The sequence below is a fragment of the Cyprinus carpio genome, unplaced genomic scaffold (assembly GCF_018340385.1).
Source record: "Cyprinus carpio isolate SPL01 unplaced genomic scaffold, ASM1834038v1 S000006541, whole genome shotgun sequence".
NCBI classification, from domain to species: domain Eukaryota; kingdom Metazoa; phylum Chordata; class Actinopteri; order Cypriniformes; family Cyprinidae; genus Cyprinus; species Cyprinus carpio.
Genome location: NW_024879206.1, coordinates 204,189 through 275,857, shown reverse-complemented (window position 1 = coordinate 275,857; position 71,669 = coordinate 204,189). Strand labels below are relative to the sequence as shown.

At 38.2% G+C, this 71,669-nt stretch overlaps 4 protein-coding genes, 1 long non-coding RNA gene and 3 pseudogenes across 8 annotated transcripts; 4 read left to right on the top strand and 4 right to left on the bottom strand.

Moving 5' to 3' along the window:
- Positions 1-13,989: 13,989 nt before the first annotated feature.
- LOC122143958 lies at positions 13,990-19,784 on the bottom strand (annotated as a pseudogene).
- On the bottom strand, positions 19,659-23,406 carry LOC109085019 (annotated as a pseudogene).
- A 99-nt stretch (positions 23,407-23,505) lies between these two features.
- LOC109080159 (bifunctional methylenetetrahydrofolate dehydrogenase/cyclohydrolase, mitochondrial-like) lies at positions 23,506-31,007 on the top strand. Of its 2 annotated transcripts, none has more exons than XM_042754562.1 (8): positions 23,506-23,734; positions 25,173-25,357; positions 26,843-26,965; positions 27,119-27,271; positions 27,812-27,919; positions 28,018-28,110; positions 28,238-28,363; positions 30,076-31,007. In XM_042754562.1, exons 1-8 carry the CDS (start codon positions 23,655-23,657, stop codon positions 30,222-30,224), a joined length of 1,017 nt encoding a protein of 338 aa, XP_042610496.1. In that variant the 5' UTR covers positions 23,506-23,654; the 3' UTR covers positions 30,225-31,007. The 2 variants fall into 2 exon arrangements, with proteins under 2 accessions (XP_042610496.1, XP_042610497.1); XM_042754563.1 differs by lacking the exon at positions 23,506-23,734 and adding an exon at positions 23,818-23,924.
- A 618-nt stretch (positions 31,008-31,625) lies between these two features.
- Positions 31,626-33,650, top strand: LOC109079973 (ADP-ribosylation factor-like protein 6-interacting protein 4). Its single transcript, XM_042754547.1, has 3 exons — positions 31,626-31,967; positions 32,104-32,346; positions 32,423-33,650. The coding sequence occupies exons 1-3, from the start codon at positions 31,856-31,858 to the stop codon at positions 32,560-32,562; spliced, it is 495 nt and encodes a 164-aa protein (XP_042610481.1). The 5' UTR covers positions 31,626-31,855; the 3' UTR covers positions 32,563-33,650.
- On the bottom strand, positions 32,572-34,417 carry LOC122143950. The gene is made up of 3 exons (XR_006159450.1): positions 33,936-34,417; positions 33,473-33,549; positions 32,572-32,682 (listed from the first exon to the last, which is right to left on the bottom strand). It is a non-coding gene; the product is annotated as an uncharacterized LOC122143950 (long non-coding RNA).
- On the top strand, positions 34,048-38,622 carry LOC109079974 (N-lysine methyltransferase KMT5A-A-like). The gene is made up of 7 exons (XM_042754543.1): positions 34,048-34,169; positions 34,411-34,481; positions 34,606-34,823; positions 34,975-35,065; positions 35,779-35,838; positions 37,497-37,687; positions 37,865-38,622. The coding sequence occupies exons 1-7, from the start codon at positions 34,160-34,162 to the stop codon at positions 38,073-38,075; spliced, it is 852 nt and encodes a 283-aa protein (XP_042610477.1). The 5' UTR covers positions 34,048-34,159; the 3' UTR covers positions 38,076-38,622.
- A 126-nt stretch (positions 38,623-38,748) lies between these two features.
- LOC109085010 (RILP-like protein 2) lies at positions 38,749-43,877 on the bottom strand. 3 transcript variants are annotated; one of them, XM_042754544.1, is made up of 4 exons: positions 43,423-43,877; positions 42,346-42,497; positions 41,730-41,877; positions 38,749-40,106 (listed from the first exon to the last, which is right to left on the bottom strand). In XM_042754544.1, the coding sequence occupies exons 1-4, from the start codon at positions 43,690-43,692 to the stop codon at positions 40,050-40,052; spliced, it is 627 nt and encodes a 208-aa protein (XP_042610478.1). In that variant the 5' UTR covers positions 43,693-43,877; the 3' UTR covers positions 38,749-40,049. The 3 variants fall into 3 exon arrangements, with proteins under 3 accessions (XP_042610478.1, XP_042610479.1, XP_042610480.1); XM_042754545.1 differs by having other exon boundaries at positions 42,346-42,494; positions 43,423-43,876; XM_042754546.1 differs by having other exon boundaries at positions 41,730-41,849; positions 43,423-43,866.
- A 20,676-nt stretch (positions 43,878-64,553) lies between these two features.
- Positions 64,554-71,669, top strand: part of LOC109052542 — an 11,903-nt pseudogene continuing 4,787 nt past the window's right edge.

The following is a 71,669-nucleotide window of genomic DNA, read 5'->3' as shown; positions in this document are numbered from 1 at the left end:
AATTCTGCCACCAAGATTCTGTCATATATTCCCTGCGTCTGTGCCCTTGACTCTTAGTTTGTAGTCTCTGTGTTTTACTGTTGCCTTGTTCCCCTCATGTTTCCCTGCTCCTCTGTTTTCCCTTGTTTGTTGTCATGGACACTCATTGAACCACACCCCTCTCCTTGTTAGTTCCCTTGGTTACTGATTAGTTCCTTTATTCAGCTCTTTATATATAGCCCTTCTGCTTCACTTGTCCTTTGTCGGTCATTGTTTCCTGTAATGCTCTTGTTCCCCTGTTCTTTTCTTGTTCTTGTTTGTGTGTTGGTTTCATTTATACAAAATCCTGCGCGCCGAATTCCAAGTCTCTACCTGCCTTCCTTGTATGCAGATTACAGATCCTGACTGGGACCAGGATATGCAATCACATTACTCCTATATTGGCGCCTTTGCATTGGCTCCCAGTCAGATTCCATTTTTGATTTTTAAAATTATGATGCTGACATACAAAGCACTACATGGCTTGGCTCCACATTTATACTTATTGTTAATTCCTTAAACCCCTAATCACAGATCGCAATTTGCTGGCTTTATCTCAAACCCCTTTGTAATTCACTTCCTCCTCATGAACTAAAGCCTTCGGGTATACTCCAGTTTGGACGCGTACACGGACAGCAACGGGACGCGGACTACTTGTATTTATTACTACTGAAAGTGTATGCTGGTGGTCCGCTTTGGCGGACGTGTTTTTCACACTTGCGCAGTAGATAGGCTCGAACAGTAAAACAGAAACAGTTACATAGAAACAACCATGCAGGAGGAAGAGCTGCTCTGTATGTTGTAATTTGATTAATCACAGAAGAAAAGAAGAAATGTGGAGAGCAAGAAAGTGGTGTGTATATTTCCAGCGCATACACAGTTGGTGCTTTTGTAACCTACTGAATAAAAACGGGAGACGCGTGGATGTCCGCAAAGAAGCCTCCGCGTACACCCTCCGATGACGATTTTTTACAATCACGTGGACCCCTCGCGCACATGGAAAGTATAACACCAGGCTTTAGGGTAGCTCAGATCCGTGACATTTGTAAAGCTCAACTCAAGACATTTTTTTTTAGGTTGCCATTGTTGATGTTTAATTTTATTATTTCATTTATTGTGCAATGTATTGCTTGTTTTGTGTCCACTGCTTTAAAGACACTTATAAAATACAGTTTCTTATTATAATAAAATCAGCTAATGAGAACGCTAGACTTAAGGAAATGCTAAACAGACAATGAACATAAACTAAAAGTGTAATGAATATTTTAGCAAAATATGCTGTATGTGTTGCTTGCTGTTTTTTTTCCCCCATTTCTCTTTGTCAGAGCTGCAACAAACTGTGAATTGCTATGTGTTATCGAAGAAAAGCCTTGATGAGCACTGATGTATTACCCTAGCATTTTTCAAGCAGATGCAAAGTGCAGCTGATGAGATGAAATACCAGTTACACAAAGGAGATCTTCAGATAAACACTTTTAAAAAGCCTGGATCTGCAGGAGAGACTTTCCTTCGGACTGGATGTAAGTTGTTTGATGTTGAACCCGATGCATTTTTTGTTTTTTTTATGTAAGATCAGGCACACAATACATGACATTCAGTCTACCAGAAATTTCTTTACTGCTCGCATTAAATAACACATAGCATTAGTCTTTCATCATGCCATTTGGCTTAGATAACCCTCTACCCACAGTAAAACTCTGATGTGAAATAGAGAAAGAAATTGTGTATTTAGTTAACAAAGAATCTATATTATGCATCATAATCTTGATTAACTTGAAAAGTAAATTTTTCCTGCAAAACCTGAAGGATTTGAAAAGTCATGGGAAATTTCTGTAATGAATGAATTAATTACAGTTTTCTTTAGTTTTATGCTCTTCTCTAAGATACTTTTTGTAGGTTAAATATTGCTTTTAATAGAGTAAACTCTGGAAAAAATGACACACTGGTCATTAGGGAATATTACACACTGGTTACCACTCTTTCCCCCGTTAGGCAGTTTATCATAGAATCTGTATAGTATGTCATTTACACACCTGCAATTTCTTAATCCATCTGTCACCTTTCTCTTGACTGCATTTTCATCTGATAAACATGATATTGTAATATGGATGTCCGTCTCTTACAGCTGTAAAACTGTATAGAGAACACATGGCTGAGGAAGAGCACAGAGCTGAACTCCGTTCACGTTCTTTGGGCACTAGACTATGTACATCCATCTCATCAGTGCTCATCCAATTCTTCTTGAAGATTTTCAACAAAATGAGAAGAAATTCACAACAAAACCATTGATCCTGAGAGCCAAATTTTCGAGTGATCTATCAATACACATCCTGTCTGCTGATCACCACATTTTTTTCTGGGCAATAACATTCATGGTGGTGTATGGTATCTCTTGTGCATTTTATCAGTTCTCTTAGAGGTAGTGCAATGAATAAATATATGTAAAAATGTATCATAAGTGTTCAAAAGTGTCCAAATACTTTTTGGTGCCACTATCTGATGGACCAGTGATTCAAATTTTTTTTTTTTTCTGTCTAATCAAAAGGTCATTTTAAAAGAGCTGCACATCACTATTACTACGGCTAATTCTTAAAGGCGTCATATGATGCTGCTAAAAAGACATTATTTTGTGTATTTGGTGTAATGCAGTGTGTTTATGTGGTTTAAGGTTCCAGCCAAAACACATTATTGGTTTCTCCTCTATGCCCCCCCCCCGACCTTCTGAAATGCGTACATTTTTACAAAGCTCATCGTTCTGAAAAAGAGAGGTGTGCTGTGATTGGCCAGCTATCCAGTGCGTTGTGATTGGCCGAATGCCTCAAAGCGTCTGTGACGGAAATGTTACGCCCCTTAACATACTGTGATGCCGTCTTCCAGCAGCACGAGACTCAGTCCAGCTGCTCTGCTCGTGCACAGCCCATCATCGCTTCTCTTTTAGCAGTTCAGTCAATGTACTGTTAGGAGTAACTGAATAACTCGGGATACTGGTTTATTTCGCATCAGAGGGAGTGAAAGGCACGTTTATAAACCCGAATAACTTAAGTAATTCGTGGATTAGTGCGTGCTGGAGACAACGAACCATTTCAAACGTTTCAGACAGATTTGGTGAACTGGTTCGACCGGTTCACTAAGAAGATCCGGTTAAATAGAAAGATTCATTTGTGATCCGGACATCACTAGACAAGACAAAAACCAATTAAAACCCATTACAAATGAGGCATTTGTAGCATCCATGGGGACATAAATTACTGATTATAATGACTTATTACGGTTTTTTACGCGTTGCGTTGTGTATCGTGTGCTGCGTAAATATAAAAAACCATGTCTGCATTTTGTGATCTGAGAAACACAACAAACAACAAGGCCTACTGTACTGCTCAAAATTCACGTTTGAATCATCATTGGCAAATTACTTAATTATAAAAACACACCTTACGTTGGCTGTGAGTCAGAAGCGGCAGACCGTCCTTGCAAAGTCTGAATTTGCCCAACTTTATAAACCAGTCTATTGCAGGCGTATTGCAGGCTACTGGTTCAGGAAACAGTCCTCTCCTCCATTAAATGTGCAGCCACACATCTGAATATTTGGGTTGGACTGTTCCTGGCCCCAGTGTTGAAATACAACTAACCACTGATTTCTAGTTGTGTCCTTTTTTGGAAGAACAAACAAAGTAGCTTCGCTTTCACAACGAACACACAGCGATCTCCACAACATGGCCCCCAGCGGTGGCAACGAGAGAGAATAAAAGTTATGCCTTCTTTCTTTGTGTGAACATCTGGGCGGCGTTATCCAAATCTTTCCACATCATGACGTAGAGATGTGGGGGCATGTTAGAACCGAGCCGTTTTAGGGTGGTGCGGTTAACTCTTAACTTTTATAGACTTTTAAACTTTTAAACTTTTAAAGAATATCTCTTTGGATTTGAGACTTTAGTCTTTGCAACTGTACAGATTTTCTTTAATGCACCAAGAGCTTGTAACTCTCCAAAGAGAAAGGAAAAATTTAAATCGCTTCTCATATGTACCCCTTTAAGGCCCGTTCACAACGAGAACTATAACTATGAACGAAAAGTAAAAAAAAAAAAAAAAACGGTCCACACCAACTATAACAATAACGCCACAGAGGAACCATCTCATAGATCATTCAATTAGATCACTTCGCAGACCGAGTTTCTTTTTTTATTTTTTATTTTTTTTAAGCTGATGAATGATAATTGACAGCCAATCAAAATCATGTCCTACTTTAAAGCATGCACTGCAATTATGTTAATAGAACATATATTAAAAGGTTAGTTCACCCAGATATGAAAATTCTTTCATTAATTACTCACCCTCGTGTCGTTGCAAACCTGTAAGACCTTCGTTCATCTTTGCGAACACAAATCAGATTTTTTTTTTGATGGCATCTGAAGCTGTCTGACCCCTGCATAGACAGCAATGCAACTGAAATGTTCCCCAGTCCGAGAAACGTAGCAAGGAGATCTGTGAATTAATCCATGTGACATCAGTAGTTCATTTCCGCAATTATACACAACTACGAGAAATACTTGTTGTGTGCAAAAAAAAAAAAAAAAAACCCTTTATTCAACAAATTTGTCTCCTCCGCATCACCCTGGTGCCATTCTGGAGAATATATCAGCTGCATCATGCCGGATACACTGTTTTCGTTCAGATCAAATACAACAACGTAGGAAACAGTTCCGGCGTGACGCCGCTGCGATATTCTCTAGAATGGCACCCGGGGTGATGCGGAGGAGACAAATTGTTGAATAAAGTCTGTATTTTTTTTTTTTTTTTTTTGAGCACAAAAAACGTATTGGCGTAGCGTCGTATAATGCAATAGTAGGCTGGCACAAACACTAAGTATATAAAAGGTTCTCATTTTATCTCTTTGCTCTTTTTCCCCTGCAGCCCACTGTGTTTTGATAGTTGATAGTATTTATTCATCCTCACAATGGGTGTTGAGTATTACTTCAGATCAATTGAGGTAAGCCAAAATAATCACTGATTTACTGTACATTCAACTCAAGATTATTCCCCCACAAGCAATCTTATAAGCAGGAGATTCTATAAGCATGTAGACCTCATGAAACTTAATTCTCCCACCTTTCTTTCAGATCTTCCCTGAAGTTTCGCATTTGTTCTTATGATGACAGTGGGACCTTTATTTTCAGAATACAGATCAACGTCCCGTAACTACTGAAAGAGGAAAGTGTGATTTGTCTTTGCTATGGTCTTTTCATTTCCTACGGCCTTATAATTTTTCACCCAGATGAAAAGGGATCCGACAAATTCCTGCCTATGCTTATTTTCTGTCCCGGGTTTGCACACTTGCCACGCATTATTTCACTCATACTATTTATGGGAAAGAAGAACAATCCCCTTAAACAACAAGTTTGTCTTTCACTGATTTTTTTCCATTAGCTTGATATACAGGTTTTTAGAAAAACTGCAAGCGACTTAAATGTAAATGTATTTAAAATATTGCCTTAGAGTACAATTTTCATTTGTAAAACCGTCACATTCGCCCCTTTTTTCTTGAAATTTTTTTGTGTGTGTTCCGTCTTCTGTTGATTAGGCTGATCAAGTACTCGTACACTCCTTCCTCTTTAATCCACTGTGCGGCAGTACTCTGTGTTTCATTCATTCGTTGAGAGTCCTGGAATAATGTCATGGGTTTGCAGCAAACAGGTGGGAAAAAATTTAAAATCGGACAATTTGACAACATAGGAGTCAAGTCATGAGGAATCAAAGTTTAAAACCCATGCTGCCCTCCAAAACATCCATTTTATTTTTTTGATAAGTTTTAACAATTTAAGTCTGATCTTGTACAGCACATTTCCTGTGGAAAATGCTTATAAAAACAATATTTACGCATGAAAAACCTTGACTCCCATAAGTACACCGTCAAAAAGTTAATAAAAAGTACAGTAACCCTCACCAACCATAACAGTAAAGAACATCAAAGAAGACGTTGATTAAAAGAAATGTAAATTGAAGGAGTTTGATAGCTGACCAGTCTGAAGGATTTGTGGGATATTAGATAACTTCACAACACAAAAGCCTCTTACTATACGTTATCGACCCAATGAAGACACAAGTGTAATGAGATACATATGATTAACCAACAAATAAACAAGACGTCCTCCCCCTTTGCCCCGCATGTTTATCCTGAGCCTTGGGTGCCCATGACCCTGACGCTGGTTCACCAGTTGTCCTTCTTTTGCACTACTTTTGGCAGGTACTACCACTGCATAGTGGGAACACCCCACAAGATTTGCCATTTTGAAGATGCTCTGACCCAGTCGTCTAGATATCACCATTTGGCCCTTTTGGCAAATTTCCCTGCGTTCAACACATGAAATACAAGAACTGACTGTTCACTTGCTGCCTTATATATCACACCTCTTAACAAGCACCATTGAAATGATATATATTCAGTGTTATCCCTTTATCTGTCAGTGGTTTTACTATTGTGGCTGCTCCGTGTATGTATTATTACACGCATCACACATTCGTTACTGACATTAGGTTACACTATTACAATGTTTGAGTTAAGTTTTCATAGTATTGATATCTACATAACTTGTCCACAGGGAGCAGAGCTGGGTAGATTACTTATGAATTGTAATCAGTTTCTGATTACAGATTACATGACAAACCTTTTTGTAGTCGTAATATTAATCTCTTAGATTCCACCTTTTTGGTAACGTAATCTGATTAATTTTGGATTACATTTTAGATTACATTTGTGCTAACCCCTTATTTGATATCATCTATCTTGACTTAGTCTAATCTTGTACTCTTTTGACATATACAAAACAAACAAAATATATATATCTATATTATATATATACTCTATATATATATATATTCCCCCAAATATATTTCATTCCCCCCCCAGGGCCACCCATCGCGCCACAAAGCTTTTCAAATGCAATGTATTGGACAGTTCCTATTTAAAAAATACGCAACACTATTTGTCCCTGCTGTTCGTGTTTGCTAGTACCCTGCCTAAAACAACAAATCACCTCTAATGATTTTACCGGATCATTTACTTATAATTTATAAGTACTTTCGAAAACAGCTCCCTTCCCCCAAAAAACAATATTGCCCCCCATGAAATTCACGGCAATATCCCTGGCCCTGTACCTCTTTATCTCCTAAAACACTAGAAGTTGTATCTGAATGTATCCAATGAAAACACTGTGGAAAAATATCTACATTGCAAACATGAATTTTGAAACAAGACTAATTCACACAGCAAATGGAATTTCTATCCATCTCAAAAGATTTTCAGTGCATAGTAACAATGAGGACCCAGCCAGAACCACTCTTACAAAAATGTGAATATTAAAGAAACATGAAACTTACAAACAATAACATTGCTTATATATTAAACCCTGTATCTAAGTTAAATATTTCATCTCAAAACACCCAGTGATTGTGCATAAGGTAGTAACAATAACCGCCCAATCAACATTCCAAAAATATATTAAAGAACCATATTAAATGCTGTGTTCCCCCTCCATTCTCCATTATCTTGTTACTGACGCTTTTTTTTCTGAGCACGATTCCTGACATCCCTCCCCCTTTCCGCCGGCCAAACAACTTGAAGAATCACGAACGTATATATGTGGCAGGTTCTAATAGGAAAAAAATATAAACGTTCAACACCCAGGAAATTTCGGCGAATCAGTGAATTGTGAGCAACTTATTACCATTCTGCAACTTATTATCATGTCATCATAAACAAAGTAACTGTAGTCTGATGATCGAGTATTTTTTAAAAAGTGTTTACTCTAATTACAAGTACTTGAGATTTTTGGAACTCTGGATTACGTAATCCAGATTACATGTAATCCGTTACTACCCAGCTCTGTCCACAAGTATATTGTCTGTTCATGTGATATTTAATTCTCTGGCCTTCCATACTTTACCGACCGTGTCTCTTCGTCATTATACCATAAGATGCTTCCGGAACACTTCTGATATCTTTATAATGTGTCTGCAAACAAGAGTAACTTTGGATGCCTTGGCAGTGATAAGGGTTTTGTTCTTTCGTAAGAGTGCCCTTTTAGTTTAGGGTATATTCACAATTTGAACACGTTCGCTCATCTATTATTGCCCTTCCAACACCAACGCACAAAGCTTCAAACTGGTCTCACGGTTCTGCATGTGAATTATGTTTTGTTGTTTATTCTAACCTACGTTTTACTGTCCGTCTGCACTAGTTTTTTTGTGTTTTTTTCCTTTGCAGAGTTCTAGCCCCTTTCACCGAAAATGTTTAGATACGCTACCTACTGGACTATTACAGATTTACACAAACAACAGGCTATGGTGACATACGGCATCAAACTTTGGAGAAATGATTTGCATGTGTTTATGATCATGATTCTGTCTAAAAGTCAAGCGTGATTTATAAAATGGGACTTCTCGTCGCTGCACAAACAACAATGATGACCTAGCAGGGAAGCTTTTGATGAAAAAGCTGCATGGTACTGTAAACACTGCATCTTTGAGAGCGACAGTGCCTACACTGTATTTAATAAGTGTATGATATTGCCCTCGGGTCCACTTTCCTTCAGTTTTTCTCCCAACGTTTGATAAGAACTCCCCTGCCAGTAACTTTCTAGTAGTCCTGAAGACCTCGATGAGTTGTTCAGAAGTGTGGTTTCATTGGCGTTGGAGCGGAACCTCTGCAGGACGAAGTGGGACCTGTTGTTTGTAGAGTATTAGATTTATTGTAATGATTTATTTCTGCATAAAATGGTTATCTGTTCCAGACAATGTCAGGAATCACATGATGGCGCATGAGAGAAGTCCCATCTACATTTACAAAATCGTGTGACGCAGTTCTACAGTTATCAGTGGAACCGCACTAAAGGGGACATGCGCAGAGGTTTTGTTCAAAGGCGTCCCCCGCTGTTTGAAAATGGACATTGTGTCAAGGTAAAAAAAGAAAAAAAGGTTTTTGGGCAGCATGTTGTTAGTGACCAGAGGATGAAGCAAACTATTGTCTGTGGTAATGTAATAGCAATTAAGATGAAAGTAGCAAGGGGTGCATGATACATCTATTGTTATCGTATCCACCATTTTGTTCCTTTCCCGTTAAATAACAATTACTTTGTCTATTCAAAGTTTTAGTGAAAATGTTTTTGGGAATTTGGTTATTGGGGTGTAGCAAAGCTCCATATTGGCCGCCACAACCTGACAAACGCCAACCAAGACAAGTACGAAAACCATCAGAAGTAGAGACATCATGAAGACTGTAGGATTGGCATTTTGAAGGTGGGGAGAACACAAAGAGCTTTGATCCTGCGAAGCATATTGGTGCTGTCCCTATACCATAACACACATAAATCCCGTAATATATATGTTTAAGAGTCTGAGCCATTTGTGAGGTTATTATACCTGAGTGCAGGTTATGAAACAGACTCCTACAGTATCTGTAGCAAGTACACAGGTGTTCCTAGTGCAGCATTGGGAATCCAAAAGGCGACACCAGGCGGAGCGGCGCTCCGCCATACTCCTGGAGGGTGTGTTTATGTTGTGCAGCAATCTTGAATGCTAGGCTATTCTCAGAATCTCACATCTGTAAAGCTTAACGATCATAAGCGCTGAGGGAAAGGACCAATACTGGCTGCACTTAAAAAAAAAAAACGGAAAAAAAAAAAGCTCGCGGCGCGAAACAAACAGGGCTGGGGGGAGAAGCAATACTAATCCCAGGGTTACAGCGCCACCAGAATTCGCTTCCGCGGTGTTCCCGTGTTTATGGTGAATCATTTGTTATACTGTAGACCGGGCTTCCAACGCACAGGCGCCACTTTTAACTGACAACTGTGATCACCATTTAATGTAAGCGTTTTTTTTTTAGGAGAATTTAATCTACAGAAGGGAGTACCATTTGCCAACCTGGAATGTACTTGATAATTAATTGTCAAGGTTACATCTGTTGCGACAATGGTGAGTCACAAAAAGGACAGGAGAAACGCGTCTTTCAGCGTCATCCTAATCTGCGGGGGGAGACCAGTGGCGTGTCAGCTGCAGTTCTTCTTCGTGATCACTTTTTAACTGGAACGTACAGACACTCTGACACTGCCATGAGCCACAAACTACGTGGACATCGTGCCAGTGCTCTCCAAAGACGCTCTCACGCGCGAAACGAATGTGGCTCTGCGTTGTGCCCGTCTGTTGGCAAACTGGCTCAAGAGAGACTTCTCTGAAATGCCACAGTGCTGTATAGTACACCTGACACACACTCCTTATCTGGTGACCGAGTAGGTAGTTGAGCGGTGGTACGTTTTGTTAAAGTTGTTAAGTGTAGCACTTCAAGTCCCTCTGCTGCCTGCGTCAGATATTTTGTTCTAATGTAGTGTTTGACATATTAGGAGTTTTAGTGCTGATATTGTAGTTTGTTTGAGTTGATGTATACATAGAGTTTCGATGTTGTAAAAGCTTATTATAAAAATGGTGACTGCAGGTTGATAGTGGCTTTATCAAAGTCTGTATTATTGTTTGTCATTTCTAACTGAATGTAGAATCTGCTAAATTAAGTTTTAAGGATATTGGTTATATTTTGTAATGGCTGGAGAAATGTAAGTGCATAAGTGCAAATGAATCCTCTATTAACGCTGAACCTAACCTGCTTTAGAAATCGTCTCTGCCTATTATTGAACAATCTTCTGAAAGCAGTCAGTAATTCATCATTGACATGTAAATATGAGCAATTCTTTAAGATGCTTTTTTTTGTGTGTAAAGGGCAGACACATGAAAATGAGTGTCCATTCTGATATTTAAAACAGATCAGGGGGTTAATCTTAGCATTGCGGGATTTGTGTGCTTACTCTTTAAAATGCAGGTAGTTGCTCCAGTTTGCATCTGTGGTCAGACACTTAGGCAATGACACAGATGCTTTATGAAGAACGCATCATCCATAAGTTAGAAGTTTTGATGAGCTCGTCCGCTTGACAGGCAGAGGGCGTCCAGCATCACCTGGTCCGTGAAGAGTAATGATGCTGAGGGTACCTGGGAGGGTGTAGTCGATCAGGGGGTGCTCTTGGTTCAGATCCTTCACCGTCTTCAGGATATCCGCTGTATACTGGAAACACAAGAAAACAAGAGTGAATGATATTGCATCTATTATGATATAATATGTGTAAAAGTGTTTTCGACTACAGCTTTACCTTGAATCTGTCTGGTACGTCTTGCTGTTTCAGAGGGTAGAGCCGCACAAACTATGAAGACTTTCTTGCACCACCGCATAAAACGGTTGTTGTGGGCGCCAGTATAATGAGCACACGGCCATCTGATAGTGCCAATCTAGGAAACAAATGGAATATTTTACCGGTTTTATAAAAGTAAATGCTATCAAAAGGAACAGGCTAAATATGCATTGTTGTTTTAAGGCAAGACACTTGCAGGCGAAAACCATAGTTTTTTTTTTCAGGAACTGGGTCAATTTTGAGATTTTGGTCTTCGCTTTTCAGACTATGTGGTAAACGAAAACAACATCCAAAATACACATTTGAGTCTTTATTGGCACTTAATATCTATTTGATGTCTGTTAGATGTTCAAGTACAAGTTTCCCAGTCTCTAAATGCCTTTTTCTGAGGAGTATTTCTTTCTTCTTTTTTCTTTTACTTAAAACTTACAACGCACCAAACTTTCAGTTTTATTCCATATCGTATAATCTAAAAGTTTTTTTGTTTGGTGTGTTTTTGACAGAGGTTTGTGTCAACTATATCTTTACCTTAATTTAAATACATTTTTAACATGCGGTTAGCAGTATTTTTCTGATATTATGGAGTATCCAGCAGCCCCTCTGTAAAAATACGTATGTCGGAACAAAATGAAACGATGAATGACTTCTGAAAACTGACTAAGATTACTTCAAGACTGTTGCTCAGATTTGGGTTTCTTGAAATGTATGCAAATGAGTCATTATTACCATAATTAAATCATGTTAATTGCTTCATTTGCATATTCAAACATAACATTTCAGAAGACTCTTTTTAATTCAAAACAACTGTCTTCAATGTACTGTGATTCTTCAGCTGTTGAAAATATGGTGGCTGTTAAAACTAGATACAACTGCAAACATCAAGAATGCAAAAGTGTGTATGGATTTCAGACCTTGTTTTATTACACCTCCGCTTTCCCACAACGCCACGCTCAGCACACACCGATTACCAGGTCAACCTTCTCCGCCTGATGTACCTGACCATCACACGAACATAACGCAGCAGGTGTTTATCCAAAGCAAAAAACTTCAATCACTTTAAACTTATGGCACCAATAACAATATCCTCGTTTGGTGTGTTGAACCTCACCTTCTTTAAAGCCGTCACATCAAGAGAAACAGAAATCTTTGGTAACACTTCATTTAAGGATAAATTCACACTAATTTACTAATATTGAGCATGCACATTACTAGCAGGTGACGAGTCCATATTAATGCATTGTTTCTGCAATGGCACTTTAATCCACCCCTACCTAAACTTAACAACTACCTTACTATACTATTAATAAGCAGCTAATTAGGAGTTTATTAAGAGAGAAACTCTAGTTAATAGTGAACGTTGTTCCCTAATCTAAAGTGTTACCAAATGTTTTTTTTTTTATTTACTTGCTGATATTGTTTTTGATTAATAGTTTATGGACCAAACGTTATAGTTGCTGAATTCTGATTAAAGTTAGATGGACCAACTTGAGTAGTACAACTGAATTAAGAAGCAGCAATTAAGAGGGATTCATTACTGTAACAAAACCACAGCACTTACCCGACTGCAGCGTTCTCGATGAGCACCACCATGAGGGTGATCATTGAGTGTGCCGTAATTTTTGAGCCATACGGTTTACTAAGACGGCGATGCGAAAGGGAAAGAAAAACATTCATTAAGACTCTCGTTAAAACATAAACAAAATAAATACTAATAAGTGCACTACAAAATGCCACATACTTTCATAGCATTAGATATGATTCGTATTCATAGCGATTCAATTAAAAACTGTATTCTGTGATTTCAAATCAAAATTTCAGTTTGATTACCTTTGCATAGATTTAAAGGGATACTCCACACCACGGAGCCCCCAAAATAACCATGGAGCTGGACATGTCGCGTTCCAAACCGTTAAAAGCTTTGTTAATCTTCTGAACACAATTTAAGTATTTTTGGAATGAAACCGGGATGGCTTGTGACTGTCCCTATAGACTGCCAAATAAAATAACAGTGTCAATTGTCCAGTAAAGGTCATGAAAGTCAAGATGAGAATACTCATCTGCCATCAGACGTGCAATCTGGGTTATGATTAAGCAACAGTACACTTTTTGCAAAAATAACGACTTTATAGGTCAACATTCCTTTGTCAACAGTCTCCTCTGTGTCTCTACAGTACATGTATGCTCTTCTGTATCATACCCGCCACAGGAGGTGACTGTTGACAAAGGCATTGTTGAATAAAGTCATTCTTTTTGTTTTCTTCACTTACAAAACGTGTTCCCGTTTGTGCTTCATATAACCCAGATTTGCATGTCGGTGATGGCAGATGGAATATTCTGACGAAGACTTTCAGTCAGACTTTTTTTTTTGTTGGTTTTTTTTCCTGGGGACCTTGACACTGTTATTATTTGGCAGTCTATTGGACAGATCACAGCCTCCCGGTTTTCATCCAAAATATCTTAAATTGTGTTCGAAAGACGAAAGGAGCTTTTTACGGTTTGGGAACGACATGAGGGTTATTTTTGGGGTGGAGTATCCCTTTAATTCTATTTTACCAGTTTTGTATTGTTATAGGTCTTGATGAAAAAAAATCTCAACAAGTTCATTACGCTGCTGTCCCTTTAAGAACTAATGGCATGGATCTAATTTACTGTCTAAGAAACTTCCACACAATGAGCATTTGTCACAAGTTGAGTGTATTGTGCTTCGGCTGTGTGTCCCTCAGCACTGCATTGTAGGCCTATTTTTTTCTAAATGTATGCAAAACAAACAAAAAAAAAATGTAATCCAAACACTCTGAAGCCAATGTACTTAGTTCCAGCATTACTGCATGTTGTCTTTGTAGGGCAGAAGAGTAGACAGCAAGAGCGCTGAAGACTCACCCTGCTGAATCCGGCTGTGATTCGGTGACATATACTGTGAAACGTTTGTTATCAGCTGCTGCGTTTTCCAGAACCTTTAAAACCACTCGGGACGATGAGTGTGTGAGGATTTTCTGCAGACAGAAGGCAGACATGAGTAGAGCGTTTCCAAAATAATGACAGAAGGACATGCCCTGCTTCCTCTAGTACTGCACTTACAGCTCCATCTTTGATGAAGGTGTGGCACAGTTTACCCACTTTGCCCCTGGACAGAGATATCTTTCTTCAAGAAGAGCTCACCTCGCTCTATCATCTCGTTCTTACACTGCGAGAGATCCTGTGAAAGAGAGAGACAGCGACATCACCAGAACAGAAGACAAAAACAACATGAAAAAATAATAACAGTGATTTAAGAACATAAATAAAAACATTGGGTATTTATTGAAAAAATGTCATTATTGTCCTCCATGTTTTCCGATTCTCTTGAGCTGCGATGCAATTGAATGTGACACAAGGATTATTACAGTGAACTAAAACCATTTTCTACAGTTGAAATAAACAGATGAACTGAAAAAAATATAATATATTACAGTACAGACCAAAAGTTTGGAAACATTACTAGTTTTTAATGTTTTTTGAAAGAAGTCTCTTCTGCTCATCAAGCCTGCATTTATTTGATCAAAAATACAGAAAAAAAACAGTAATATGGTGAAATATTATTACAACTTAAAATAATAGTTTTCGATTTTAATATACTTTTTAAAAAAATAATTTATTCCTGTGATGCAAAGCTGAATTTTCAGGCATCATTACTCCAGCCTTCAGTGTCACATGTAACATCCAGTCTATCACATGATCATTTAGAACATCATTCTAATATTCTGATTTATTATGAGTGTTGGAAACAGTTCTGCTGTCTAATATATTTGATGAATAAAAGGTTAAAAAGAACTGCATTTATTCAAAAAAAAAAAAAAAAAATTCTAATAATATAAAATTCTATATTAGTATTATGTTTCTTTACTATCACTTTTTTATCAATTTTAACACATCCTTGCTGCAATCAAAGTATTGATTTTTATGAAAAAAAAAAGAACGAAAAAAAAATTACTGACCCCAAATTACTGACCAGTAGTGTATATTGTGTGTTAACAAAATATTTATATTTTAAAAAAACATAGCTTCCTTTTTTTTTCTTTTTTTTTTTTTTTTTTACTTTTTATTCATCAAAGTATCCTAAAAAGTATCACAGGTGTCCTGAAAAACTATTAAGCAGCAGAACTGTTTCCAACTTCGATAATGAATCATCATATTAGAATGATTTCTAAGGATCATGTGATAATGATCCTAAAAATTAAGCTTTGCAATCACAGAAATAAATGATCATTTAAAGTATAATAAATATAAAAAACAATATATTTTCAACTGTAATAATATATCACAATAGTAAATTTTTTTCTGTATTTTTTTTGATCAAATAAATGGAGGCTTGATGAGCAGAAGAACTTCTTTCAAAAACATTAAAAAATAGTAATGTTTCCAAACTTTTGACCTGTACTGTGTAAATATATAATATATAAAAATAAAACCAATATCCCGAGGTTATTCAGTTACTTCTAACAGTACATTGACTGAACTGCTAAAAGAGAAGCGATGCTGGGCTGTGCACGAGCGGAGCAGCTGGGACTGAGTGCAGTGTTGACGGACCGGATGTTCCAGCGAGGTGGACTGATGAAGCGCAGGAAGAGCTCTCCCTCCGGAGGACACCGCCACCGATGAGTCCGTCTCTTCTAGTTCTGCGGATGGCCTGGGTCATGTTCTCTCGCAGGCCGAGGATGGTCTCGCCTACAGAAGGACAAGCGTGGGGTCACACGGGCACCTCACAGCCCTGAACAGCGCTCTGAACACGGACAGACTCACTCTGATCCCTCCTGAGGAACTCCAGCAGAGATCGGATAGCAGCCACCGCTGAAGCCACATCCGGGTCTCCTCTGATCTGCGCTCGGAAGTATTCCACCCAGTCTGAGAGGAAACCGAAACAGATTCACTTTAGTGACCTTGACCAAATGAAAGGTAAACACCATTTAACTCCCATCGTGAAGACTAACATATTACCAAAACACAATAAATACCTTTTTTTCCCTCTGTAACACTTTACAGTGTTATCTTTTAGTTTAATTACAGTAGTCGGCTACACACACTAAGTTCTTCTATAGCAGTTATAAAACAGCACCTTATCTTTAACATTTACCCATTCTTAAACTCAAAAGTTTTATCTTTTATCATCTGTTAAGGCACTGTGAAGTGTTGTGAAATAAGACGAACAGTTACATCACGTATTCACTGATAAACCTGCTGTCCACTGATGAGCCCAATAACAAACCTGTGTGTCCCGCCACTGGCTCTCTCCAAACTCACCCCTTCTCTTCTTCCATCCTCAAGCGATCACCAGAATAAGGGCTGTTTTACTACTTCCTTTCTAATTGGCTACTTTTTTTGTTTTATTAATTTCTTTCAAATTATTAGCAGTACACAGTAAGCAGTGGAACTGCGCTATCTTCTTCTTCTTCGTTTTCAGTATTGACGGGCAGTCCGCTGTTGTGTTTACCGCCACCTGCAGGACTAGAATGGCAAATCGCCCCCATGGAGAAGTCCTTTAATGTTATTTATTTATTTTTGCTCTATAAGCTACTAATTGTGAAAATGTACTTTTAAAATAAAAATAAATAGACAATAGTTACATATATTTTAGTGTTATAGATTGAAATAAAAACATGAAAAATATATAATAAATAAATTTTACCCGCTCCATGGACAGGCACTCGTTAGTTGGTTCGCCAACCTTTTACCGTTGAAACCCAGCAGAAATAGAGCTCAGCACAACATAGCAACGATATACTTTAGCTCAAGGGATGAACATAATCTACAAATATGAACTTGATGATTTGTCTTTGTAGAACGAAAGATCAGGAAATCTCATGGAGAGAAGTAAAATCATTTAAAGATTTGATTTTTATTAACACAGGTGTAAAAGGAATGTAGTAGTCACCTAAAATAAGAAGAAAATCGTGGTTGAAAATGCTACTCACCCTCACGGCACATCCAAGATGTAGATGAGTTTGTTTCTTCATCAGGTTTTTGTAGAAATATGTTGTATAGTGACATTTGCATCAGTGTCTCACGCATGGATGCCTCTGCAGTGAATGAGGTGCTGTTCTGTCAGAATGAGAGTCCAAACAGCTGTATGAAAACACCACAATAATCCACAAGTAATCCACAGCACTCCAGTCCATCAGTTAACTGTCTTGAGAAGACCTAAAGCTGTTGCTTGGTTTCTAAGAAATTACAGAATACCATCATAAAACGTTTAAACTTGCAAGTTGTTGTGCTGTCTTGGCTAAAATAAGACATCCGTAATCAGTTAATAACCTTCCTCCAGTTACAAAGTTCAGTCTCCAAATTTTCATTTTTTGGGTATATGTTTCACCTCGCACATGTTTCACAATATATATCTTGTGAGATTAGAGCGGATACTTCATGTGATTTCCTGGCGTGGTGTTAGTGATCTAGGTTTTTAAATAGATCTCAGTTTTTTTTTTTACTGTTTGTAGACTCTATGCCTTTTGCTTACAGTCTGAAACTGGAAGTGAAAAACTCGAGGACTTTGGTAAGAACCCCTTAACAGTGTGAAACATGCAGCTTGTCTTAGGTTGTGTAACTGGCAGGGACTAGTTATCAATTGTGGTTTCACGGTACGATAATCAGCAAGCAGAGGATTCCTACATTACAGTACATTGAACTTCATTACAGAAAATGTTGGTCTTTGAAGCACAGTCAAGGTAAGGTGGGAATAAGCGTCCTGAAACTAGTCATATCAGCATTATTTTAGAGGTTCTCTGACTGGTTTTGATTAAATGCCTCCATTCGTTAAGAATATCCTGATTGTGTTGGACACTGGTCCTCAAGTGACTGCTGCACACTGGGTATATTGTGTGTGATCAACACGTGTATTTAAGGCTTACCTTATCTGGTTTTTACTGACGGCATTTTTGCAGTATTATGTACTATTCCACAAAATTAATAACATCAAGTGATAAACTAGTATGATAACTGCAAATTAGTGGGTGCAAATGACTGTTCAGACAACAGGACAGAATGACACTAATTATGAATCTTCGACTTAATGGTCTGAAGTGTGTGCCATCTTTGTACAAGTAGATAAACAATGACAATTACAAGTCCATGAAGCAGAAGACAATTTTTGTTTAAGTCTTGTGAAATGCAAATTGGCAATATCTAATTACATTTTGCATACATTTCCAGCAACAAGACAGCTGACACACTGCATAGAGCAAGGTACTAGAATTTTACCGTTTTTATTTTTTGTTATCACTCATAAATTAAGAAAAACACTATAAACATCCAGAGCTACCGTTAAATATAGATTCCCCATATTTCCTCCAAGAAATAAAATGGTGTAAAAGATCCCGTCTGTACTAACCCTACTAGCTGAATATAGAAAGAATAAAACTGATAAAGTTTTCATATATGCCCAACAGTGCAAAAAAATACTCTTCACTGCAGCGATGAACACAATGCCTCCCTTTCCTGTTAAGTAACCAGTTATTGGTCACGGTGGTATTTCTGTGCCCTACTGCCAACCACAGACCAACTTCATCTCCGCCGAGAAGGTAAAGAAAACTGCATTAAAGATGACAGTCTTCTGCAGCAATAAGAAGAGGTTTAGATCTGTGCTTTGCTTCAACACTCCACTCCAAGAAAAGAAGAAAGCTTCAGTCGCCCGTGATGCCATTATAAATGCACTGAACAAATTTAACCTACATCAGGGGAAAAAAACCCCCAACATATACTCAATATGTTGCTTATGTGATGTGGGTCAACACACTGAACAAAATTTTAAATGCAACACTTTTGTTTTTGCCTCCATTTTTCATGAGCTGAACTCAAAGATCTAAGACTTTTTCTATGTACACAAAAGGCCTATTTCTCTTAAAATACTGTTCACAAATCTGTCTAAATCTGTGTTAGTGAGCACTTCTCCTTTGCCGAGATAATCCATCCACCTCACAGGTGTGGCATATCAAGATGCTGATTAGACAGCATGATTATTGCACAGGTGTACCTTAGGCTGGCCACAATAAAAGACCACTCTAAAATGTGCAGTTTTACTGTATTGTCCTCATTTGTAAGCAGCTGCTAAATGAATGACAAAATGTAAATATCATATAGACTTTAGTGCACTTATTTCACGTAATTTGTTGGAGTCTGACATACATGGCCAGAGTAATCTTGATTTTGACTCTTCGGTCACTTCCCAGACCGGACCTGAGCAAATGTTGACTTCCCGACCGCTTCAGAGGTTCACAAAACACACACTTATCAACTTTAACACTAAACTAGCACCGACAGGCAGGCTGTTAATGTGTCAAATTAGATGAACATGACTGCATTATGTGCCTCATATTACCAGTATAAACATGAATAATGTGTAAAAGAGAGAGAGAAAAAAACTAATAATAAAAACATACTAATGTGTCCTTCAAACGAGACTCTCTTTATTTAATTGGTTTTACTCATGTGACTGCTCGCGCGGTGAAGAATAGAGCTATGTCCCTATGTATCCTAAAAAAATAATATTTACATCATTTTATCTTTATCCATAGAATCTTTTATTATTATTATTTTCACCAAGCATCTCAGCAAAAAAAAACGTGCTTCCGGGTGAGGAATGTTTTAATTTCAAAATAAAAGTCACCTTTTCCCTTTGAAAATTACCAACTTCAGAACATAGATGTAACATTCATCGGCTATAACCTAAATACTAACAAGACTAAATGCTTACGAAAATGATTGTGTACATGCTAGAAAGTCATTATTTTCACTAGAAATAAAAAAGGAACAAATAAAATGAACCAGATGCTTCGATTACGCATGAAATACTGCTTAAAAGTCTGAATATGAATCTCTTGGGATTTTCCTGCAACTGATAAACGTCTTGTAACAATTTTCACTGTTGAATATGCAATCACACAGAAATGAAAAAATCTAAAATAACATTTGCCTTCAAACTTGTACAAAACAACAATAAAAGAAGAAGTAATATTGATCCCTTCCCCCAAATACATCTTACTCTGTTTTTCAAACATTTTAAAAGCACTGACTAAAAATGCTGGTTTTATTTTAACTCCCATAAAAAAACTCAACTCTGATATGTGCTTTATATCCCGATCCGTCACAAAGGCATGTAATAAAGGCTTCAGTGTAATACTGACAACAGAACAAACACGAAGAGAAAATGCACACACAAATCAAGAGTTTTCAGGCTTCTACCAGCTGAGATGTTGTCTTTGCAGTGTGCAAAAACAGCAAATTCAGACTCCAAAAAGTGGACAGGACGAAAGAAAGGCTTTCTATCGAATGCATTAAGGCTGACCAATATGGTATTCATATCAGTATCTATTTATCCTTGCTGCCTAGTTTCTCGATGAGGTCCTGCAGGGGCGCCAGCTCTCTGCGATCGATGAGATTGAACTCCTTAAAACAAAAACAAAAAATCCAAAATTGCAATCAGTTCAAGAAGAGCACTGCCCAAACAATTTAGAAACCATCACTCATGACCTATGCATGTGTGTTATTAATGCACTGACCTGCACAAAGAAGATAAAATGCTTGAAGGAAGGTGGTCAGGTGAGCTTCCTCCTGAAGCCGTATGACCGAGTCAAAGTGCTGGTGGTAAATATGAGCATAAACCCTAAAGAGACGCTTCAGGATAGTCTTCGCCACTGACATGAAGTTCTTTGGGAAAGGAACGCCTGGAAGGAGTAACAAGTTAACAGGAAAAAGTTCTTTCTATGACAGAGCCTGTGTGAAAAGGTTACACCGAATCAAACAAACCGATCTTAGACGGGAAGAGCGTTTCATCGTCCAGCTGATCCTGGACCCAGGTCATCAAGTAGTCTATGTACTTGGGAGCAGAACACTTGACGGGTTTTTTGATGTTGGTGCCGTCTGCCCAGTGATATTCATACCTGTTAATTTATGGAGAAAGCAGTTTATTATCCACTTTTTATAATAACGGTTTATAAACATTCCTGTTTTAATGAACAAGGCAAATTTTCTTTTTCTTGAAAATGCTTTTTTTCCAAAAAAAAAAAAGAAGGATATTTATGTACCCTTTTTAGATTTTTTTCTGTTTTAGATTTAAACTTTCTTTTTCCTTCAATTACAAGGTTTTTTTTTGCTTTTTTTTTTTTTAGCTGATTGATTGTCCAATTCATTCATCTAAGTTTATGCACCTATCAAAAGCAGTATTTGTGGATCATTTTGGCAATGTTCAATCGAAAACTAAGGTGCATAAGCTCCGATCAATGCAGCAGATGATCAAGTCAGTTCCAAAAAGAGAAATGAAACGTGCTTATTGGAAAAAAAAAATCAAGTTGACACAGAATCCAATATTCGATGATAATGCATGAGAAATTTTTTCAAAAGCAGGTCATTTTTAACCAGAAACACCAAAATAGGTAAAGGACTTTTAGCACAGCACAAAGGTTAAGTGAAAATACTAAAGCAGTGAAAAACGCTGTTTTATTTCACCTGGGCCCTGCAGACATAACAGAGCAGTTGGTTTCTGTGCAGAATTCAGTGATTGTGCCGTAGAGCATGTTGATCTGGTTGAAAAAGTCCACAGCTGAAATAAATGCATATGAATTAATTGACATTCGTAAATACTCCCACACCCCAACTCACCGTCGTCTGCCTGAACTGAAGATCGGCAGTGTGTATATCAGTGATAAAATGTGTAACAACTAATGTTTTCCTAATTTTAATGTACCATCAAAAGCTCAAGTTTCTGATACCGAAACGCTGATATTAAATAAACACTGTAATTATTTTAAATGCCGAGTTTTACCTTAAATAAAGAGCATACGGTTTCTAATTATTAACAGTGTTTATCTAGCTCCTGAAATTTTACTGAGAAGGTTTCCTTCTTTAGTAGATCCTTGTGTACCGTGTTTAAAAGAGCCTGAAACCATCATGTCTTTTTGTCTTGTCACACTGCACTTCTCACAGGTTCTTCACATCTGGTTATTAAGCCAATGCTTCACTTGATCTATTTCATGTTTTGGTTTATGTTTATGGTCTCCCAAGAATGTCAAAGTTGGTTAATAATCATCATTCTGGGTAAATATCATATACAGAAATTGTACAGAATAGGTTTTTTTTTTTTTTTTTTTTAAATTGTTTTTTGAATTTTTATTTATAGTGTTCAATCTTAATCGAAGGGTTTGTTTAAACAAATGCAGTTTTAGTTATATGACTGCCTAGAGATGCATTTACATGTACAAATGCGTATTATGTTTCCATATACAGCTGAACACTCACTATTGACAGCAATCCACTCGTTGAGGTCCTCTCCCTCTGGAAGCATCACAGCAGCTCGAAGGTTTCCACTTCCTAACGTGGCCTCTGCATGCTTCAGCAGCTCATACTGATGAGAGCCTTCTGGGATATTCTTCTTGGGCTTGAATGTCTTTGATGAACGGCTTCCACTGCAATCAAAAGTCACACCAATCAAGTCAAACTGACCAGTCTATAAAACACATCAACAGAGGGTAACAAACTAAATATATATATATATATATATATATATATATATATATATATATATATATATATATATATATATATATATATATATATATATATATATATATATAAGATGTCAAATGCACAACAGGCCGAGTTGAAGTTTTCATGCTCAATACAGGAACAGACAGTCAACCGGAAATGTCGAGAGTTCAGCGTTATTAGCGCTATAAGTCGATGTTATTCGCTTTATTTCTAGCTGGATGTGCTTCCAAATGACCAATTCTTTTGGGAATAAACAGCTGCTTGCTTTGATATCTGCAACACGCGATAATGGCGAGAAACAAAAGGTTAATAAACGGTTGCATCGACTCTAAAATACTTACAATAAGAAACTCATATCCGGTTCTTTTCTTCTTCGGAAACAACTTTTAGAAGGCAATACGAAGGACTACTGCTATAAAGTTAATTCCCGAAGGCAGTTACACAACATTTATAAGCACTCTTCCAAGTTGGAGGTTTTACAGTCGAAAGCTATAAGTAGGCGTAGAAGTCGAGACTCAGGAAATGTCTACGATTGGTTCCCAGCGGGTGCCAGCATAGAAATAAACCGCGTGCTCGCGCGCAGACCTCCTCATTTATACGGACCGAATACTGTTACAGCTGTTCGGTACTTTCTAAACAATTATAAGTGAAACTGTGAGTCAAAAAGCCCCCTGTCAGCTAAAAGCGTGTAGTTACACGGAGCATGCGCGTTGCGGTCGAGGGCGGTAGTTTCCGCTCGCGGATCACACGGTGACGCACGGGGTTATAAACGGACAGTGTTCACACCTTTCTGTCTTATTTCCACCCGGTCTGGTTCGGGTCGCACACGTGCGATTTAGCCGGTTTCAATTTTTTATTTATTTATTTTTATTTTAGTTTTTTTTACATCATCACGCACCCATGGCTACACTCCGGGCGCTGCGGAAACTATGCCGGTTTTCTCACCACCAGGCATGTAGTTTTCATCTGTCATCTTCAAGGTAAGTTTCCGAGTCTCGTTCGTGACGGAATAAGCGCGAGCTGCGCTCTGATCCGCTCGCGGTAAACCGGTGGTTTTTAACATTCGGCGGAACTGTAACTCTTTATTGTAACACTTCTGTTGCGATAGTCTCAGTCCTGGCCTTAGTTGCTTTATAAGCGCATGTCATCTACGGCTCTCTCTCCGGATGGGTGAGTTATGTAACAAACGCCGGTTTAGTTGCTCGAGAGCTCCTCGGCTGATGTAATGTCACCAAACGCTTGCGCGCGGCGGCGTCAGCTTTCATCTCTGCTGATCTCAGTGCTCGTGGGGTTTCCTCGCTCATGATTTTTGGTGATGGTTATGCTCAAATTCAGCACATGCTTGTTTTCATTTATGCCCCGCGTGCTCAATGATTTAGTAAGATTAGATTCATTTAGCGGTGCTGACTAAATTTTCAGCACATGACTGAGACGTCTTCAATTAAGCCGCAAACACTAAGCAAACATGCATTAAAAGTTTTTTTTTTTTATTTTTCTGTGTAAAATAAAAAAAACGCATCAGTTTACGTGCGTGCATGGATATATTAGTAGTGTTGTCTTGTTACCTCAAGATTAAGAAAACCCGAACTACTCGAACTAATGAGAAACAAACATTTGGGTCACCCAACTGAATTGTGATCACGGGAAAAACTAATTTTATGTGGAGATCACGAGAAAATTAGGTCATGAACGCAAGTAGTGGCTTTTTAAATCTTCAGCAATTCACAGTTGTTCAGCCATTTATTGTTTACATTTACGTAAAATCGACATTACAATCTAATTCAAGCATTTTATCAGTTCGCGCATTTTCCGGGATTCGAACCCATAACCTTCGCTTTTGTCTTCCGAGTAGAAATATGCTATGACACAATTTTTTTTTTTTTTTTTTTTTTTGTTTTATTGCATTTGATATTGAAATGAAATGGTGTTGTTATGTTAAATAGTGATCGATTCAATCAAGGGAGGGACATGAACACTTTGTAAATGAATGGTAAAATATGTTCATACTAAGTTTGGATGGACTGTGTGTAAGAAGTCTGATCTGACAATGCTCTTTTAAATGGAGGTTTTTGTTGCCATACAACCAAGGCCTCTACATGTACATGAATCATTTAGAAAACCATTTTCTCCAAAGCACCTTAAAGTGCCCTGTTATCATAGTTATTCTCTCTGTGTCTTCATTTAGACTGTAGTCTATCACACCAGCTCAGAGCTTATCTTTACACAGCAGCTTTGACTCCCAGTGTCAGTTCTGGGTATCTGGGTTGTTTATTTGGGTGGGTAAAAAAAAAAGTTTTGGTTTTTTAAACATATTTTTACATTCTTATTTGGGTTCAAAGTTAGCCAGAGCAGAAGCAGATTTGGAGTTCTTTGCAGTGACATTGTTGCCCTCCAATCCTCAACGTTTTCATTTTTTAGACAAGAGGCTGTGATCATCTCGGGCAGGAAACTGGCACGGCAGATCCGCAACGAGGCGCGCGACGACGTGGAGGAGTGGGTCTCTGCTGGAAACCGACGGCCTCACCTGAGTGTGGTGTTAGTGGGGGACAATCCAGCCAGTCACTCGTACGTTCTCAATAAGACCCGTGCAGCAGCAGAAGTGGGTAAGATGCGTTCAAGCCCAGCACCAGATGGGAGTCACTTAAAATCTGTTGTAAAATAGTGTTTAGACAGAAAAGCCTCTGTGCATCACAGCTCACTGGAGTGAAATGAGGCAAATCCACCAGTTAAAATGCTGAATTCTTAATGGGGACATCGGATGAAATAGTCACTTTTTTTGTTTAGCTTTTTTTTTTTTTTGCATTTAGTTGGGTTTCTGGCATGTCTTCCATCTTAGAAGAGCTGAAAAGAAAACACGCTGACAGTTTATGGGCTGTCTGAGTCTGAAACTGTTTCAGTCTGCAGCTGGTTTCTATGTAGATAGCTAGCTCTTTAAATAAGACCAACTCTGAGCCATATATGGTGTCCAAGGTAGCAATTCACATGTCTGTGTAGACACGCCCCACAGAAGAGGGGCGGGGTTAGCAGTAGCTCATTATCATTTAAAGAGACATGCACCGAAACAATGGTTTTTGACAAGGTAAAAGCGTGTTATTTTACACAACCATTGAGGAATTTTAACCAAAATGCATTACAGACATTTCATGAAGACCCTAAAGAATCATACCAACTTGTGGAAAATGGGCATCCGATGTCCCCTTTAACGTTTTGATGTAAAGGATGAAAGGGTCATTTCACCCAGATGCAAAATTCTGTCATTGTTCCCTCATTCTCATGTCTTTACAAACTCATAATCAAAGACTTTCATTCATCTTCAAAACACAAATGAAAATATTTTTAATGAAACCGTAGAGATTTCTGTCCTTATGTTGATTTGTCCATTCCACTGATAACTTGACGCTTCCAAAAGTTCATAAAAACATGGTAAATGTAATTGAAATCAATCAAACGGTTTACTTCAGCTCTTCTGAGGAGACACTGAGCACATCAAATATGAAAAACAACAGCGCAGACTTCTGATAACCATATCTGATGTGCTCCGTGTGTGCTGATCAAAGTTTATATTTGAATAAAAGCCTAAATTAAATCTGTTCATCATAAGAAGTGATTGTGTATCTCCAAAGACTTTGATTAAACCACTCAATTAAAATGGATTAAGGTTACAATCTTTTTATGAACTTTGGATTCATCAAAGCTTTGGTGGTGGCCAACATATTAATTTCTTTACAAAACTAAAATTTCAAAGAAATTTTTTAAATTGTGAAATGGATGCATTGGACTGGATAGTCAATGAAAAGCGGGCATGAGTCTGTAGTTGTCTTCAGTATTCCTGTAGTAATGTAAGCGAAGGGTGTCACTTTCCACTGTTGGCTTTATACAGTATGTAAATCTATTTTGAGTGTTCATATGACTCCTTACAGGATCTCACACTCTGGCTCTGCTCAACTCACACAAGCAACTCTTTGGGGCCTATTGTCATAAATACTACTTAAAAATACATGCATATTTTTTCTTTAGTGTTTTTGAAGTATTAGTTTTGCCCTTATTTATCTTTGTGGGACATCACAGTTCTCTCTTATTCTCTGTAGGTATTAGTAGCGAGACCATCCTGAAACCTTCGAGCATCTGTGAAGAGGAGCTGCTTGACCTCATCGAGAAACTCAACTCCGACCACAGAGTAGACGGTCTTTTGGTTCAGCTACCTCTTCCTGGTAGGTTAACAGAACAGCCATAGCCATAACTCCTTAATGAAACTTAAGATTCTTAAAGGGAACACAACCAAATAAAAGTAAAACACAGGTTCACTCCAAGACTTCTCACATATTGAGTGGTAACAGAAAAATACTGTTCCCGCTCATACACAGATCACATCGATGAGCGACGCGTGTGCAATGCCGTGTGCCCAGGGAAAGATGTTGATGGTTTCCATGTGGTCAATGTTGGCCGCATGTGTCTGGATCAGTCAACTATGCTGCCTGCCACTCCGTGGGGGGTCTGGGAGATTATCAAGCGCACAGGTGAGAAACCCTGTCTTATTACTCGGGTTATTGGACTTAATGATGCCTCAAGTTGAAGAATTTAAGACATCAATATTGGTAACTTGTAGTGTAAAAATTATTTTTCTAAATAATATTCATTAATATTCTCTTTTTTTTTTTTTTAACATGGATGTATAATTGAATTTGTATAATGTATAAACACATTGAAAATAAGAGGTCTTAGTTGGTTCCAGCAGCAGCAATAAGAGTTTACACTGTTAAAATCTCCATATATGATGTTGTGCAACCCTATATATAAATATTAAATAAAAAAAGCAATCAAAATAAAACATTTACTTGAAATATTTCATCTGACCAACATCAGAAAACTGTTAATATGCAAATATGTTCTATTAATGAAAAGTATTGCTTTGAAATCTCAGGGAGTGAGACCAAGGGTTCACAAACTTTTGAACACTCTGGCAGTGTGGTGGCAAGTCTTTCACAGGCGACAACCATCTCGTTGTATTTGCATTGACCATGTCAGATGATGCTGACCGAACCCGTCTTTTCTCACAGGCATACAGACGCTGGGTAAGAATGTGCTGGTGGCTGGTCGCTCCAAAAATGTAGGGATGCCCATTGCAATGCTGCTGCACACAGACGGCAGACATGAAAGGCCTGGAGGTGAGTCTGTGTGGAGAGGAAGTATTTGTGTGCGTTTCTGATGAGCTTTGGTCCTACAAAGCAGTTAGTGTAAAGCGTCCTACCTCTTTTGTCTTTAGGTGATGCCACGGTGACCATCTCCCACCGTTACACTCCCAAAGAACAGCTCCGTCAGCACACACAGATCGCAGACATTATCGTCGCTGCTGCAGGTTTGACTTTCTATTTGCGAAGTAAACCTCTTGTAATTTCCATTTCATGCATGTTTACAGCTATGTCTGTTATTATTGTGTGGTGCTCACCAGGACCAAGATTCACAAACACTATACATGCCTTCAGGTATTCCCAACCTCATCACTGCTGATATGATAAAGGAGGGTGCAGCTGTTATAGATGTTGGCATCAACAGAATATTGGACCCCTTGACTGGGAAAAATAGACTTGTTGGTGACGTGGACTTTGAAGGTGAGAAGGAAGGAAGTAGAAGTGTGATTCGTGTAATATTAGCCTTTCTGAAAATCTTGGTTGAAATAATCTGTGTACTTGCACTTCATTTACCGTACCCTATATAGTTTATAATATTGTATTTAATATCTAAAGATTATCTGCTTTTAGTTCAGCCTGAACCGTGTCTTGAGAGTCTGTCTTTATTCAGTAGCGGTTTCTTTTGTCTTTTAATTAAGGAAATTTAAGATAATTGTTTGAAAATCGCCCTAAGAATTGCATTGATTAGCGTTAAATCCTGCTAGCTACATGCTAGCAGTGTTAAGTCATGCTTGAAACATTCTAACAACACGCTATATCGTGTTAGCAACATGCTAGCAATGTGCTGAAACATGTTAACATCATGATAAATCGTGTTAGAAATGTTAACAACATCGTGTTGGAAACATGCTCGCAGTGTGTTAAAACATGCTAGCAATGTGCTAATCGATGTTAGAAGCATGCTAACTACGTGTTAAATCGTGCTATAAACATGTTAGCAGTGTGTTAATGTTAGAAACATGTTAACATTTTAAATCTAGAAACATGCTGGCCATGTCAAATCATGCTAGCAATATGTTAAAATATGTTAGTGTTAAATCATGTTAGAAATGTGTTAGCAATAGGTTAATGTTATACACATGCTAACAACGTTATATCTAGAAACATGCTAGCAATGTGCTAAAACATGTTAGCAATGTACTAATTAATGTTAGAAATCAGCTAGCAACATGCTAAATCATGTTAGAAACATGTTAGCAATGTCTTAAATTTAGAAACATGTTAACTGTTAAATCATGTTAGCAACATGTTAAAATGTTAATGTGTAAATCATGCTATAAATGTGTTAGCAATGAGCTAATGTTAGAAACGCTCTAACAACATGTTAAATCTAGAAACATGCTAGCAATGTGTTAACATGCTAGCAATGTGCTAATCAATGTTAGAAGCATGTTAACTGTGTTAAATCGTGCTATAAACATGTTAGCAGTGTGTTAATGTTAGAAACATGCTAACGTTTTAAATCTAGAAACATGCTAACGTTTTAAATCTAGAAACATGCTAGCTATGTTAAATAATGCTAGCAAAATGCTAAAATGTTAACAATGTGTTAAATCATGCTAGAAACGTGTTAGCAATAGGCTAATGTTATAAATGTGCTAACAACATGTTATATCTAGAAACATGCTAGCAGTAAGCTTAGAAACATTTAATTTAGAAACATGTTAAAATATGTTAATGTGTAAATCATGCTATAAATGTGTTAGCAATGAGCTGTTGTTAGAGACGTGTTTTATATTTTTAGAAATGTTTTAGATGTGATATTTGAATGGTTTAATTTAGAAACATGTTCGCTGTTAAATCATGTTAGCAACATGTTAAAATGTTAACGCGTTAATGCTATAAATGTTAACAATGAGATAATGTAAGAAACATGCTAGCAATGTGATAAATCATGTTAACAAAGCATTTAATCATAACATGTTTAAACATGCTGGTAATGTGCCAGTTCATGCTAGAAACATATTAGCAATGTTCAGAATCATGCTAGCAAGAAGCACTAGAATACGTATTGCACTGACTTCTCAGAGAAACTTTTCAAAGTGATGTCAGCTTTTCAGACAAGGCTTTGTCAAGCTAACATCAAAATGTGCTCGTCTGGTGTTTCTGACATGACTGTTGATGCTCCACAGGTGTTAGACAGAAGGCCAGCTACATCACTCCAGTTCCAGGCGGCGTCGGACCCATGACCGTAGCCATGCTAATGAAAAACACAATCAAGGCAGCGAAAAGCATCATTTTAACCCCCCCTCAGCGAGTTCGGATGGCGGCGTCCTCATAACATCACTCCACTCTCACACTGTGCCCCGCTCCACTTCACTTTGAGGGGCTCCTGATGCAAAATCTAGATTTTTAATGGCTATTTTTGCATCCCATTATAGTCTAGTTACATATATTTAAAGGTTTGAGAAAATGAATGTGCTTTTTCATTCATTCAGACCTTAAACGAAACGTATATTATTTGGTGCATGTTTTTCAGTCACCCGGCAAGGCTTTGAACGCGATCACTTTTGTGTTTACACTGTTACAGCTTTGCTTTTTCAGCTCTCTGTATGTTTAAGTATTATATTTCTGAAGCGTATTTATTAACTAGAAACACTTGAGCAGTGCTCTACATCGACTGCAGTCCGTGTTTAGACAGTAAAGTTGCTCTTACCTTGTGTTCTTGCAGTCACATGTCCGATATCGGTCAATACTTGTGAGTCAGCATGAAAGATAACTGACCAAATAACCTTTACAACAACAGTTTATTCATTTAGGGATGTTTGTGACTGAATTGGTCCATGACTGCTGCTTTTATTATTATTATTATTATTATTATTATTATTATTATTATTATTATTCCCCCTTTATCTGGCCTTTTGAGGGTGCAGAGAGTGCTGATAAAGGAGCAGTGGATAGGGACATACAGAACCTCTTAGAAAAGGAGATCATTTGGCTAAATCTAGCCAGTTTGGTGCTTTTGTAGCTGTATGTTCCAGTGACAAGTGTTGCTGAAAGCATAATTGTTTTGCATACTAACATAATGCCTTTCAAGCACTACAATAAATGTATCATATGTGAACTGATGTTTTATTTGAATCCTATGAGCCTGTTTATATTTGAATCGCTACATTAATTTTTGGTCAAAATCTAGGTGCTGTTAAGTGATTAATCGCATACAAAATAGTTTTTGTTTGCATAATGTGTGTGTTCTGTGTATATTTATGCATATATAAATACACATACATACAGTATATATTTTGAAAATATTTACATGTCTATTTACGTTCATAATTTATATTATAAATATATTTAATATATAATACATATATAAATATTTTTCTGAAATATATACATGCATGTGTGTGTATTTACATATACATAATAAATATATACAGCACACATACATGTATTATGTAAACAAAAACTTTTATTTTGGATTTCTATATAAAATATATACTGTTCTTTTTTAACTTAATACATCAAATAATCTTGAAAAAAGTATCAAAGGTTCCAAAAAAAAGTATTAAGCAGCAAAACTGTTTCCAATGTTTATAATAAATCAGAATATTAGAATGATTTCTGAAGATCATGTGACACTGAAGACTGCAGTAATGATGCTGAAAATACAGCTGCACATCACAGAAATAAATAATATTTTTAAATATATTCAAACAGAAAACCAGTAGTTTAAATGGGAATAATATTTTACAATATTACTGTTACAATATTTTCTGTATTTTGGGTCAAATAAATGCAGCCTTGATGAGCAGAAGACACTTCTTTAAAACACATTAAAAATCCTTCTGATCCCAAACTTTCTCTTGATCAAATATCTGGAAGCTGGTTAAAAAAGTAAAAAACTTTTTATCTTAGAATTCTTACTTTATTTACTACTTTCCCGTCTGCTTCACAAGTAGATTATTACTCATGGGAGGAAGTGATGCTGGGAGCGGATCTAAGAGCAAATCCAGAAGCTTGTCATCATCAAGCGCCAGGAGATCCAGTCCAAGCCCTCAGAAGAGACATGAACCTTCCTCTGGTAAGAGAAAGTGTGTGAACTCTCAATAAGACAACAGAGGGCATTGTATATACAGATCATGACTGTATATACAGTATTTGTGGCGACACTGCATGGGAACATAATAGAAGTCTCCCAACTTCTGATCCGAAATCAGAGAGGAAAAGGAGAAGCCCATCCAGCGCTTCATCATCTTCCAGCTCCACTTCCCCATCCAGAGAAAAAAAGACCAAGAAGAAAAAGAAACAACGAGAGGTTAAGAAACTGAAGTGTGAAAAGAAAAAGGAAAAGAAATGGCAAAAGAAGCTAGCACTGAAAGCTGAACGAGCAGCGGCTTCGGTTTCAACAGCTGATGAACATCCTCAAACGTACCTGAAGACCTGGCAGTGTGAAGAAGCTGGTATCTGCACCTAAACACATCCCATATTTAGCTTAATATCTGCTGGAGATAAAACGTCATTTCTCTCTCGCTGTAGTCATGACTGATGAACAGAAGGGCAGACTTTGCACCAAGAGACCAATGACAAAGGAAGACTATGAGGCCAGGCAAAGCGTCATCCGCCGGGTCCTGGACGCCGAGACGTCCCATCAGCCTGCTCCATCCACAAGACAGTGAAACGTTAATGTGATGAACTTGCATGCAGGCTCGTAAGAGGCGATGGGGAGATCTTAGAAGAAATTGTCAGCAAAGAGCGACACCAGGAAGTCAACAAGGTGCACGTCTCTCAGAACCTTTCTGTGAATAGGAAAAATATTTCAATGGGTCATCATTTCTTCTTGTTCCTCACACAGCAAGCCACTTCCAGAAGAGAGCGGGCATCAATAGGTAGCGAGGTGTGCATTTTAAGACACCTTCAATGCCTTCTCCTGCATCTCTACAAGAATTCAACTATCTCTTTTTATATTCCTCCCCAGTGACGAAATGTGATTCCAGAACAACAGTTTGCTCAGGAGTGAGTACATGCTGTCCTGGCAGCTTATTAACACAGTTTACATCCTTCATAGTCAAAGCAGGGAGAGTCTGTATCTCATTTATCTGTTAATGCAAAATAAATGGCTAATTTATTTGTAAATAGGGTCATTTGTAGTCTGATTGTATTCATTACCACCGAAATATCAACTAATGGTATCGCAGAGGACTGCTGCAAGATCAATAAAATATCTTTCTTACACATCATGTTGGTTTTCTTTTTTTAAAATAGGAGAGGATTGCATCACAACTGTGTTCAGTACATTTTGAATATATTTGTAGATAGAAGTGCATTTGTTGGAGTTACTGAGCCGATGCAGTGTGTCAGTCGAATCATCCAGGATTCATTTTAAGGATCTGTAAATGAATTATTGTTTACGTCTGTAATATATATTGTCAGTTTGCGCTGGGTAAGTGTTACATATATAGGTATGTGTGTGCCTACTGCATACTCTATGTATGTAATTCATATTTTACAGGAAATATGAAACATGAGCATATCTGGGATTATTAGCAGAAACTGATCTAAATACGTTATACAATAAATATTACATACCTGCATTAACATTCAGCTCAGTAAATGTGAATTCAAATCAGAAATGGAAGAAAGGAAAGCGAGGCATGAGGTTCAGTCTGAAAATATAGATGCAGAATATAAACAGAGACAATTAAAGTTCATTTAAAGTGTTTAGGGAACAGACAGAAAAGGGGTATTATGTTTTAAATGTTTCTCTCATTCAGTTTTTAGTCTACTTGTTGTTGCATGTCTTGTAGTCACATTTTTAATATGCTGTATTAATTCCTTTTAATCAATAATCAGATTTCATCAAATTTAATGTCAATACTATAATTGGATGATTGGGATATATTAGCATATTGTCACAGATGCTTATAAAAAATGTTTCATAGTAATAATATTATTTGTAATTCATTAATACATTAACAAGAATATAAAAAATAGTCAATGACAAAAATAGTTTTGTGAAGCAGTCTTTCTTTTTTCTTCTTTGAATACTTACACAATTTATAAACAGTATTTTACTAGCGAATGTGTCACGATGGAATTACGTCACAAGTAGTTTACAGCTTCCGCGTTCAGTAAACCAATCACAATCCTACGCTCCGAGAGCCTGACCAATGAGCGCTGCGAATGATATTTAAAAACCCAAGCGGCCAGTTATTCATCTCAGCACGCTGTAGTGTTTACAATTCGCGTCATCTGTCGTGTGGAATCTGAACCAAGATGGGAAAAGGTAAAAGAATAAACTTGCACATTTGCGTTTCACTCACAGACGTGCATCCGTTTGGCGAACTTGTTTGTTTGCGGGAGAAAAAAAATACGATTGAGGTTTAGTTGAAAATGCTGCATCATTATATACTCGCGCTTTCCGCGATCAGAGGGAATGCAGTGCATAACTCACATTTTGCAGCATATACATAACACATTATATTTAACACATTTTGAGAAGTAAACATTGTTCATGTTCTCATTAGGCAAAAAGTCCGCTTCCGCTAAACGAAGACCTGGAGACGGAAGGATACAGGAGAAGGAGAACAAGCCCACGGTAGGAGAAACGCGTTTATACTCGTCCGGCGCGAGCTGAGCGGCTGGTTATTACTCAGCGACGTAGAGCACAGAGTCGCCTTTCTCATAAATACATTGATGCAATATTTCTATTTGTGTCTCAGGCAGGCGAAGGGCAGCTAACAATACAAAGTTGTCTGAATCTCAGCAAGCCGCTCCGGAATAAACACACAGAGGAGAACGCTGCAGCGCGCCGATCACCAGAAGACACGAGCGAACCGAGCCCTATCTGTGGAGCTAGTGAGCAGACTACTGCTGTGCCCCACAAAGGGGCCGGGACAAGCACGCAAAGGATAAATGGTGAAAAGTCAACTGATAGGAAGTATGTCTACTTTTAAATGCCTAAGAAATAGTATGTTTTGACGGTTTATCACCTGATTAAGTGACGCTGTGGGTGTCTGCTGTCTTCTAAATGAAAGCGAAGGTTTAGATGCATCCTTTCAGATGGTTTTACTGTGTTTATCTGATTTCAGATTGAAAGAGAAACAGTCTGAAACCAATCGAAAGGTCACAGATTATTTTCCTGTTAGACGAAGTTGCAGGAAAAGCAAAGCGGAGTTAAAGGTTGGCAAACCCTTCCAGAGTATGTTTTTTATTTTTTATGGTCGCTTTCTAAATGCATGTTAGAGCTTATTGTGAAATATTCATCCATGAATGTTTCACTTAAAAAAAAATAAATAAATAATAATAATAATAATACTAATAATTCTCAGTTTTCCTACCTAGATTTTCTGGTATAAATGTCTGACTTCTCTCTGGTGACATGCAGGACGACTTCAATCGTTTAGGGGCCAAATACACAACCGTTTTCATCAATAACGTAGAACTTTTTATGCCTTTTGGCCATTCATTTACACGACACCTGTGTTTAGGGGGTCTGAAAATGCAGACTTGACAAAACTGGTTTCAAAGGGTTCAACACTGATGCAGTTTTTAGTACAGTTTGTCATGTACATGACCCTTTAATGTTCATTAACTCCACCCCTGCCAGCTTTGATGGCCACACCTACACTTCAAAAACCAATCAATAATTGATGCTTTGAACCAAGACACACTCTACACTTTTCCCCCGTTATACTCCTATCACAATACTGAAGAAGTGCATGCTGCTGTGAGTTTTGTTGTGATTTTTACATTAAAATGGGGTATTTTTGGCTTTAGAACCCCTTTTCTGATACCAATTTACAGTTGATGAATCCATTATAACATGCGTTTACTTGACCATTGTCAAACGTTTATTAAATCCAGAGCTAACTGTGGACGTGTTGTTAAAACAGTGTGAAAAGCAGCGGCACATTGACGATCTCCTCAGAAACAATGTTGAAGAGGGGCTCAAGGTAAGCTTTTTAAGCAGGCGCTCTCCAGGTCCTTCTCAAAAAATTAGCATATTGTGAAAAAGTTCATTATTTTCCATAATGTAATGATAAAAATTAAACTTTCATATATTTTAGATTCATTGCACACCAACTGAAATATTTCAGGTCTTTTTTTTGTTTTAATACTGATGATTTTGGCATACAGCTCATGAAAACCCAAAATTCCTATCTCAAAAAAATTAGCAGATCATGAAAAAGGTTCTCTAAACGAGCTATTAACCTAATCATCTGAATCAACTAATTAACTCTAAACACCTGCAAAAGATTCCTGAGGCTTTTTAAAAACTCCCAGCCTGGTTCATTACTCAAAACCGCAATCATGGGTAAGACTGCCGACCTGACTGCTGTCCAGAAGGCCATCATTGACACCCTCAAGCGAGAGGGTAAGACACAGAAAGACATTTCTGAACGAATAGGCTGTTCCCAGAGTGCTGTATCAAGGCACCTCAGTGGGAAGTCTGTGGGAAGGAAAAAGTGTAGCAAAAAACGCTGCACAACGAGAAGAGGTGACCGGACCCTGAGGAAGATTGTGGAGAAGTACCGATTCCAGACCTTGGGGGACCTGCGGAAGCAGTGGACTGAGTCTGGAGTAGAAACATCCAGAGCCACCGTGCACAGGCGTGTGCTTTTGAACCAGAAACAGCGGCAGGAGCGCCTGACCTGGGCTACAGAGAAGCAGCACTGGACTGTTGCTCAGTGGTTCAAAGTACTTTTTTCGGGTGAAAGCAAATTTTGCATGTCATTCGGAAAGGTGCCAGAGTCTGGAGGAAGACTGGGGAGAAGGAAATGCCAAAATGCCTGAAGTCCAGTGTCAAGTACCCACAGTCAGTGATGGTCTGGGGTGCCATGTCAGCTGCTGGTGTGTTGGTCCACTGTGTTTTTATCAAGGGCAGGGTCAATGCAGCTAGCTATCAGGAGATTTTGGAGCACTTCATGCTTCCATCTGCTGAAAAGCTTTATGGAGATGAAGATTTCGTTTTTCAGCACGACCTGGCACCTGCTCACAGTGCCAAAACCACTGGTAAATGGTTTACTGACCATGGTATTACTGTGCTCAATTGGCCTGCCAACTCTCCTGACCTGAACCCCATAGAGAATCTGTGGGATATCGTGAAGAGAAAGTTGAGAGACGCAAGACCCAACACTCTGGATGAGCTTAAGGCCGCTATCGAAGCATCCTGGACCTCCATAACACCTCAGCAGTGCCACAGGCTGATTGCCTCCATGCCACGCCGCACTGAAGCAGTCATTTCTGCAAAAGGATTCCTGACCAAGTAGTGAGTGCATAACTGAACAATAATTATTTGAAGGTTGACTTTTTTTTGTATTAAAATCACTTTTCTTTTATTGGTCGGATGAAATATGCTAATTTTTTGAGATAGGAATTTTGGGTTTTTCATGAGCTGTATGCCAAAATCATCAGTATTAAAACAATAAAAGACCTGAAATATTTCAGTTGGTGTGCAATGAATCTAAAATATATGAAAGTTTAATTTTTATCATTACATTATGGAAAATAATGAACTTTTTCACAATATGCTAATTTTTTGAGAAGGACCTTCACACTTTAACTTAACTGTTCATGCCTTGGTTGAAGCTTCTGCTGTGTTCAAAATCAGGTGAAAAGTATTGAAGGAAAAGGAAGAGGTGTTTTTGCAGACCGAGCTTTTCAGAAAGACCAGTTTGTAGTGGAGTATCATGGGGATTTGTTGGAGATCGCAGATGCAAAGGCAAGAGAAGCTCAGTATGCTCAAGACCCAGCCACTGGCTGCTACATGTACTATTTCCGCCACCATGACAAAACCTACTGGTGAGTACTTCGGTGTGTTTTTATCTCCTGTTGTGAAGATTTCAAATCTCACTTTGGGCACTGATATGCCTTAATGAAGAGATCTGTATGTACAGAGCTGAACTCCTCAGTTGGGTTTGTTAAATCTCTGCTTTGAATTGAGAGAAAATGGAAAGATTTAAATTTTTACTTTTCTAGTGTGGATGCTACCAAAGAGAGCGACCGTCTGGGCCGGCTGATCAACCACAGTAAGAATGGCAACCTTCGGACCAAACTGCACGAGATCGGTGGCACCCCTCACCTCATCTTCCTGGCTTCCAGAGACGTCAGAGCAGACGAGGAGCTGCTGTATGATTACGGTGACCGCAGTAAAGAAGCCGTCGCTGCTCATCCTTGGCTAAAGCACTAATTCGCTCGGTTCAGTAGTTTTCTGCTGAGAGACTCTAAAGGGAAGTGGTATAATATAAACATACAATGAGTCGAGTCCACTATTGCAGCTGGTACCATAAAATGAATTGTCTTTTGAAAGACCCACAGTAGCTGGAATTGTTTTAAAGTGTGTTTCTTGGGTTGAGGCTGAATGATATGAGCAAATTGTTTAAATCATTGTAAACTGTTCATTTAATGAAAATGTACGCACCCTCACGTCATTCTGAACTTTTAGGACCCTGTTCCTCTGAAGAAAAGAGATTTTGTATGTTTCAGCTGTTTTTGTTCAATCAGGGGAAAGGAGAACTATCTTGCACTAGAAAGATAAAGTATAAGTGTCTGTAGTAACACGAGGGTGAGCAAGTGACAAGTTTCTTTATTTGGTCGAACTAAACACGCCCTTATTAAAATGAATATGAACATCAGCCTCTGATTTTAAGAATAAGATATTCAAATGGAAGTTGTTACTGTACATTTGTATATGCAAAAATAAGTGTTTAAAGCAATTATACCACATTTTTATGAAACTGTTGGTTTTGAATCCTTTGTCTTAACCTTTAAGTTTTATAAGGATTTATAGAAAGCACATGATATGAACATTATGCACTTTTTTTTTTTAAACTTAATGGAGTGCAGAAAACTTTGCATAATGGTTGTTTTTAGACAGTTTCTTTAATCACAAATACATTTGATTTAAATTAATTCATCTTCAAAGCCTAACTTCTCAAAACATAACTACTGTAATTCCACAATTCATAGAGACATTATACTTAAAAAAAAAAAAAAAAAAGTGACAAGATTTCTATTGCATTTCAAACATAACATTATACAGGAAACATACAAACAAATATGGGGGGAAAACACCAGATCAGATCTCTGACTCAAAAAACCTTTATATATGTATGTATATATATATATACACGATTCTTCAGATCAAGAAGTAATACAAGTCCTTATAAAAGCAAAGGAATAATAGTTGACTGTAAGATTTAGATTTTTAGATCCTTCAAGGAAAAGGAAAGAGAACTTGTGTAAGATTGCCAAATATAGTTTTATGTCTAACAATTTAAATAATTCAATCTCATGCATTTTATGTTAATGCAACTCTATTAAATCCATTAAGGCCCATGTACTCAGAACAGCGTTTCTTAACACCTGCTACTGCAGAAAAACATAAGATTTGTCCAGTCTATCTACTTAATTACAGCTAATACTGCCAGCCAATAAAAGTGAATTTTTACCTTCATATGACCCACAATTTACCACTTCACATAAGATTCAGTGCACTACACATTACCTCATACATCAGACTTTTTGGCATTTTAGTTGAAGTACCTCAATTTTAACCCTACAACTCCTAATGTTCCCTTGTTTTTTTTTTTTTAATTAGAACTAGAAAGTGCAAAATCATATGGATAGTTTTGTCCTAAAGCTTGTCAGCCATTGCAACAGATACAGACTGAAGAGGTTTTCTAATTCAGTAAGCACTCAAATAAGATCTCAGAGCCTCGTCTGGCATATATGTGGCAAATCAATGCGTTTCAGCAGATTTAATTAGGTTTAGTACTGTCACCAAAATAGTCCCTAAATGTGTCTTTGTGCTATTCAGAAAATGACTGATGTACAATTGATTCTAATAATGTCATATAATATTTCAGTAAAAGACACTGTGGTAATGGAAGAATGTTAATGAAAATCTAGTATGCTTCAAATAGTCTGCAAATGTATGTTAGCTATTAGAGCTAGTGTTCAGAGGGACATTTCTGACATCTAGTTATTCATGTTTGGCTTCACACTCAGTAACAAACACAGTTACAGAGTTAAAAAAAAAATACACAGTTAAAAACACTGAGTAAGAGGATTTCCAGCCACAAATGGGTCAGTATTGTTAAAAAAATAGCGAGCTCTCTTCTTCCCATCTCTCCTCAGCCGGTCTCAAGGGGCTTTGCTTGTCTCAAATGTGTTTTAGTTTGAGCCAAATCCTGGCCACTATTTTTGTCGAAACGAGAATCTGAAAAAGAGAGGGGGGGGGGGCAGTTTGTCAGCAAAATGACAGCAACACAATGAGTCCATAAATACGGTCAGTGTAGAAAAGAGCTATACAAAATCTAAAACAGCATTCTTCTTTAGAGCAAGACTCTTAACTGTGCACGACATACGTTAACCGAGCACCTGTATCATGCTTAATAAATCTCTGCCAATCACAAAAGACATGTCATAAACAGAGGTGCAAACATTCACTGATGCTCAAGAAGGAAACATGATGCATTAAGAGACGGAGGTGAAAACGTGTTGAAATTGACACCTTCTGAATAACAATTTCAATCATTTCCACTATTTGACTTTTTTTAAATCATTCATGAGAATTCTGTGAATTTTGTGATTATTTTTAATGAAAACAATGGTAATGGTAGCAATACTAATGGAAGGCAACAATAGTATAATGATCTCTAACTAACAAACTCAGTCGAAGATAAGAAGAAACTGGTTTAAATAAAAATCATAATTCAATCCAATACCTAAACATCTTTTATGACATCTCTGGTAAGGAGATTTTCCTTACCACAGGCATTTTTAGCTTGAAGACATTAGAGTACACTTCTTGTAAAGCTACTGACATTCAAACATATCTCCTGTAAAGCTGCTTTGAAACAATATTCATTATTTTTATGATTTTGGCAAATGTATAACTCAAGATAGAAGGGTAAAACTTCCCACTATACTGCAAAAGCCACTCACGAGTCTTCAATAAATGAATAAAGGAACATCATTTCAACAAGACACGGCGGGTTTACAGGTACACACACCTGCTTTACAATACTGCCATATGTATTTTATGTAACTTAAACTTTTACCTGTCAAAAGTTTGTAAGAAATACGATTTTTGAAATGTCTTTGAATTACATCTCTTCTGCTCACCATGCTACATTTATTTGATCAAAAGTACAGTAAAAAGAGTAATTCAACTTTTCTATTTTAATGTATTGTGAAATTGATTGCTGTGGTCAAAGCTGATAAGTGCATAAGTATGGAAGGCCGTTTCCGCAAATGAATAAAAAAAAAACAAGCAAAGTAATTGTGACTTTTTATCTCACAATTCTGACTTTTTTTCTCAGAATTGTGATATAAACTCTTAATTGTGACTTTTTTCTCAGAATTGCGAGGTATAAAGTCAGAATTGCGAGATATAGGCCTAAAGTCGGAATTCCGAGTAAAAAAGTCGCAATTAAGAGTTTATATCACAATTCTGAGAAAAAAAAGTCAGAATTGTGAGATAAAAAGTCGCAATTACCTTGTTTTATTTTGTTATTTAGTGGTGGAAACGGGCTTCCATACATAAGAGAATTCTTTCAAAAACATTAAAAAAAAAATGCAATTTTTCCAATTTTTTCACCGCTAGTGTCTCTGATATCTTGATGGCATAGCTACTTGGCTCCATTAAATCGGACTGTTCCATTTGCCTCCAAAAATTAATTGTCAAAAAGAGTCTTAAAAAAGATGTGATTTCTAAACATCATAACTGAATATTTGAACTGAAGCTTAGTTGATTTAAGATTATTACAATTAAAACGGATGAATAAACACAAGTATAAGGACTGATGTGGCAGAGACCAAACTAGTTCAAAGCACTCACAGTTTCTGAATGGTGCTCTTCTCTTTGTTCTCCTCTGTAACGCTGGAGGGTGCGGCTTCTGACTGAGGAAGGGTCTCCAGGTTCACTTCCACCATCTTCTGCTCTGATCCCAGGACCCCACTGCAAGCACAGCAGACGCTCAATCTGACTGAGACCACACATATCAAATCATTACCGCATGATGTCATTTCACTCAGAATTGTTTTATATGCTGTTGAGATTAGGGCAAACCAGCACACAAGTCACACTTGTATAATGCATCATTTATTGTTTATAACTTCCCTGTAAATTATTTCATGCTGGTTGACAGCAGTATTAAAGACATAGCTACACTAATAAATCCTAGCCATATACATAACATGTTTTCTTCTGCAGAACACACAAAAAACAGATATTTTGAAGAACACTGGACTCAATGGACACTGACACGATTTTCAAAATATCTTCTTTTGTGTCCCACAGAAGGTTTGACAAAGTGAGCAGACTTCCATGTAATTCACAATTTGCACACAACATGCTGCATAATGAAATAACACAGCAGTTTAATAATATATATATATATATAGTGAAATGAGTTGTGTTAGCAGCACTAACTCCCTCTGCAACCCTGTTTCACCTCTTGTAGAGCTGTAGCTCCTCTTGGGCCACCAGCAGCTGGGCTTTGAGTTTGTTTCTCTCCTGCAGAACCTCCTTTAACTCCTGCATGGTGAATCGTGGTCGGTTTGGGTCTTTTAAGTCCACGACTAGTTGGTTTGGCCCAGCAGTCTGCTATTAAAAATTCAAGTTGTATATATAAGTGTTTGCACAAACTGGAAATTGACTGTGACTTTTTAAATCAAGAAACCTTTTGCTGTCAAGTTTTTAATAAGTCAAATATCCAGAGACCATTCACATGCATTAAGACAATACATAGGGTCAGTTTTGATTTGTGTGCCTACTTTAACTCTAGATGCCTTTTTGGGGTTCCCACTTTGAGTTCTGCTCCTAAGCAATACACATAGTTTGGCAAAGGAATATACTGACAGCATTTGTGGTATAATGATGACCACTCATCCCTCCTTTGCTTTATGTATAAAAAGCAAAACTCTGGGTGACAGTGACACGTTTAGTTTGTAGGAAGTAAATAAACCCCATCCTTAAACTCAAGTTTCAATAGTACGGTCACTGTCGGCACAGTAATAAACCCTAACCAGCTTTACAGCTCAAGCAATACTGAAGTTTTAACAGAACAATTATCCTAAGTGTTTCCAAGTTTAATATTTGTGCTTTTAAATGATGTGTTTACCCTAAAATTATGGACTGGAGTGCTGTGGATTATTGTGATGTTTTTTATCAGCTCTCATTCTGACGGCACCCATTCACTGCAGGGCATCCATTGCTGAGACACTGATGCAATGATGCATTTCTCCAGATCTGATGAAGAAACAAACTCATCTACATCTAGGATGACCTTAAGAGTAAATTTTCATTTTTGGTTGAACTACTCCTTTAAGTTTAAGTCCTTTAATCGGCCCAACTCGCTTCCATTGTTTGTGCCTCGTTTTTTTAAGAAAAGGAAGGATGTCAAAATTATTTTTGTGATAATCAACATTATAAATGCTGTCGACTGAGTTATAAACGGAACCGAACGTGCACGAGTGGAGCCTCGAGGGTGACGCACGCGCAGTGAACTCTACATGACCCCAGCACTCACAGTGTTAACAGCACCACTCGAACCTTCCGCTACAACTCTCTCCGTCTCTCGCTTCATATTCTCCAGCTCCATCCTCAGCTCCTCCACAGACAGGTTGTATTTGTTCACCATGGTCTCAAACATCTCCAACACACGGACGATTTTGAACTGTAAGTCCGAGAACTCCCGGCTGCCTGTGTTGACTTTTAATAAATCTCTGCCGATCACGTAAGAAATGTCATAAACATCTTCACAAGTCATGTCCAGAACGTCCTTATCGAAAGCCTGCATGGGTGAACTGTCGTGTCTCCCCTCCGTTCTGACCCAAGACGAACTGTGAAATCACTGTAAAAATCAAAACGAGGAATCTTTCCCAGCTCACTGTCCCAGTGCACTCACAAATTACCCGACAACTTCCTCATGCAAACTGGATCCTCTACTTTACTGCTTTACTTTGAGCGTTTGAGTGACGTGTGAACCAGCCAATGGCTGAGCCGCTGCATGATCACATCATGTTAAAAATGTATCACCTTTCACCACACAAAGAGACCGAAAGAACCCACTGGTAATCATCACTCAGTTGGTTATTTAACCGTGTATAGACTTTTCTTTGAAAGCCTTTTGATTATCAAAAACGTTAAAATGCACAAATTCACGTTATTTCTTATTTGCATGTAATGCAGTGATTGCCAAACTTTTTTTTTGTCAGCCATAAAATATTAACTAAGAGTATCCCTGAGATTTTAAAATAAATATATATATTTTTATAACTATTTATCACATTTGCATGTTCACAGTTAATGGTCACATGACATGAAGGTAAACAAATAAATAACTTAGATTTTTTTTAGTAAGGGTTTTATTTTGATTGATGTTATTAGAATTTTTTTTAAACTCTAGATTAAACTCACAAAACCCCTACAGTTCCTCTACGAACCCCAGTTTGGGAAACCTTGATAATGTAGTGTAACGTTTAATGCACTTCATTTTGTTATGGAATATATTTTCTTACTCTTTGCATTTTTATATCGACATGGTACAAGATCATCCTATTTAAATCAATGTGATAAACGAGTTTATCAAAAAGTAGTCTGATTGTGTGTGTTCTAAGTGTTGTATTTTTTTTTGTGTTGTTATGAATGATTATATGTGTGAGTTTTGTATTTTTTGTAATGTGATTTGGTTGCAGAATATATAAGAAATACACATACATATGACATCGCTTTTATTCATATATCTGCAAAGGATAAAACAGAATATTCTGCAGCTTGACCATTTAGCTAAAACTGAATTATTTAACAGAATTAATGTCAAAAAATCTGTTTGTCATTAAAAAATAGCTTCATTTATTTTAATTTAGTACTGCCAGAAATAATTTCAGATTATTTCAACAGTATTTGATGTGTGTATGTGTCGTGTGTCCACTGTGTGGCAGTATGAAGTGGTGGCAGGTGAAAGCTCTCTTCACTGCTTTAATCACTGATTTAGTCACCTTATTTGTTGGTAAAACCATCCTTAGCTGTTTTTTTTACGTGCTATTGCGTAGAAAGTAGCTTATTCATTCTTATTGTTGGATTGCTCTGGTTGTTAGAAAAATACGATATTTTATCTCTTGTTTTCTTTAGGTAAGTTTGACCCTTTTGTAGCTGTTGGTAATTTTTGGTTATTCTTTGGTTATTCTTTTCAACACAGCCTGTTGAATGACTTTTCACACTTATGACACTCATACACAGCTATTACAAAAGGTGCAAACATTCACTGATGCTCAAGGCAACACTCTATACACTAAGAAAAAAAAAAAAAAAGTTTTCATGACCTCCAGACTAGAACACTGTAGTTCAATAGCTACTAGGTGGATGTCCTGCTTCATGCAGCCATATCTGCCCAATTTTGTCATCACTTCATAAGTCGCATGTCAGGTTTCATATTGACATATTGTTCATAACATTCATATTGTTATGTGACCATCTATTGCACTATAATCCATCACATTCACTACAGTTGCACAATTCCAGCCTGCTTATAATACTATATAAAGATCCACTGTACAAAAAAGGCTAAGATTTAATGACGCTGGTGCCATCTGCTGGACATTTAATTTGTTGCACCTTTAGGATATACATATTATTCTCTGAATCACCTGACTATCATTCCTGTAATTTCATTGGTTTAGATCGGGAGAACTGAATGTCAGTCAAATGTGTTCATGCCCCCGACATGTTACTATGTTGCTGAATCCTACGGCAGTTTTGTAGTGATCTCCGTGCTGATCTGGTCCGATTTCTAGCGTATTTTTGTTTCATACTGTGTGCGTACATCTTAAAAGTAAGTAATTATATACTCTTTCATGGATATTGGTAGATTTAGTTGCTGCTATGTTATATTGCACTTCTAAAAGTTCGTTTATTCCTTTGAGGTAGTCAATGCACACATAAGCTCGATCGCATATTCATTTCAGCATAAAACACGCTGAATTAGATTTTGAATGTTACTTCTTGTTGTAATATAATATTATGTAAATTTATCTAAAGTGAATATGTGCATAAACCTGAGGTAAATGTACAGCTGCTGGACTTGTATAAATATGTCCTTATCTTTATGCTATTGCATTACTCTATTTTGTTCAGTAATGTTTCTGCCTCATTGTATCTACTGTATATTCATTATTGCTATTATTGTTCATTTATAGTAAAACACACCCATACTGATGTATGAAGCAAAAGACAACAGTAAAGAACTTTATTGTGGACATGGACCAAGTGATTTATTGTTCTGCCTGAACAATCTGTAGCGGTTGTCACCTAGTTAAAGATCCGCACCTCAACAAACTTTCATACAAAATTTGGTCCTTCGAGCCGGATTGGCAGCTACTACAGCATCACCATGTCCAGAATAGAAAGACAAGCTACCTCAGATTTACCAGCAGTTCGACCACGTCGACAAGTCATCCCACCAAGATACTTAGATGACTTCTATGTTGACTACACAATGCCATGTGAGCCACTTCATTCTGATGAACAGCCCACAAATGGTGCAACTGGACCTGAACCAGGTAAAAGGCCTGTCTTTAAAGAGTTCCCATGTGTACTGAAAGCGGACCAGAACCAACGAAAAGTATGAGCACTGGATCAAATGAAAGAAGCTCATTTGTGGAGACATATCAGGGTTTGCCGCAGCCACTGCCACAGCCAAAGCCCCGTACTCGGACTTCTCCAAGGCGAATGAATTGATGCAGATCAAAGAGTTCTCTCTTCAAGTCCATATACAGCAGCCACTGAGGGCAGACCATTCTGCTTAGCGATCAAGACGATCTTCCTCAGCCCATGAGGGCACTGCCTGTAGATTCACAAAGAGACCTTTTGCATTCTCATTCAGTCAGTCACAAAGAGATTGATTATCTCCCTGACAAGCTAGGATAATTGAGGCTACCAGGCTCTGCAAATCTGCTAACTTCAAATCATCCTTTCTCTCCTTATGAACCAACTCAAGCCCAGCACAAGTTAGCTAATCAAGAAGATGCAACATATCCTCATCTTGGCATTAGGCATGTAGACAGACTGCGTGATTACTACAACATAGACCACAGAGGCCATAACTATTTGTCCACTGACCAAAGAGATCGCAGCCAATCTTCCACAGCTGTTCAGTTTATGCCTCAGGACTACAGCCAAGAGACAGTAGCTACTTATGGGACTTATAAAGATCATAGTCTGAACAGCAGACCCGTCAGCTATTTCCCTTCCACCGAACCACACGGTTATCAGCAACCTCATCATGGTTATTCGGTTACAAGTCCAGTCTACCAAGATGAGAGACTTATGCCAAGGGATACATTAGCTCACCGTGCATGCTATGAGAGACACTCAGACTGCTATGGTCGATCAGCTCCTACTCCTGCAGACAAATCGAGATTCTTGACCCCACGACAGTACACAGATTATGCTCAGCCTGAAACATATCAGCCATACCACCCAGTGCGTCCTCCTTCTCCTAGTTATCCCTCATGTAGAGCCCACCTACAGAGGTCCCATTCCCACCATTCCTAATTTTAGCAGTGAGGATCCCAGAGAGTTTGCATGACTCAAAATTGCACTGGAGAATTTGCTACCTGTTGAGGCTACAGAACGTTTCAAGTACCAAATACTCGTTGATCATCTGAAACAGGAGAATGCTTTGCTCATTGCAGACTCGTATGTCAACAGCAGGTACCCATACACCAACACCATGAGGTCTCTAACTGCACTTTATGGTCAACCACATGAACTCGCACTACAAAGAATTGCAGAATTGATGGATGGCCCAAAAAAAATCAGGAGTGGCGACATTAAATCCTTAGAATTGATGGATGGCCCAAAAATCACATTAGTTGGAATGTTGGACCAACTTGGAGCTAAAGGATGGACAGAACTCAAATGTGGGTCTCATGTTTCACGTCTTCTTGCCAAACTGCCTCATGATCTTAAAGCAAACTTCAGAAGGTTTGTCAACCCCATTCAAATCCCAGTTCCAACACTGATAGAACTTAGCGACTGGCTTGAATACGAGCTCAGAATAAAAGAGGATGAGACACAGTATGCTAGTAATGTAAGCAGAGTCTACTCTCAGCCACAGAGAGACCAGCAAAGGAACTTCAAACCAGTTCAACGATTTGCTACTGTCTTGCATGGTGGTGAGCAGAGTAAAACCGGCAAGTGCTACAGCAGTTAAGAAGGAGAAGAAACCAACAAAGTACTGCCCCTTCTGCAACACTGTACAGCATTGCTTCAACCAGTGCGCTAATTTCAAACTGCTGAATCAAGATCAAGTGGAGTCCTGGTTGAAGTCAAATCAGAAGTGCTTTAAGTGTGGCCGTGATCACCAGATCTCACAATGTAATCTTAAAGCCAAATGCAAAAAATGTGGTGGGAAAAAGACATTTAGAAATACTGCATGACTTCAATGCCAAAGTTAAACATGAAAAACAAGCTTCAGCAGAAAAACAGTTGTCTTGTGAACTCAGAAGTAGAGACTTTGTATCTGGACAGACCAACTGCAAGCAGTAAAGTTCTTTTGAAGGTCAGTCGCGTGATCTTGAGAAATGGTGAGAAGGAACTTGACACATATGCCATTCTGGATGATGGTTCAGAGAGGACAATGTTACTGTATGAAGCAGCACAGCAACTTGAACTTCAAGGACTTCCTGAAGATATAGCCCTCCGTACTGTGAGATAAGACATACGGATCGTTCATGGGGCGGCTGTTTCATTCTCATTAGCCTCTGTATTTCAGCCAAACAAATCCTTTACCATTGAAAGAGCTTTCACAGCCAAAGAACTGAGCCTTGCAAAACATACTTATCCTGTTAAGTTGCTGCAAAAGAAATACAGACATCTACAAGGTCTGCCTATTCCCCAGCTGCAGCAGGCTCAACCACTCTTACTCATTGGCTCAGACTACCCGCATTTAATCACAGCCACAGAGCCAGTACGTCTTGGACCTCCTGGTGGTCCTGCCGCTGTGAAAACCAGACTTGGGTTGGACTCTGCAGGGCCCCTCAAAATTCCTTTCCAGTCAGCTCTCACCACAGCAGTGTCTATTAACCTCCACTTTGTCACCAGAAGCCGAACTGTTCAACAATGTACAGAAATTGTGGCAAATGGACACACTTCCGTACAGGAGTGAGAAATTGATCATAAGATCAAGGCAAGACACAGAAGCAGTGCAAATTCTTGAGGAGAAAACAATCAGGGTGGCAGTCGGAGACAGTCAAAGGTATGCAACACCCCTCCTCTGGAAAAGAAATCTTCCACCTTTGCAATCAACTAAAGAAGCAGTAACAGCTCATTTAAGAAGCACAGAAAAACTCTGGAATGCAGAACACAGATCTTGCATCAGTGTACATTAATGAAGTGCAAAAACTGTGAAAATGCTGGTTACATCTCGAAACTGACACCAGAGGAGGCAGAGAAAAGCCATCAAACATGGTACATACCACATCACATTGTTCAACACAATGAAAAACACAGAATTGTCTTCAACTGCTCATTTAAGCACAAAGGAACAAGCTTAAATGACCATCTTCTGCCTGGCCCTACACTTGGATCAACCCTCTTTGGAGTACTTCTGCGCTTCAGAGAAAATGCTGTCGCTATTAGCAGTGATATAAAAGGAATGTTCCACCAGGTGGGTCTGCTGAATGAGGGAACAACCCTTTCTCCGTTTCCTTTGGAGAAACTTGGAACAGGGAAGAGAGCCCACTGTTTATGAGTGGCAGGTATTGCCTTTTGGAACAGTCTGCAGCCCCTGTTGCGCGCAACATTTGCATTGCAGAAACATGTATATGACCACAGCAAACCAGAAGAGGATGTGCATGCCTCAGTAGAGCACAACTTTTATGTTGACAACTGGCTGCAAAGTTTTCCATCAGCTGATGAAGCACAGACTCTTGTAACCAAGATGCAGAAACTCCTTTCAGAGGGTGGCTTTGAACTGAGACAGAGCCACCAACACTCCATCAGTAATCGCTCATTTCCGGGATGAGCTGAAATCTGCAAACAGTCACCTTTGGTTCACTCAAAGTGGAGCAGACCCCCAGGAAATGACTCTGGGCCTACGCTGGCAGTGCTCTTCAGATGTTCTTGGTTACAGATACAAAAAACAGGAAAATTCTGTACCAACATTGAGGAACATCTAAAAACCCTTGCAAGCCAATATGACCCATTAGGCTTCTTAATTCCATTCACAACAAGAGCCAAAATTATTATACAGCGTTTATGGGACAAGAAACGTGAATGGGACGACCCAGATCTTCCCAAAGATCTACTTCAGGCCTGGTTAACCTGGCAAAGTGAGCTGTCACAATTACCACATGTCACATTCCCAAGATGCTATACCAAACCAAATACTGATCTATCAGTTAGCAGATGCACTCTTCAAGTATTCTGTGATGCATCGGAACGTGCATACGGATCAGTTGCATATATCAGTACAAGTGATAAACATGGCGAGACTCAAGTTTCATTTGTCGCTGCGAGATCGAGAGTGGCACTCAAATGACAACAGTCTATACCACGACTCGAACTCTGTGCTGCCCTGACTGGCGCTCAGCTGGCTGCCACTCTGAGGAAAGAACTGACCATCAAAATTGATCAAGAACTATACTGGACTGACTCCACAACTGTATTGACTTGGCTTCAGTCAGACTCATGCAATTACAAGGTGTTTGTCGGAACACGGGTTGCTGAGATACAAGATCTTACAGACCCAAAAGCCTGGCGTTATATCAATTCAGAGCTGAACCCAGCTGATGACATTACCAGAGGACTCACTCTCTCTAAACTTACAACACAAAGCCGCTGGAATCAAAGTCCACAGTTCTTAACTCAGCCAGTTAGTATTTGGCCCAAACAGCCACTTGATGCTGTAGGTGATGATATTCAAGAACACCACAGTTCTACTTTCTGTGGAGCTCTATCCTCCAGCCAAACTGATGTTCCAGATATCTCTCAGTACAATTCACTTCAAGATCTGATTAAGGCTACTGCTATTTACCTTCATGGGGCGGCAGACAAAAGTGAACTCTCTGCTGACGACTACACACAAGCTGAACAGGAACTTCTGAGACGTTCTCAAGTTGAAAGTTTCCCAGAGGAAACAGCCCAACTCCAGTTAGGTAAACCTGTATCTTACTCTAGTCGTCTTCTTACTCTAGCACCAGAGTATGATCACAAAGCCAAATTAGTCAGAGTAGGTGGACGCCTTCGCAGTTGTAACAATTTGGACTCAAATACAGTCCACCCCATTGTCTTAGATCCATCTCACCCTCTTGTAAAGCTTCTGATTCAAAACATTACGATAACATCCTGTCACATCCAGGACCTGAACGTGGGTTCGCAGAACTGAGACGGAAATATTGGATCATAAGATGCAGAGAGGCAGTTAAAAAGCACCAGCGCAGCTGCTTTGAATGTAAGAAATGGCGAGGGAAGCCAGAAATCCCCATGATGGCAGATCTTCCCACAGTCTAATCTTAGACTGTTGTGTCCAGCTGTCTATTCAACAGGCATTAATTGTTTTGGTCCCTTCCAGGTTAAGTTTGGACGTAGATGTGAAAAAACATTGGGGAATACTGTACAAGTGCCTTACTACCAAAGCTGTTCATATTGAGCTTCTATCGAGCATTGACACAGACTCCTTTCTTATGTCGTTAAGAAGGTTCATAGCTCGCAGAGGGAAACCATATGAAGTGCTCTCTGACCACGGTACAAATTTCAAGGGAGGCAGCACAGAACTTCAGAATGCCTTCAGTAGACTTCACCCAGCCTTGAAAGAGCATCTGGCTTCTCAAACAGATCCATTTCCGTCTAAACCCACCAAATGCACCGCATTTTGGAGGATCGTGGGAGAGAGAGGTTAGGTCTATCAAGACTGCACTGCGCACCTCTCTTGGTTCTCAATCCGTGCCAGAGGAAGTATTGATCACTGTACTTGTGGAAGTGGAGGGCATATTAAACTCCAGGCCGTTGGGATACGTTTCCTCAGATATAGCAGATATAGACCCTGTGACACCTAATTCCCTCCTTATGGGACGTCCAACCTCTGCATTACCACAAGTTGTCTATCCGGAATCAGAAATGCTCAGTCGTAGGAGATGGCGTCACAGCCAGATTCTAATTGATAACTTCTGGAATTGTTTCATACGGCATTACCATCCAGACATGCAGCGACGACAAAAATGGCAAAGAGAATCAGAAAACCTTCAAACTGGTGAAGTTGTGATGATTGTGGACCAACAAGCACCAAGAGCCCTATGGCAAATAGGTACTGTAGCCAAAGTAATTCCTGGACAAGATGGACGAGTTCGCACAGCTGTAGTGAATGTCAAAGACAAAAGTTACACAAGACCTGTGGCTCGTCTGATCAAATTGCCTGCCCTACCTGATAACACCAACAAAGATTAATGAGCCTTTCCATTATTTACAAATTTGTTAAACAAATTTGGGGGCGGCTGTACAAAAGGCTAAGATTTAATGACGCTGGTGCCATCTGCTGGACATTTAATTTGTTGCACTTTAGGATATACATATTATTTCTGAATCACCTGACTATCATTCCTGTAATTTCATTGGTTTAGATCGGGAGAACTGAATGTCAGTCAAATGTGTTCATGCCCCGACATGTTACTATGTTGCTAAATCCTACGGCTGTTTTTTAGTGATCTCCGTGCTGGTCTGGTCCGATTTCTAGCGTATTTTTGTTCATACTGTGTGCGTACATCTTAAAAGTAAGTAATTATATACTCTTTCATGTATATTGGTAGATTTAGTTGCTGCTATGTTATATTGCACTTCTAAAAGTTCGTTTATTCCTTTGAGGTAGTCAATGCACACATAAGCTCGATCGCATATTCATTTCAGCATAAAACACGCTGAATTAGATTTTGAATGTTACTTCTTGTTGTAATATAATATTATGTAAATTTATCTAAAGTGAATATGTGCATAAACCTGAGGTAAATGTACAGCTGCTGGACTTGTATAAATATGTCCTTATCTTTATGCTATTGCATTACTCTATTTTGTTCAGTAATGTTTCTGCCTCATTGTATCTACTGTATATTCATTATTGCTATTATTGTTCATTTATAGAACCACACACCCATACTGATGTATGAAGGAAAAGACAACAGTAAAGAACTTTATTGTGGACATGGACCAAGTGATTTATTGTTCTGCCTGAACAATCTGTAGCGGTTGTCACCTAGTTAAAGATCCGCACCTCAACAAACTTTCATACATCCACCAAAGGATGTAGCTACTCTTTATCCTTTTCCTATCTGTCTCCAAAACTACTGAATAGTCGTTTAGCAATGTTTGGGACACAGACACACTCTCAATTTAAGACTAGACGCCTAATAATTCGTTCTTCACAGTTTGGTCTTGCTGTAAAAGTCTTCAGATCATGACCTGTGCCAAGCGACCAGTCAAGGCTCATCATCTGCATCTCTTCAGTCTTCTGTAATTGACCCTATGCACAGGTCAGTCAGTATTGTAAGCTAACATAGCCTCTTAATTATTGACATGAATGACGACCCGTGCATGCACGTCCTCCTCCGAGCCCACACTGTGGTGTCGCAGTCGTCCCGTGACAGAGACGCACTGCGCATGCCCAGTATCCTCCGTGTTCCCGTGGGAATCATCGGGGCAAGCGCCTTCTGTGCTGGCGACATTCTCAGCCGTGCATGACCTGAAGTCGGTTCGTCTGCGATCCTCGTGATGGACTCTCAGAAAGTAAGTGGCACACAATGAAAGTGTTTTGAATCTGATATCTGAAATGTCGCAGCGGTCCGTCGCTCGCGTGCGCAGCAGCACAGTTAATAATCGTACGGCTCTGTGAAGAGACACTCCTTGTCATTCATACTAATGCAACGTAAAACGATTCTGCCGTGTTCACTGTGTCATCTGGTCTCGTGGCCTTTATGAATTGACATTAGCGTTTTATAAATAGAGTCTGACCTGTAGCTGTAGATATATTCATGAGTAGGGTTTATATCAGACCGTGTGTTTTGTGTTGCCGGTTGTTAAAGTGTTACCTTGATGTCCGGTGTTACGTTGCATTGAGCCCTTGTTACATAATACGAATGTATTGATGTATTATGTGCTATATATAAATTACAGTAGCTTAACGTTGTGGCCCATTCTGAAACATGTGTTATTATGTTGATAAACGATACAGATTATATCATGAGAGAGCAGATTTGTGAACATCAAGTTAAATGACGAAATATTAACATTTATCCAGCATCACAGAAGCTACAGGTAGATTCGTGTCAGGTTTTTGTGATTGCATAGCACCTGCGCTTCCAGGTTTACTTCGTAAAAGTAGATAAAGAAAGAGGAAGCGACATCAGGCAGGAATAAATCAATAACAGTGTGCACATTAACAGTATCATGTCTGTAAACGCACACAGAACATTTGTTTTCATGCCTGCTCACTGTGTTCTTCTTCCACAGTATGTTATGATAGCTGTGATTAACCTTTGAGGAGGAAGCTTTCAGTCATCTTTGTCTTTGCGTGTTTGCATAGGTTTGTTGCATCTCTGTGTATTAGTGTCTGTCCTTGGCAGCATTAAATGCAAGTCATGGTAACTTAAGCATGGTGTATAATGACTAATTATAATGCAATAATTATTATGCAGCTTCATATTTGTCATATATAGAATCATGTGTATGGTATTGCATGGTGCATTGGTAATGTAATGTTGAGGCAGGGTCATGTGTGGGTCATGCTGTTGTGGCTCTTTGAAGGAGTCCGATTTAAAAGGTGATGCAGAATGTTACTTTGGACTTTTTTTTCAACGGGTGGTCGCTCTGTTCACCTGGAACTCAAAATCCATCTCATCTGGAGTCTAGCTGTTAGAGGAAACGTGAGCGGATCAGATTGCAGCCCCTGAAAAGTCAGATCAGTGTTACTGGCCTCCATAAATGCCTCAATGATAAGTGCAAGCATGTGAATGTGTTACAAAGGTGGACCTTATTGTTTGCTGGTTTCTAATTCTGCGCTTCAGGGTGTGGATCTGTGGTGGTCAAAGAGCAAATTACAGATAGTTAGAACCAATCTGTCTTATATATGTCTGAACTAGGTCAGCTATGGCTTCTCATGTTTCCCTTTGCAGTTGGCTGTGTTGACTAAGCTTCGAGTTGTGGAACTGCAAGCTGAATGTAACAGACAGACCGAAATCTTTAGACATTTTTTTAAAACTGATCTGAATGGCAAACATCCTCAATAGTTTGAGACAAACATCAGTGCCACTATTCCTTTGAAGGGCCTGCTCACATGATATTTACTTGGTTATTTCTTTGTTTTCTTCATGTCTCATTGTCTAATACTTCATCTCAAGCATGATGCTGTTATCTCTTTGGTAAACAAGTACACTGTCACTTACTTAAGAAAAAAATATTAGAGGCATAATTATTTGGTGAGGTGGAAATGATGTGCAAATTAAGAAATAAATAGTTGTGTTTATTTTTAAAGTCTGCACCCTATTCACCCTATTTATGTTTTAAAATGCACGTTATAGATCTTACTGTAAGCAATTCACACATTTTTGTGTTTAATCAAATTACATAGTTCTCTCTCCGGTGATGTAAGCAGGACTTCTCCAATCATTTAGTTTGCATAAAATGTTTGCATGGATTTTTTGAGTGCCACACCCACATTTTAACATCCAGTCAACAACTGATGCATAGAACCAAGTCTCTGCTCACCATCTTTTCTTTTGCTAGATGATAAGCATTACACTTAGATGTGCCTCACAATATGGAAGAAAAGATCTGTTTTATCGCGACTTTAAGCATGTAATAGTGAGTAGCTGGTAACACTTTATGTTACAGTGTCCTTGTTACACGTTACATGTACTTACTATAGCAATAAGAGCCAACCAGGAGCTTACCAAATATTTTTATGATGGATTTTCATGGTTTTTGATAGGTGTTGGGAAATAGGTTTAACGGTAATGCAAGCTGGGACAAAATGCAAATATTGTGTATTTGATGTGTATATTTGACTATATATAGAGTGAGAAAAAGCAGTGTCTCTGGATTGGGCCCAGAAGCCTTTATCCTTAACTAGCATTCTCTCCTGGACTCAGACTATAGAGTGTGGTGTGGATTTGAGGGAATTAGGGACCGTCTGACCAGAATAGTACACTCTCTCACAGTATCTCATCTGATAAGCATTTACTCCTCTCTGTTACTCAGCAGTAGGAATTCTGTACAGAAACCTGTGTAGTATCAATAATTCAGTGTTTTTAGGGTGAAACAACAACAACTCTAAAAGTACCAATGGCTTTTTTGTTTAGTGATCTTCACTAAATTCCATGACAATTCTGTCATTATGTACTCACCTTTCTGTCATTCCAAATGCGTGTGATTTTGCTGTTGCCTTACTGAAAACTTAGAAAACAAACCGAGACATGAAACCGCTCAACCTGTCCTCCACAGCATGAGGGTCACACAGCATCAACTTTTAACAGTGTTGCATTAATAATGAAATAAACCTCCTCTAAGGGACAAAAATGGTCATCCATCACTACAGTTTGTGCCTTGACTTGTGGATCTTAACTTTACTAGTAAACCCATTGGATTGGTTAACCTGAAAGACTCCCAAATTGGCCTTATGGTTGGCCTCAAGAAGGCTGTGGCAAGTCATCAGATGGCTCAAATCCAAAGAATACTTTGGTTTTTATGTGCACACTAGGCCAGGGATCTTCCACCCTGCTCCTGGAGAGCAACCTCAAATTTTCAACTGATCCTAAAGATCACGTTGTTTAGATGGTTCAGGTGTGTTTATGATTAAGGTTGAAGCTTAACTTATTGGTTCTCCAGGAGGCAGAAAATAAGGTTATTTTTTATTGGTCATAACTGGAGAGAAATTGCACAAACACTGGACCACTATAGAAACTTGGGTTTAGCGCACACTATCAAACAGAGTGTGGTTTGGCTTGATGCGTATGCTACAATTTTGCCTAAATACTGAAGTATACTATGGGCTTTCGGTGGGTGAGCGTGGCCTGATCCAGGCTTTATTTAGTCAGATGGGGACCTGCCGACTTCTCCTGGTGAGAATAGACTGGAATTGGAAGGAGCACTCTGAGAAACTCCTGAACTCTGAGGATACACCCTCAGTAAGGCAGGGATGGAGGACTCAGGGCAGTCATTGCCACTCATTGTCCATTTCACTGGCTGAAGTGGCTGAGGTAGTTAAAAAGTTCCTAAGGAGCAAGGTGTTTGGGGTGGATGATATTAGCCTTAAGATACTGGATGCTGCTTACGCTGCTATTTGTGGATGATGTTGTCCTGATGGCCTCGTCGGGGTTGTGACCTACAGCGGTTTGCAGCTGAGTGTGAAGAGGTTGGCATGAGGTTCTAGGATTTCATCATTTAGCCGGGCTCATACTACAGGAGTTTTAGGCACGATTTATCCCTGATTTTCCCCTCCCGAGAATCAGAGAAAAAATCTTGTCAAGGACCTCGATCTGTTATGATGTTTGGTGCGGATTATCTGGTAATGTGAGGCATTTACAGATCTACTCCCGATCTACTCGCACACAAATCGGGGCCTCCCTGATCATATCAAACATATTTGATGTTTAAGATTTTGGAATCGGGATAATCATGTCTATGTTTACTTCACTTTCACAATAGCCAATGCAAGACCGCAAAATAAGCTGCTGTCCGGGTCCGCTGAATAGTGGAGATGGAAGCAACTGCTTGTGGAAGTTTTGAGATAACACTACTGTCTGTATAGATTGTCGAAAACGTACCACAACTGTAAGGACAAAGAGAAGCACAGGTGGTAATTGCCTCATTTGAATGTACCTGGTGAGTGTAGAAAGTAACATATGTAAATATGAATTGCTGAAACGTCATGACGATCTGCTCGCATGAGATCACGTGAGGCGCTCCCCTCATGGTAAATCTTAATAATATCTTGTAGTGTGTGACGCGCCACGATTTTCAAATCTTGTAGTGCAGGGCTCCAAACTGCGACTAAAACAGTCGCATTTGCGACCATAAATATTAATTTGAGAGTGACGTTTTTGCTGAGGTCGCCACTGGCGACTACCCGCCGAAAGCTCCTCAGGATTTAACCGCTAAAAAAGTTTTCTCCGGCAGATGATTTTCTTCATTCTAGCAGCGCCCCGTCTGTGATAAAACGAACTCGGGGCCGGAAGCGTTAATTACACACAACTACACCGAGTGTGGGACCTGCCGCGTGTACAACAGCTTTCAGACCGAGATCGGCCCATAGAGAAAAAGCCGTCTGTCAGCCAGAAGTGTTTTTTAGAGTCGGCGCGGCTCTGGTCCATTATCTTCTCACCGATGCCGAGACTGAACCGACAGAGACGCATTTCAGCCAGGATCAGCCCGAGTATTATTGCTACCTGGGTATATAATTACGTTATAACTTAAAAATTTGAATGTTAGATGCCTTTTTTCCTAATTGTTTTGCGATCAAAATCTTTTGTTATGTTTTCACGTATTAAACTGATACGATGCGCATCAACGTGTTCGTGGAAAAATTCTCTCACATCAGTGCTGACGCACACAGTACTGATAAACGCAGCTCGCTGCTGTGCAGCGAGAGAGAAATGACGAGAGACGTAAAAAGGGAAAGTGCAGGAAAACTACTACGCGTCTATTTCGTTGCACAACTTGAACCAACTAGAAACAGGTAAAGCTGTCAGCTGTTGGTGAAGATTGGCAATCCGTTAACAATTCTCTTTTTATAATAATCTATATATGGCTTCTTCTAAACAAGATCTTGGTCTGGTGTTCTTTTAATGCGTGAACCTCATTATTTGAAGTTGCACTGCCGTCCAGTAATCGCAAAAGCTCTGTGCTTTGCCACTTTTTTAATAAAAAATACCAGCTTTAAAATTATTTCGGAATTCATAACGACAATTTCCAAACAGGTACAGGTTTTGGCGCTCCTTATGGGGCAGGCCGGTTGCGTTTAGCGCCTCAAGTTCAAGGGCAAGCTGAACCCATTTAATCTTTCTCCTTTACTATATAGTACATAGGGAACATGAATTAACATCAAAAGGTAAGTTAATTTTATAAGAGATCCTACAGTACAACTTACTGAAATGTCTCATGTAGGAGGAGCCCAAGCTACACTCCGTGGCCAAGTGATGCTTATGCTCATGATACTGGTACAGACTCTGTGTAATGAACAATTCCTTTGTGGCTGTAGATTTCAAGCTGGAAAAGACATTTCGTTCAACTTTCAGTGAACCTTAGTTTCCCAGGTCATCTACAAAGATGGATTAAAATGCTGATAAAGTCAAGAAAAATGAGACTAAACACATGAAAGTAGATTGAAATGTTGAAATGTAAATAAATTAAATAATAATAAATCGTAAAATAAATAAAAACACGTTTATTCTGTGGCACCTAAAAAATTATTTGGCTCTTAAGTTTTTTTCTTATAGGAGCCAATGGCTCCTTACTCGATTTTTTTGTTGTTGGAGCCCTGTAGTGTGTGCATGTTTAAGATTTGAGGCAATAAATTCTGCAAAGATTCTCCTTATGTGGGTACTGCAACCAGATGTTCATAATCAGTTAGGATTTTAAAACTCCTGTAGTCTGAGCCCGCTTTTAGGGGGCTTAGCCCTTAGTGAGGATGTGAAGCAGATGCCCTTCAACTATCTCTGAAAAGACCATAGCCTAAGTAGGGTATGTACATATGTATATATATATATATATATATAGATAACGTAGATAGATAGATATAGAGATAGATAGATGGAGATGTAAACATGTTACAGTGCAATGGTAGGATATTGTAAACTTACTGTGTGGTCACATATGAATATGAATATGGGACTACTGATATAAAATTCTTATATTTTTCTTCATTCGACGGGTCAGGACATTCCAGTGTTTATATTTCATATGATTTCCTAATTTTAGTGATAACTCTGTTTCACTTGACAAAGTTTACGTGCTCAGCATTTATCAGGGATTTATTAGGCTACATTTACGGCCAGCAAAGCAACATTTTAGCGAAAATCGAATAGTGTTTTTATTTTTCGAATAATTATTGCAGGTAGAATATTTGACTATTTGTGCACACCCCTACTCAGGACATCCCTATTTGTCACTAGGTACTAACCTGGAACGTAATACTAAAGATAACCATAATCCATATTAAGTCCAAGTTATTTTCTTGTGTAAGGTGAGTGCAAAATGTAAGTGTAAAATACAGTTAAACCCATACCACAATACTACACTCTGAAAAGATAATTTGTGGAGATTCTAATTTTAATTAGTATATGTAGTTCAGTCATGAAACTCTGGATTGTGCAGGCTGCAAAAAATCACATCATAAGCTGACTTGCCTCTGCTGATTCTGCAGCCAAGGAGCTTGCTTGCTCATCATTTAAACAGTCAGGTTCAGTGCTCACTGTAAGCTGGTCCTGCAGCAGGTTCCTCTGAAACCCTCCACCGCCCCTAGCTCCACCTGTCTCGATCTGATACAGGATTTTAAATGGCTATTCATGCAGCAGTGGCATTTCTTACATGTCACAAAAGCTTTGGCTGTAAATGTATTGTCTCCATGTTCATGTTTGCCTCTGCAGAAGCGTGCATATCAAATCTAGTCTTCCAAGACCAAATATTTGCTTATCCAGTTATCCATATCCATTAACATGCTGAAGCTATGTTGAGAGTTGTCATGATTTGAAATTACACTGCTTTTAGTGGACTAATTTAAGTTTTTTTTTTTTTTTTTTATTAATTTGCATTTATGCATGAAACAGAAAGAAAACACTTAAAAACATAAATGCAAACATCAACCCCATGAGATAACAGAAGTTACCTTGAGCTGCTCTTAATCACAACATGATCCACAAAGTGACTGGATCACAAGCTTCTCTTCTTTTGATTATTTTCTCCTCCTTTGACCAGAGGTTTTGCCCTTCCACTGTAAATTTGATTAGCTTTGCATATGGCCTTGGCATAGAAACCTGCACAGGTGGCATTACTGTGCTTCTCCTTAAAGGGACCATATGGACTGAAGAATCCAAAAAACTTTGTTATTAATGACACCGGTGGGCGTTAAATGAACTGCAGCCAGCTACTTACTGCTTATGTGCACATACTCCATCGTGACTTGAGCAAACATCAGCCAAAAAAGTAACACTCTCTATCACTGCATTACCTGGCAGGGCCAGTGAGTTGCAAAAAGTTAGAGTGAAATTGCAAACACTGCACACTTGTGATGGTACACTGGAGAGCAAATATAAATAAAGGCTTGTCAACATAACAGAAAATATCATGCATCTGTGCCACACACTTCAAATGACCAACTCCCGTCTCTTGTAGCTCCCTTTCTATTGTGGCAGTTATTGACCTGGCATCAAAATTTGATAGGTTTTTGTAAGAATTTTATTGATCTTTTTTTTGGTGGTATTAGCTTTTAAAGATGATGGTGATTTTTCTGTATTGCAAAGCAAATAAAGACCAATGTTATTCCTCAAGCAGAGCATCTGATAAGTTTCCACATGAGTTTGCAATATGGGACACACTGAGAAAGCCTTAGAGGACAGAGATGACTATATATTTAAATTGGGGTCAAACGTTTTCTTCTTTATATTAGCACAGCAATAATCAAGGTTGCATATAAGTAGTGTTTTGAAATAACTGAAGTTATAAAATATTATAATAGATTTAATAGATTACTTTTTGCATAATGTGAAATAGCACATTTGCAATAAATCATCCTGCTTAGAGTCTATTTCTGTTCTTCTCTGCAAGTGTCCTTCACTAACTAGAGTGTTCAGAAATGTATTCACCCTATAAAAGCCTGGTTCTCTTTGGCATTCATTCATTGCTAAGTCTTGTATGTGTCTGTACTGCAATTCTAAGCCTTGTTTCCTGGTTCTCCCTGGTTTTGTTTCTCTGCCTGTCTTTTGGATTACCCTTTGCCTGTGTTTTGCCCTGTTGTTATTGTTTGGACTGTCTGCCCGTGTAAATGACCTTCTGCCTGTTTCTGGATTACTCCTTTGGATTACCCATCAGTAAAGACTGCATTTTGGATTCTCAACCTTCATGTCCCCCCCGTGCAGTTTCATAACACAATGTTTTGAATACTGAGACAATTACATCTTACAATGTAATGAAAATAAAAATAAACAGTTTGTACATCTCATCTACATCAGAATCTGAATTTGTACGGAGCAAAGTTGAGGTGACACACGACAGGAAGAACTGCACGAAAGGTCAGATGCAAAATACTTCAGAGGATTCTGAGATTCTCAGTAGCACCAGTTTTGCAAACCAGAGGGGCTGGAATTGGAAACAAGAGAGTGAGAGAGATTGAAGAAGTGGAATGCATGTTAAAAAGCTGGCCCACATTTCAAGGGCGTTGTCCAGACAATGAGAGACCTCATCAAGACTCGTCTGTGTCATGCAAAGTGGAACGATGTGACACAAAGACAGGCGTCACTTTTTCATGCAAAAGAAAAATGGGCTTCAAGGTTTTTAAGTAGGCAATTTAGCAACACAATTGGCACTGTTGACACCTTGCCAGAATACATCAGCGCATGAGCAATATGGCTGACGCTGTATCTGGTCATCTGGTGTTTTTAGATACCAGAGCAAATCTCACTGTTCTTGATGCCAAATTTTAGTATCACATGAAAAATGAATAAGGCAGCTGTAAAATACTCTCAAAGGAATTGTTTGAAGACAATGAAACAGGCAACAAACAAATACAACAGAAAAAAATGCTAAATGAGCAGCAGTGTGGGATTTTAATTGTTTGCTTGTTTTCTGCAGGATGCCTTACACGAGGATAATTGCCACATTAGCAAACAAAAATGAGGAGCTCCAGAATTTTCATTGAAACGCTGAATCACACCTTTGGGTCGAGTTCAGGTGAGTACTCTAAAATCATAAATTAAGTTACTACATACACAATTCAGCAACACTGTACTGTTTTTCAGCTGTATACAATATTACTGTATGCTGCAGCAAGTCTCGTTTATACCACCAGAGACCTGCTAGAGATATATTTCTAATTCTGGTGGATAGTAACAGGTATGAAAGCCATTACCAAATAAGGTTTATGTAAATAAAATGACATAAGCTTTGAAAAATTGAGGTTAATAATCATGGCACAGAAAGTCCCCTTTTTGTCATAATTATGATTTGTCTTGATTTCTTATCTCATAATTTCTAGCTTTTATCTCATAATTATGAAGCACCTCATGACTTTTTGTTATAACTATGATTTTATCATACCTATCAGTTCTGCATTTGCTTAAAGTTAAATGTTGGAAGCTGCCCGCGATTACTGTAAGATTATGGGTGGTTATACTTTGTACCTTGGACAAGTCACAATTGTTTTTCTGTTTTTTAAACTACTGTTTTTTTTACTCCCTTTATTTCAGGTCAACTCCACACAGGTGGTGTCGGATTTAGAGGAGGAATTCGACACGCTGTACTCCATCCTTGATGAGATGAAAGAGAGTATGACCAACAACATCAAAACAGGAAACAGTCCGGAAATCACATGAGCTTCAGGTACCAGCCTTAACCAGCACTGCTCATATTTCCAGCAGGATTATAGCCTCAGTTATAGCATAACATTGTTTAAGTTTCTGGTAAGTGTGTGTGTGTGTGGTTGGGCTGGTGATGTCATGGTGCTGTAATGGCAGTATTGTGCCCATCCCTCTAAGTCCACTGAACAGGAACAATACCAGAGAGAGCAATGAGCTCAGATAAGTGATTAGCCATCAGCACCCTTCCCATCCTTAACCGCAGAACAGTGCGTAAACATTACACATTACTCTCATCACTGACAGCTGCAGAAACCTTTATAGGGTCTTTTTTTAAGGATTCCTTTATCTGTAGCTTCTGTATGTCCTTCATGTTTCACTAGTTTTTTTAATTTGTACATATTTTATCACTATTTTCTGTCAGTATGAATCAATCTTATACACTACTATCTAAATATTTGTCATTGACCAGTCAAGCAAAGCTAGACACCGCTTTTATCTTTTTAAACTGAGCTTCTCACTGGCCATTCTGGATATTATCGAAATATTTTTTAATGGTTTTAAATGTTTTACTTGTTTTTTTTTTACTTTCTTCAGAACATGAAATATTAAGGATGCACTGGTATAAAAACTCTGATTACCAGTGTGATTGCTGATATTATGTACTATTGTTATTATTGTATTAAATTGACTTCACATTGACCCACATAGCGCATCAACAATAAATTTAGTAATTTACACTATGTGTTGCACCTTGTTGATAAGAATAGGAGCATTCGTGAGAATGTCGTAGTGTGGGACGGTCAGGGAGCTCGCACTGAAGAAACCTCTGTGGTAGTGAGCAGATTTCTTCCAGTTCAGTGGACATGTAGGTTAAAGCTTTTTTTGAGTGTTATGTCATGCTTCTTTAGAACTCATTTTATGTGCAAGTAAAAGTGAAATGTAAAAACTAGAATCTGTGGATCAGACCACTTCTTAATAGCAGCCTGTATGCTGCTTCGACTCCATTCGGCAGCAGCTGGATGACTCGTATCACAACCGTGAAATTGATCTTGCTCTACAGTAACAGCCAGGGACAGGTTTTTTTGTTGTGCACGGCAGATATGAGATGGGTCTTTTAATCCAGGCACAAGTGGTCACTGAAGATGTGCTGGAGACAAATGGTAATGCCAGGTGCAGTTGGTAATGTGTTACAGCTGTCCACTTGTGATCAGATCACCCGAGATTCAGGTCTTAACGGGTCCTTAGTGGTGAGGATTTTTCAGTGAGTTACATTGATACACTAGTAAGTGATCATAAAGGTGAGTCACTGTATCATGCACTCAACTGATTTGTTGAAAAACAATGATTAATTTGGAATTTGGTTGGTGGGGCAAAAATAGTAACTGGCAATATTTTTTTGTACCATGTAACTCAATATTAGCTTAGTAACTCTTAATAGTTAACATTTGATATTGCTTAAGCATCTTTCAAGAAATATTACACTCACAGTTGTGCTGTTGGTCTGAATGTCAGCACTGCTGTGATTACCAATGTTATTGAGATACTATTATAGTTGTTTTTAATACTGTAAAATAGTTTTTCTTTTTTGTATTTTCCAATTCCATTTTTATTTTAGTTAAAGTTTTAGTCATTTTGTCATTTTTATGTTATTGCTTTTTTTAAAGTCTAAGTAGATTTCCATTACTTTTCATTTCAGTAATTTTAGTACATCAAGTTAAACCAAATGAAAACAAGAAACTAGCCGAAATAAAATAAGTTTTTCAATTATTATTATTATTATTATTATTATTATTATTATTATTATTTCAGTTCTTTTATTTCAAACAACAAAACTGTAATGTTTTTATAGTTGTTTATATATGTTTTTTTAGTTTTAGTTAGCTGTAATAACTCTAATTTCCTGTCACACTAGGCCTGTGTCTTTGTGCCTGAGACAACACTTGCTTGTGTGATTTTGCTTCAGCGTGAAAAATGCGCATCTGTGTTGGAAGCCTTGTATAGAAAAAAGATGATACTGTTTGAATTAGACAGATATTGTCACACTAATCATTTCAGAATCACTAATAATGATCAACTGTTATCTCTTCTCCAGAACCGCTGACCCAAAGCACCAGTGCATTAGAGAGTGCAGAGGAACTTTTGGAGTTTGCTAATAATGCGCTGCACATTACAGATGAGGGGATTTCACAAAGGTAGACGCATGCTGATGTTTTTGAAAAAGGATACTTGCAACTCAGGACATCATTTATTTAATTCAGTAAAAATGCTGGTTTTGTTGTCTGTTTCAAATTTCCATTTTAATTTACTCTGCCCCGTTTTTAATACAACAACAAAGAAAGCCAAGAAATAAAACAAGAACTATACATACTAATCCGGCTTATTGTCTGGAACTTGATTTTTTCACCTACATAATGCTAATGGAAAACAAAATCTGTATTTCTATGATCTGATAAATAAATGTGAAACTGTTACAAATTAATGTGTACATACTGTTTAAAACTGGTCATTAACCTATGCTTTATATGTTTAGGATCCTGATTTACCCTCTGTGTGTGTGTGTGTGTGTGTGTGTGTGTGTGTGTGTGTGTGTGTGTGTGTGTGTGTGTCTGTGTGAGAGTTTGTGTGTGTGTGTGTGTGTCTGTGTGTGTGTCTGTGTGAGTGTGTGAGTGTGTGTGTGTGTGTGTGTGTGTGTGTCCAGTCCAGCACTGAGCTGAATTGCATGCTTACACTTCACCTGCATGGCGACACTAACAACCTGCTCTTTTTCCTCTCTTCCTCTTTATCTTCACCCTCAAGGCTGCCAAACAGATCAAAGATAGGTACAGTATGTTCCTCTCTCCGTATGTGCTTGTGTGTGACCACGCATGACACCATACATTCACATAGTTTTGTTTTGCACTATTAATCAGCCTCAGTGCTTGTGCAAACAGAGACTTTACTTGAGGATGAAAATTTTATATATATATATATATATATATATATATATATATGTGTTTGTGTGTGTGTGTGTGTGTAGGCTGCAGTAGCTTTACATTGATTGGGATTGAATGTAATACAGCCTGATTGTTGGAAACTTCTGGCTGTGTAGCAGTGAGGCTTATTACACAGTTTTATGTGGTAAAATTCTCTGTACATTTATGCAATGGGAATGTCAACCTTAAAACTATGGGGTGGTAAAAATGTCTAAGATGAATGAAATAAAACCCACTAACAGACTATATTTTACTGCTATCCAGCACACTAACACCTGTTTTCACAACCGCGTGAGCATGATGTGAGTAGCTTTAGTTATTTGGTGTGAGAAACGGTGCCAAATATTGTTCTTCATTATCAATATATATATATTAAAAGGTATGAGGGGGGGTAATTTAGAACAATTACGAACTTGATCCTCATGAAAACCATTTGTTGAGGATGTATGTTGTTAAAAAATGGGCAGTGAAATGAACGCACTGCTAATGCAGGAAATACCAAAAGTCACTTAATCATTCATAAAATATGGTTTTATGGAATATAGTGACTCAGACTACAGTGCTTAAAGATTTTATCTCATGAGGTGCTGAAATAGTTGATTGTTGATAGAACAATTCGTTCTGAAGCATTCAAATATATATATACAGTATATATAATTTTTTTTGGCAGCTAAAGGTTGGGAAATGCCAGGAAATTAGTGGACTTTGTAACCGCCGTAGCTACGAAGGAGATCTGAAGCACAAGTATAGATAACTTGAACATATTCATAGGGATCCAAAACTCTGAGAGCACTCCAAAAGTGTTATTTTTTTATTTATTTTTTTTAAATAAAAGGTGTAGTGAAAAGCTAATCATAGACTAGAAATGAACTACACCACAGTCAACATGACTTCATCTTCACCAACATTAAGTTTTCTAAAGCTCTTTTAGATCCAGTAGTTCTGAGTGGAATGACTCAGCTGAAACTATAGTTATAATAAATAACTAAACTATGATATTTTGCTCTTGTAGGGTCACAATGGCTCCTGCCTTCCGCTTGACTCTGAAGCCCAAAGCCACTGATAATATGACGCACCTGATGGTGGACTTCAGTCAGGAGAGACAGCTTCTGCAGGGCCTCAAGTTCCTCCCCGGTAAGATAATCACTCATTTAGTGATTTGATTTAATATTTACAGGATCAACCCCATCTTGAGTTTGAACCTACAACCGTTCAGTTTCCAGCCCAGCATCTGCCGTCTGCAGCTTAGTTACTAAACCTGTGACAGAAGAATCTACTAGAACCTGTTCTGTAAATATGATGATTATGATTCTTATCACCATAGAAATGTTTCCCAACCCAAAGGATCTTAACATTAATTTAAAAGAATGTTATGTTTCCTAAATCATCTCTAAAATATGCCATTTCACATATATTAAAAATATAACCCTAACACTCCGATATTACGTGTTTCATGACGCTGATGTATTGGCAATGAATATTTGAATACAACAAACTTTCATGAAAAAATTTAATGCCAGCTAAATAAGTAAACCCCTGTCACTTTTCATGGGTACTCAGTCAGTACAAAACATATTTTGCATTAAATAGCCTTTCAGAGTTGTTAAAGGAATATTTCACCCAAAAACAAAAATTTTATGAAGATTTACTCACCCTAGGGCCATCCAAGATGTAGATGAGTTTGTTTCTTCATCAGATGTGTAGAAATATAGCATTGCAATCAGTGTCTCAGCAATGGATGCTCTGCAGTGAATGGGTGCCGTCAGAATGAGAGTCCAAACAGCTGATAAAAACATCACAATAATCCACAAGTAATCCACAGCACTCCAGTCCCATCAGTAAAACGTTTTGTGGAAAGTTGCGTGTTTGTAAGAAACAAATCCAGTCATAAAGATGTTTTTAACTTTAAAGCGTTTGTTTAGAGTTGTTTCTGGACTGTTTATCTTGTTAACTGTGCTTGATCTGTGCAGATTTCTCTTCTGATTAAGACCAGACGACTTTTTGCACTTGAAGAAAGCAATATTATGGATAGGAGAACTGCTATTTTGGTCAGAAGATGCATTCATGGCAAAGGACCAAGCATTTGTTTGGTAATGTTGAGATTGAGTGTTTTTAGTAATGCAAAATCAAATGAATCAATATCATTAGATCAGGGGTCACCAATGACACGTTTTCCTGATTTCCTCACCCATTTAACATTGCACATCTGGCACGTTCTAACATCTGCACCTTTCCCCTGTTTGAAACAGAACTGTGCTTTTAATACAAAAAAAATAGATGTGGGCTGAAAGTGGGTCACCTGGCACCCCTGGCTCCTTGTATTGTGCTCTGATACTTTGTGACCTGACAGTGTTGTGTGTGTGGTTTTTTTTTGTAGCCCGATAGGTTGAGTTAATTTAGAAACATAAAACTCAACTCTGTCCCCAGCAAACCTGCGCAGCCTGCAGAGAGGATCAGAGTCACTGTACAGCGTAGCTGCATTAGAAGAAGTAACGAGTGGTGTTATTATGACTGGATGTTGTCTTTGGACAGGGATCTTTAACTGGTTATTTAGGATACGAGACAAATGATTCCAGAATATATATTTTATGTTCCATGTATGTACGCTCTCTATGCATTATCTCTGAGAGACATACTACTGATATCTGTAAACAACAAAATTAAGGAAATTTATGTGTAAAAAGTAAAATCAGTTTTCCCCAAACCAATAATTTGTTGTCAGTGCTGAGTAGAATAATTACAAATTGTAGTCAGTTATCTATGAACTACATATCTTTATTATTAAGGGAATTGATCTGGTCTGTATAGTTGATAAATGGGAGGGACTCGAGTCTTCTAGGGTAACAAGACAAAGATTCAAGATCAGTCCATACAGATCCTGTCTGTTCATGAACCAATTCATCATCATTTAGAGTTGAGCAGACTAGTAATAGAATTATAAGTTAGGCAAGGAAAGACCTCCCAAAACTTTTGGTTTAATCAGATTAGTTTTAGATTATTTTAGTTTATCACAATGATTTGAATGGGATAAATGACTTTATTTTTTTAAATATTACAAATTATTAACTTAAAATCTCAGGGGGTACTTCAAGGAAATGCAGTGTATGATGTCTAAAAGGCTTGGCTGGCAATAATGTTCGGGAATCCCTGCATTACATGTAAATATGAATGGCATCAATTTGTGCATTTGAATTTATATTTAGATGACCAATACCTTAGACATAGTAATACATGGTTAAATGGCGACCTGAGTGACAATTCAAGTAATATTCAAATGTGTTCATCAGCAGTTGAATAGATATGCAGAGTTGCAATTTCTTTAACATTCCTTATGGCCCTGTTACTACAAAAAATTTTAATAACTTAATGCATTGTTAAAGTTTCATGAATTCAGTTGACTAGACATCCTTATTAATTTAATGTGTTTAATATTAACTTAATGTAGTTTTTTGATCTCAGAGCTCACTCTCTTGTATGATTTGTCTCCTTCCAGGAAATGTATGTGACCCTGGATCATCAAAAAAACAGTCATAAGAGTAAATTTTTTTAAATTGAGATTTTCCTGAATAAATAATAAACATTGATGTATGGTTTGTTAGGATCGGACAATATTTGGCTGAGATCGACTATTTGAAAATCTGGAATCTGAGGGTGTAAAAAATCTAAATATTGAGAAAATCATCTTTAAAGTTGTTCAAATTAAGTTTGTTACTAATGTTACTAATCAAAATGTTTGATATTTACGGTAGGAAATTTACAAAATATCTTCATGATCTTTACTTAACATCCTAATGATTTTTGGCATAAAAGGAAAATCTATAATTCTGACCCATACAATGTATTTTTTGGCTATTTCTAAAAATATACCCCATGCTCATGGGTTGTATTTTTTGTTTATTTTTATAAATTTACTGTTGTGATTTTAAATTAGTTTTGTGGTGAGGTGTAGAGATTACATAAAGACTCATACGGCTCATAGATAACGAGCGGTGACCGTCGCCTGGAGGATGCCGGTGGAGGACAGCAAGATTGACCATTACATCTTAGAGTACAGAAAAACCAAGCACGAGGGCCTGCCGCGTGTGAAGGACGAGCAGCGCTGGGAGGGTGGTGGACGACATCAAGAGCACTGAACACACTCTACAAGGGTGCTCACAGCACTGTGCTGCTCAAAAATATCCTCAGCATATTCTGCATCTCCCACTTTTATGCATGAGGGAAACTGTTCTGTTCATTCGGCAGGGTTAAGATTTGACACCAGATTCATGAACTTCCGGGTAAGAGCATGTAACAAAGCAGCTGCCGGCGATTATTCAGACCCATTCACATTGGAAACTAGAGGTATTAAACCATGTAATATTTTTTTTACTAAAAGTTTGGGGGTCAGAAAGATTTTTAAGTGAGCGTAAAGACATTTAAAAATGTCACTAATGATTTCTGTTTTAAATAAATGTTTGCTCTTTTTGAACTTTACATTCTTCAAAGAATCCTGTTAAAAATATGTATTATGGTTTTCAACAAGGGATAATCAAGAAATGTTTCTCGAGCAGCAAATCAGCATATTAGAATGATTTCTGAAGATCATGTGACTCCGAAGACTGGAGTTATGATTGCTGAAAATTCAGTTGTGCATCACAGAAATAAATTACAAATTTTAAATATATTCAAATAGAAACATTTCACAGCCCCAAACTTTTAAACACTAGTTATATTAGTAAAAACATATGGCATTGTCCTGTCAGTACTTGTGTGATATTGATGGTGGTGCCTCTCTGTGTTAGCATTTAACTTCGGCTTTGACTCCACGTCGTCTCATCTGAATCTGAAGGTGGAGGACAGGAGCGTGGAGTGGGATCCTCAGGGAGGAAAAGGAGTCGACAGCAAAGTCAAAGGGAAGGGAGGAAAGGGAAGGTAAGAAGTTGGATGAGATGAAACATACATGTTTTTGCACTCCCAGATGAGAAATTTCTGCTTCATCACACTGAACGCTGTATATTTTATGTGATGTGTCTTATGAGGTTTTCAGGTTTGGCTGGCAGTGCTCAGGTTTATTAATCAACACATCAGTTAGTGTAAAGCCCTGTCTGGAAATGTAATGCGATACAGTGTTGTTATTGTTAAAGTGCCCCTATTATGCCATTTTTTAAGGTACTTAATATAGTTTTGGAGTCTCCTACAATAGGTTTACATGATGCATGCAAGGTCAAAAAACACAATTGGCAATAACATAGAAATGATTCGTTGCATCC

Bases quoted from the DNA above. Each gene is read 5' to 3' on its own strand.
- LOC109079974 (XM_042754543.1), top strand. The intron at 35,066-35,778 runs GTTGGCAAACCC...TTGTTAAAACAG, and splicing joins AAAGCAAAGCGGAGTTAAAG to TGTGAAAAGCAGCGGCACAT. The intron at 35,839-37,496 runs GTAAGCTTTTTA...GTTCAAAATCAG, and splicing joins ATGTTGAAGAGGGGCTCAAG to GTGAAAAGTATTGAAGGAAA.
- LOC109080159 (XM_042754562.1), top strand. From the start codon at position 23,655: ATGGCTACACTCCGGGCGCTGCGGAAACTATGCCGGTTTTCTCACCAC. The intron at 27,272-27,811 runs GTGAGAAACCCT...CTTTTCTCACAG, and splicing joins GGAGATTATCAAGCGCACAG to GCATACAGACGCTGGGTAAG. The intron at 28,364-30,075 runs GTGAGAAGGAAG...GATGCTCCACAG, and splicing joins TGGTGACGTGGACTTTGAAG to GTGTTAGACAGAAGGCCAGC.
- LOC109079973 (XM_042754547.1), top strand. From the start codon at position 31,856: ATGGGAGGAAGTGATGCTGGGAGCGGATCTAAGAGCAAATCCAGAAGC. The intron at 31,968-32,103 runs GTAAGAGAAAGT...ATCCGAAATCAG, and splicing joins GAGACATGAACCTTCCTCTG to AGAGGAAAAGGAGAAGCCCA. The intron at 32,347-32,422 runs GTATCTGCACCT...CTCTCGCTGTAG, and splicing joins CTGGCAGTGTGAAGAAGCTG to TCATGACTGATGAACAGAAG.
- LOC109085010 (XM_042754544.1), bottom strand. From the start codon at position 43,692: ATGCAGGCTTTCGATAAGGACGTTCTGGACATGACTTGTGAAGATGTT. The intron at 42,498-43,422 runs GTGAGTGCTGGG...AATTTTTAATAG, and splicing joins CGAGTGGTGCTGTTAACACT to CAGACTGCTGGGCCAAACCA. The intron at 41,878-42,345 runs GTGAAACAGGGT...GTGTGGTCTCAG, and splicing joins GAGCTACAGCTCTACAAGAG to TCAGATTGAGCGTCTGCTGT.